General features: G+C 42.4%; 1 protein-coding gene across 1 annotated transcript; it reads left to right on the top strand.

The window, feature by feature from the left end:
* The first annotated feature begins 20,450 nt into the window (after nt 1-20,450).
* lepr (leptin receptor) lies at nt 20,451-45,799 on the top strand. Its single transcript, XM_070908413.1, has 21 exons — nt 20,451-20,506; nt 23,541-23,598; nt 24,815-24,867; nt 25,734-25,949; nt 28,357-28,486; nt 29,313-29,503; nt 32,411-32,559; nt 33,942-34,083; nt 36,540-36,700; nt 36,829-36,928; nt 37,264-37,363; nt 38,278-38,492; nt 39,134-39,288; nt 39,914-40,067; nt 40,273-40,355; nt 40,453-40,666; nt 42,253-42,459; nt 42,568-42,651; nt 42,783-42,876; nt 43,319-43,394; nt 43,728-45,799. The coding sequence occupies exons 2-21, from the start codon at nt 23,585-23,587 to the stop codon at nt 44,646-44,648; spliced, it is 3,459 nt and encodes a 1,152-aa protein (XP_070764514.1). The 5' UTR covers nt 20,451-20,506; nt 23,541-23,584; the 3' UTR covers nt 44,649-45,799.
* Nucleotides 45,800-52,523: the final 6,724 nt, after the last annotated feature.

Raw genomic sequence — 52,523 nt, 5'->3', positions numbered from 1 at the left:
CGACTAACGTGATTGTTCCTCTGTATGATGGAAATTGACTTCTGACATTGTCTTCGTGTGTAAAAAGTATTTCACAGTCCTGGGGTTGAAGTCCATGGGCCAATGAGAAACATATGCAAAAACTAAATATATGTATTTACTTATTAGCAAGTGGAAACTGAAGCAATTCTCCATTTCTTTTAGGGATTTGAGGTTTTCACGGGACACTAATAAGATCCTATAACATCCTCACCTTCCAGCTTTGTGTTACTGCCTGTTATTCTGGTCTTTGACATCTGTTACCAGTTCAAACGCGCATGCGAATTGATCAGAATATTTGCCTTCACGTGTTCATGAGCTGAAAAGTTCTTTACGTTACTGTTCTCATGCTCCCTGTCTCTGTTTAGATGAAGGATTAGATGAGTTTTGGTTGTCTTTAGTCCTTGTTAACCATCATACTGTTTTTTTTGTTGTTTTTTTCCTTTGCTGGACTTCATTATTGCCCAGGATTCCCAGTTTGTTCATCTGCGTTGAGGATGTTGACTGATCATGAATACTGAGTATGACTGCTATGAGGCGCTGTTTCTTCTACTGGTTTGGGACCCGGAGTGGATCCCATCCCTGAACACTGGGCCTGAACTCTGATCTAGAGGCTACTGCTTTCTTTGGTGACCTACCAGACACAGGAGGTGTGTAGTATGTGCGTCTGTGCTCTATTTACACTGAGGACCTACATGTGAAATAACCCTCATTTGTTCCCTCGCTGACTGAATTCTCTATCTGCAATCTTACGGCTATGTTAAAAAGCTAACCTCTATAGTGTAGTCAATGGATGTGTGTTGTTTGAAGTTGTGGTATGTATGGAGGTGATCAGATTTGAATACAGACTACTGTGCGTTATGTGTTTGCCTGTCTGCTGTTCAAGTATTACTAAATTGTGTAAAAATTCAGTTCCTGTGCTCCTTTTCAGTTCTGTTTACCGTTGCAGGATGTACATAATGATCAAGTGCAGTGCACAGAAATAAATATTAAACAGAAAACAAGGGGTGAGCAACATTCATCGGGTTTTATGTGTGTTTATGTGTTTCTCCTTTTGATCACTAGAGGGTGGCAGCGGACAACACATCAACTACACTGTTGCCGTCGTAAGTGATGATACGGAAGTATCAGCAAAAGCACCAAAGTATAAAAGTATCAAAGTACTTGCTCTGCAGAAAAAGGGCCCCTGTGACTGAGATATTACCATATAATACATTATTAGATTGTCACTGATGCATCAGTGCTAAAATATCATGTTATTATTGTAGCTGGTTCAGGTGGACTAAGCTTTAATTACTTTATGCTGCTTGGTATTTTAGTTGGCTGATCAGGCCCCATCCAAAGTGTCACAAGATAAAGCTGAGGGGTCACGAGATGATAAATGAAGTGGGAAAGAAGAAAGAACAACACTCAAGAAACAAGAAAAATGATCAAATAAAACCTCTTTGGGCCTCAAATAGTTATTCAGATAACACCATCAGGGAAGTTTAGAAGGGAAGTCTTACTTTGACATACTTAGACATCTGAAACGTGAGAAGGGGCCTCAACCAGACCCTGCTTGGAACCACAGGTTTAACATTTTACAATGTATTTTATGAGTTTCTGTGTTTTCAATGTAAAATCTTAATCTGTATAGCGGAGCTATAGAAAACAAATGTTGGGGAGTAGAAATATAAAGTAGTACAAGATGGAAATGCTCAAGTAAAGTACAAAGAACTCAAAATTGTACTCAAGTACAGTACTTGAGTAAGTGTACTTAGTTTCTGTACTCCGTTGTTTTAGCTTTAGCTCACCCACGAGTAGGAAACATTTCGTGTCTGCCAGTTAGAAAAAGTCTGTTTTTCCTTCATTTCAACAACGTTTCATATAAGAAATGTCTGCTTTGTATTTTCTATGAGTGGTACAATATGAATGTATTCCCTTTTGGTGGAGGTGCAGCATTTCAGCACTGATGGCAATGAAAATAGACTATAACAATAAGCTGCCTTACAACGCTGCTGTTCACTACTTCATTTTTAACTCCTCTCATATGTGATCAGTTAGGGGGTTGATACGTTTTCCCCTGGGGCCCAGATCCGGGAAAAACAGGACTGCAGTGTCAGTGTTTGACTATCCAGAAGGAAATTTAAGGTAATTGAAAATAACCCCCCCAATCAGTGATTCATTGTAAAATAAGGTTACTGCTGCACTCTTCAGTTTTTCCCTCCTCTAACGGGCTCTGCTGACGGTGCTGACGCACTTCCTGTGAGAGATTCAGCACTGATGGATTCAGACCATTAGCACAGGCTGATGTTTTATTTTTCATGGTATCCTACACCATTAAGCACAAGTCTCATCTGTCGAGCTGGTGCACACACACACACACACACACACACGCGCATGTTGACCTAGGTAAGTTTTGGGGACATTATATTAAAAAAAAAAAATTTCAAGCACGAGCTGCCCCCAGTTAACTGGCCTTTAGTCTGAAATGTGGCCTCGAAGGTAGCCTAAATCAGAAACACACACACACACACACACACACACACACACACACACAGAGTCTCAAATAAGCATCTTGGTACCAGTGAGGTAAGTTGAGTGTATGTAAGTATATCGACACATTCATGGATGTTAGCACAAACGGTTAAAGGTGATGCTGCTACAAACTTCTGGATTTAAAAAATGGTATGAGAAAATGATACTAATTATACTAATTATTAACTATTTTAAGGACAATCCAGTCACTGAGCCTGCACACTGAGGGAGGCATTTGCCAGAATGTTTGTGCTTATTTTCTGCATTAAATGAAAAAAAAACCCAAACATGACTGAGAACTAAAAACCCTTCACATGCTTCTCTTTGGAATATCATATTCCATAAAAAGTGAGACTTCTTCCTCACTGTGTTGACTTACTTTTGATCAAAGTTTTGCCATTTATTAAAGCTGTCTGTCTGCCCTCTGAAAGAACAACTTGTTTTCATCGTTGCATCCCTCCTAAGCTAAATAATGCGGGCTTATAAACCACCAGTGCTCTATTTTATTCAACTTGATTGGATTTCACTTGATTGATCTTGTTGTAAGCCTGAGTGGTATATCTACCAGATATGTGCATCTGTAGATTTAAAAGAAGAGGTCAGATTTAAGGCAGTGTTTTGAATAAATCCAAGGTTCAATGAACAGGATGCACCCTGCTTTCACATAGTGACAGATGGTATTTAACCAACAGAACATTGTTTTTAAGCATCAAGACTGTTGCCCCAGAGAAGCAGTGGAGTTGTGAAGGTGGAAACTGAATAAATAATGCCTCTCACTCTGTCAAGCACTAATGTCAATTTACCCATGGAAGCACTTAACCCCAAAGTGCTTCACTGGTCACCAGATAAAAGACCTCCTGCTGGAACCAGCTGTGACTGGCTGTGTTCTGACTGTGTTCCTGAGAAACCGGATGTGTCTGGGAAAACTGTACATGTACCGCTCTGCTTAAGCAGCAAACATAAATATATTTAAAAAAAGCAACTGTTTTTATCTTAAAGTCATCTGACTGGCTGGGAAATTCGTAGGTCTCCAGAGATGCTGCTCCTCCAGTCGGGGGACTTATCAGGAACATAAAAAAACATATTTTCGCTGTCTAGTGTTACTGCTCTTTTGTGTTGTATGCTCAATAGTGCGTATGTGAGCTTTGTAGCAAAACTGAATATGGACAATATAAGGCCACGAGAGAACCCAGACCTGCAAAGTCCAAAATATAGGCAACACATATCTATTGCTAATATATTTCAATTTGAAAGGTGTACAAATTTACATCATTTACAATAACAGCCATAAGAGGGGGAAAAACAAAACAACCCGAGCAGAATTCTTTTGACTGTACGCATCAAAAGACCGTCTCTGACCAGCAGACACACAGATTCATAATATAGAAGTCCATGATAAAGAGACTAAGAGTCCACAGCCACAGCCAGTAAATGCTAACATGCTCACAATGACAGCGCTAACATGCCGATGTTTAGCAGGTATGATGTTTGCCATGTTCACCGTCTTAGTTTAGTGTGTTTGCATGCTAACACTGGCTCATTAGCACTGAACACACAGTACAACTTTGCAGGTATTTGCTCATTAACCAAAAGTATTAGATAAATAAGAAATGTGTGACGCTAGATGAGAAGTTAAGCGATCACCTAAGTCGTTAGGATTCCGTATTTGTGGAACATGAACGAGTGTATCAAATTTTATGGCAATCCCTCCAGTAGCTGTGGAGCTATTTCACTCATAACCTAAAATGTCAATCTCAGGGTGGTGCTGTATCACCAAAGTCATTAGGATTCATCCTATGGGCATCGTGGATATCTGTATAAAATATACGATACATCCAATAGTTGTTGAAATATTTCAGTCTGGACCAAAGTGGTGGACCAACTGACCAACAGATAGACCTTTTAGACGGTTTGAATGCGCTGGCACCGTCACTGTGGGAAAAACAGGAAAGCAGCCTAATTTAAAATCCATTGCTGCCAAACATAATTCTCATTATGGCTATCAGGAGACAGGCAAGTTGAGTCCATAACATGTATTTTAAAGTGCTCTCTGGACTCCTCATACTGAAGCCAGACCTCATGGACATTGTATTAATTTGTCCATGACCTGCACTCGCTGCTGTGCTGATAATCACTCAGATACAGCACCGTCGTCTAGTGATTAATACGGAAATGTCAATGCAGATGCACTCGTGCCGTTCTCAAGGTTCTTCGTTAGTGGGTTTCTTACATTGCGAGGGGAGGCCCGTGTGGAGTGACTGAAAAGAAGTGGACGTTTGGGTGGAGATGCAGGGGTTGATGGGGGTTGTTGACCCACAAAACAAATCATGTTTAAGGGAGCTAAATCGCATATCATAGATGAAAGACATAATGTTTCATGTGTCTGCAAAGCTCCTGAAGATGAGGGGTTTCGCTGCGATTGTTTTATTACTGCGGCTCGCTTTGTGCTGAATTACCCACTTACAGTATATATTTCCACACAAATGACTGAATAGACTTCCTCTGCTATCTTTTTCATGCAGTAAAGTGCTCTGATTTCCGAGTCATAAACTATTATCTAAACACCACTCACTACATGTAGCGACTTGATGGAAGGTAACATTTTGCTTTGTGCCCTTTGTGATGCAATAAGAGATAAAGATATTGCCACTTTGGTATGTGTGTGTGCGCGTGTGTGTGTGTGTGTGTGCGTGTGCTTTGGCGTATGTGAATAGGAGGAATGTGTATCTTGCATGCCAAGACACAGATATTACTGCCTGGGTGTGCGGATTTCACACAGGAAGCAGAAACAGAACATTTTATTTAGTTTCAACACTGTCTTTGGTATTTCCTGCTCTATTGCTTCCTTCACATGTGAGAACAAGCAACAGATCATTAGCTGATTATGAGCTGAACGAGCCTGATGTTTACTGAGCAGCACAGCACCTTCATCCTCTCAACCCACCGTCTTGATTTTGACGGAAATGCTCCTAATATAATAAATTTAAACCCTGGGTAATCTGTGGACAGAGATGACCTGCTGTATTGGTAAATCCCAAACATACAAGCCTTCTTCCAATAATGTCTTTATGAGGAGAAACACAACACACACACAATAAACATTGACACAAAAGTGACAATTATTTTCATTATCACAAAAGCTACACAGGAAGAAAATGGTCTGTATATTTTGTTAGTTACAAATAAAAAAAATGATCACAAGTTAAATCATTATAGTACAACAGTAGTAAATATTTAACCCTAAAATGCAGAGACTCGTGACCATATTACACCCTGCCTAAGTGTCAGATTGTCATCATCAATCATTGTTTTTATGATTAAAAGTTTCACTCTAGAAAGGTCACCGTGTCTCCAGTGGTGCTGGACTTTTCTGTTTGGCTTCATTTTGTGTCATGGATACTATATATTAGCACAGGCAAAAAGTTAGCGTACTAGCCGCTGATGATGAGGATAATATTTCTGTGCCAAGTGAGCAATCAGATCATTTAGAGGCGGAATAGGAGTGTGGCAGCTTTAGCTCAGAGGATGTGAACTTGACAGCAAAACAGTGGCCTGCTGCACACACACACAGCCATGTTGCAATGACCACAAAATAACTATGACAGGGTACTTTGAAAATAAAATGTTTTGGCCTATGTAAATCATTGGTGGTGATGTTATTTGAACGGGTCTCTGAGGACCTGAAGTACATTTGGCAGAACATCCATGCATGTAAGAGTTAAAGCTGTATGTTGTTTTCAAACAGCTTCAGGTGTCGGATCAACTTTCTAACCGAGGGGTCAGCAGAGTTTTGGTATCTTACTGGCAGTTTAAAAATAGTGGCCTCCCCTTTGGCTCAGCCACTTCACAAGCACAGGTTGAATGCAACTGCAGCTGTGATGGAAACTAACAATGGCGCTTATAATAATAACTTTTACAGGCTTTTGAAAGCTGTTTTTAAAATAGAATGGCTGTTGTTGGGGTTTGTTGCTATTTGCAATGTCATGTTTCTGGTCACACCGTGTAAGTCAAATATTCTCTCTCTTTTTGCTGTTTTTGGTCTCCACCTAGCCTGGAAACCAGACGAATCTGCGAGCTCATGTTTTATTGGCTCTGGCAGATGCGTCTGGCCCCCCCTCCCGTTCAGACAGACTTTCAGCCGACCTGGCCGTTTATTTAATATAGGGCGGGTTTGTTACGATGACTGACAGAGGAGTGCCGTTGAAGCATTTTTGTAAACAACCAAGATGGCGGCCGCATATTGAATCTGCTGTCAGTATTAAATGAACTGGACGGTATGTGTTCTGTTAATAATGCCCCTTGGAAATCAAAAATGAAGGGAGCAGTCCAGAATAATTCGCATTTGCAAATTGGTCCGGAGATCCCAAGCTAGCCTCCACCAACTGCTGGGGGAAATATCTGTTTGGTGCTGAGCAGGCGGTGTGCAGTCAGTTTTTAGAGCTTTTTCACTGAAAACAGTTGCCTGATAGAGCTGAAACCGACGTTTTGAGAGCATTGAAAGGGAACCAAAACAGTGAAAGGTCCGGAAAACCAAAACAATGAGCTGAAAGATGATAAAATGCTCTGTAGAGCTGAGCTGGCGGATAATTCTCTGTGGGTTCATCACTACGAGCGACCCCTGTCATTTTACACTTAAACATTTGATTCATCGTTTATATAAAAGTTTTGCGTCTGTCGCAGTGTGCAGACACTCAGACCTCTGTCACCTAAACAAACTGAGTTTATTTTTGCGTTTGCAAATGGCGGATATTCTGTTGTAGAGTTTTTCTCACTGATAAACAGAGTCGGGTCGTATCCCCGAAAATGTGTTTGACCTGGTCTGGATCAGTGTGGTCAGGAAGGGGGCTGCTGTAAATGGCGTGGCGCTGCAGGCCAAAGGCAACTCTTGGCTAGAGTGCGTCAGAGGAATTATGGGATCAAATATCATTCATCACATAAGCAAACACACACAGGCGCATAGAAAACCCCTCTGTGCCTCAACTGGAGGGGAACGTTTGAGGTGAGCACTGACAGACCGCAGGCTTGTCACTGGGCTCTTGTTTCTCTGAGGCTCTGTGAAATCCCTTTGTGCCCACAGCTACAAATATACACATCCAGTCCATGTACATTCACACCAAAATAGCAATGGCTGTTGTCCAGTAAAATCTAATCCCCATCTACACTTACTGTGCACACACGCCTGCAGATACGCAGATTAGCGCAAACATGCATGCACATCCTGGCCTGTGTGCGGTGTTGTGAGTGATTGGTGTGTATTCTGACACCGTGTATCAGAAAATAGCCCCTCATGCCCAGAGACACAGTGCTCCACATAAAGCTCTCTGCCTGCGGGACTTCAAAATGTCAGGACCCAGTCCGCCACCTCAAATGTTCAGGATATCAGCTGGACGGCAAACTTCATTTTCCATGTTGCGCTTCTGGAGGTGCGCTGGTGTGGGACAGCTGGTGAGTAATTTCTCTCAATATTACAACGTTTAAAAAGACATGGAACGAAAGCCGTGAGATGAATGACACCCGACACAGGCTGCCCACAATGACTCACACCTGACTTGACAATTAAAACACTGTCAGTTTGCTTATTATTTTAACACTGAGTCACTGGAGCTGCAATAATAATTGGCAAACACTACTGCCTCAACCTTGAGTCTCTCTTCAGTCTCTCTATTTCTTCTGTCATGTTGAACCAGCAGTGCCCCCCCCCCCCCCCCCCAAGTCTTTCTGTAAGTCTCTCTGTCTTCTTCTCCGTCGCCCTCTAATGCCTTACCCTGAAGTCTTTGTTGCCATAAAATGTCTGCCTATCGGCTGCTTTCTCTCTCTACATTGTTCCCCTGCCTCCATATTTTGTACTTTAAATTTTAATGAGGCAGTACAGAACACAGAACAGAGATCAGAGACAGTTTTGTATCTTTTTCCTCTTGTCAGAAAATCAAAAGTGAGCTCGGGATAAATCTTGTTTTGGCCCTAAAAGTCCAAAGGAATAATTCTACATTTTGAGAATGTGTTTACTTTTCTTTCCAGGGGTGAGATGAGAAACTCTCTCGTGGCTGCGTGTTTAGTCAGGGGCTGTGTTTAGCCTTGCTTAGCGTACAGACTGGAAGCAGGGGGAAACTGCGAGCCTGGGTCTCTCCAAAGTTCAAAAATAGGTCATGCAACACCTCTAAAGTCTACGAATAAACATGTTATGTCTTGTTTCTTTGAAAAAGATCATGTGTAAAAGTGACAAGTTGGGACCATGTTTTGGCTGGGAGTCTAACAAATATAACATGTTCGTTGGTAAAACATTGTGTGTCTGGTAGGAAGATGTTTTGACATGAGGTAGATGTTGATGTTCTCATTTAACTAGCCACTAGTGTGGACGTGGACTTCTTCTTAACTGGGATTAAAAACATTTCTTCTCACAATGGATGTGGCCATAGCATATTCAAGCAATTTTTCCACAACAGAGAACAGCCTCCATGTTCAGACCGCAGTATCTGAGGCTTCACTAAAAGACAATGAGCTGAGATCAGGTGCTTCGGCCACAGACACACTTCAGACGAGCCCCAGGGCAAAAGCTGACCAGGCTGGCTTCGATCGATCAGCCCGGTGCTAGAACCTCAGAGGGCCGAGAGTCAATCTGTGTCAGAGATAACAGCCACGGTCATTTCGCAGGGGTGGTTTTTGCTGCCCATTTGACCATTTGGTTTATTCAAGCTTGGAGTGCAAGAGGTGAGATTATGATCACAGAGATCTCCATGGTGATGAGGGGCTTCTGTACTGTGCTGTTTGCTCAGTTGGACCTCAAGGGCTGAATTTACACAGGAGCTAAACGTGTAAATGATTCTTCAACCCTGTGCTAATCCAGTTGATCTTCATGTTCACACTTAAGGCAGTGCTGTAACTACCAGTAAAGACACAAAGGTCTTGTCCTCAGTGTGTTTTCTGGGAATTTGGGGTTTAGTAACCTGGGGGACAGTTTTCATGCAGTTAAAAACTTGTACGTGTGGTTTTTTTTTAGGCAGATTACAGAATTTTTATATTTAGGACTATATATTTAAAGGAAAATGTTGACATTCTTGGAAATACACTTGTTTGTTTTCTTGTGGAGGGTTAAATAAATAGATTGACACCACTCTCACGAACGTTAAACACACGAAGCTACTGCTAACTTAGCTTAGCTCAAAGACCGTAAACAGGGGAAACAGATTGTCTAAAGGTAACAAAATCTGCCGACCAGCACCTCTAAAGGCCACTAATGAATTAAAACGTTATATCTTGTTAAGGCGGTAGGCTGATTTTGTTACCTAGAACAGAGCCAGACTAGCTGTTTCCAGTCTTTACGCTACGCTAAGTTAGCTGGCTGAAACTTACTGTACAGACATGAGAGTGGCAAGAAAGCGAACAAGCGTATTTCCCAACAAGTCAAACTTTTCCTTTAAATATGACAACTAAATAAATTAATTGATCATTTCTCCAGCAGAATTGTATTTATATTGGGAAATAAAACAGAAAAGTTTCATTTTATGGTTGCATTTCCTGGAGATAACTATGTAATCTCATATTGATGACAAGGATCATAGAGGAAAAGTTGTTTGTTAGTTTTGTTGGTTGGGGTTAATAAGCAGTTGTTGAATTTCCTTGACATAGAAATAAATACTAAGTCAAAAACCTGTGTCTTGGTGTCTGCGGGTGTAAATCCTGTCTGCAGGTACAAAATCAGATGCACAGTTAATTGGAAATCCTGTCAAATCTTTGATAAACTGGTTTTTACTGACTGATTTTTTGAGCTTTTATGAATAATTAGGTCCATCCATCCATTCTCTATATGCTTATTGCTATTCAAGGTTACAGGACGAAAGGCTGATATACAGATGAACACATGACATCCACATTCAAACATGAAAGTTTTCACTTAAGGCTGCATGTCCTTGGATGGATGCACTTTACCGCCGGCAACAGATTTCTGTTTAATGCCACAGAGACCCGGGGTTCAAGGTTTTAGGAATTACAGAGACTTTTATAACTTTTTTGCGCTCCAACAGAAACTACATGGGCCTCCGCAGGTGTAGGCAGGCATATCTGTGCATGAGTGCTTTGTGTCTTTGTGCAGAGTGCTGATGTCCATGTCAACCCACTCCCTGTCTGTCAGTCTGTGAATCACCAGCTTGGAGAGACACCATACACCAGCTAAATCAGCTACATCATGGCCAAATGTTCTGGAGCTGTGAGTCTGTCAACAAGCTGCTTTGCCTCACTTGCTGTTTTGTGGTTTATGATAATAATGCTCTGAGAGGCACAGCAGTGCAAATATTCTAGGGAGACTTTAATTTATACTTATTGGAAAATATCCAGTGAAATTAAATTCTCCACTTTGGCTCATTCGTTGTGTTGCTTCCTGTCCACTTTTTCCATTCTCTGTCATCATCGCTGTCCTCTTTATTGTTTAGCTCTTTATTTGTCCTCCATATACAGAGCACTCTCACCATTCCTCTTCCTCCCGCACTAATTCACCCTCAATTCCATTTAGGTGTATTTCTATGTGCTGTGCTGTGTTTTGTTTTGTTTTTGTGGCAGCCTGTTTTGTTAAGAAACATGAAAACATGCAGAACACACACACACACACACACACACACACACACACACACACACACGACTGAGTGCTCCTCGGTCATGGCTGGATCTGTGTAGATAATTGGAAAGGTCAAGCTGCATTGATGTGGCAGGAATAGAAAGCTGGAAAAAACAAGGCTGGACAAACAAGAACTAATATAATGCCATTAGTATGAACGTACTAATGGTACGTCCCCCCCGCCCCCCCGCCCAGATGACACTTCCCCAGGTTTCACGAGCAAACTGATGCTCCCTCCACAGCTGAGAGGACGCAGTGAGACATTAAAGTAGAGAAGAGAGGTATGACTCAAAGAGAGAGCCGCCTGGATGTTATTGCCTGTTGACTGACTGATGCAGACGTCTTCAGCGTGAGTGGGCACTGAATGAAAATATCAGCTCACGCACAGACGTAAGTGGGTGGTTGGGGAGTCGTCGGCTTTATGTAGAAATGTGAGACCAAATGCCTCTGCATCTCTACATCCGTTTGCTCTCTTCACTTTCCCTGCCTGTCAATCACAACTCATCCGAGACACTTCAATGAGCAATCTTAACAGCATTTATTGCTCAGATACGTACAGTTTTATAGGAAGAGAGTTTATTTGGTGGTATGGGTTCCGGCTCCTACTGGGATTAGATCAATGTTCCAACGTTTTTTGGAAGGCTAACAATAATTCATGTTTATTGGTATCTTTTATGAAATACACCTTTATGAAACCCTTCCACAAAACAAAATCTGTATTGCATTTGTAACAACACAAATGTGCGTGTTTCTGTCCATCCCTGCATTATATCCCATTTAGAGCTGCTGTTTTATGGGCACTAATTGGTTTAATTTTAATAATAAAAAATAAGAAATAATTAACTTATACATTTAATATGACTTCATTGAAAGACATGAATGGAGCATTGCATTCAGTCAGGCAGAGCGCTAAAGTTGTGCTTGCGTCAGTTGATCGGCATCAGTTTCGTCATCCATGCTTCGCCATCAGCATCCATCAGTTGCTCGGCTACCGCCTGACGAGAAACATCAAATCGTATTGACACAGGTGTACAGGTGACAGCCCTGATAACGTGACACCATCACTCTTCACGTATGCGAGAGCGAAAGAGGAGTGGAGGGTGAGGTGGGTATTATAGGAATGAGGTGAGGTCCTGCTCCTGAAACTCTGCTAGATAGCTTCAATTGACCAAAAGCAGCAGGAAGGAACAATTAGTTAAAATTACACACCATTTCTTTCTAAAAACTGTCACAAAATAGCACCAAGACAGCCTCAATCTGCCACCAGATGACAGTCCCCTACTCGACGTCCCATTGCTTTATTGTGTTGGCTCGGAGGGGATGTCTCACAAGGTTTGAGATAATCAAATCTGATGACGCACATGTGTGGCATTGGGACACCTCAGCACTTTCTCTCTTTCAGCCTTTCTCTCTAATTCTTTCCATGTTTGTTTTTTCCCTGGGAAGATGGAAAGAAGAGAGGTACTCCCGTATAATGTTACTTGTCTCTCAAAGGAGAAAGTGAGAGGGAAACTGTGCGAATGTCTGAGCACATAACCTACTTGGTGCGGAATAAATGACAGAACAGTTCACTGCAGGAGTGTGTGTGTGTGTGTGTGTGTGTGTGTGTGTGTGTGTGTGTGTGTGTGTGTGTTTGTGCGCGTGCAGAAACAAGGTGGAGATTGTGTCCCAGGGAGAGGCTGTGACTGTGGTTTTGATGAGTGACTCCATCATGCTTTGATGATGCGGTTGCAGCAGCGCAGAGAACAAGCTGAGAGTCAATGCAGTGCTGTCATTTCATCACATCAGCGTGCACACACTGCCGCAGATTGTGTGCGGATTTGTGTTTGTGGCGGAGTGTGCGAGAGGGAGAAAGAAAGAAAGAAAAGACGGACCACAAGATGAATAAGAAATGCTCATCTCGCCCCTCAGGCTCTTTGCTTTGGTGTCTGATGCTGAGCGATACCCCACAAACCTTCATCTTCAAGCCGAGCCGGAGTCACTGCCAGATGTTATCCACTCACATCTGGCACTAGTGTGCGTTGTTGTTGTACATGTTGTGCATCCACAAACCCCCAACCTCCCTGCTCCTTCTGTTCTCCAAGCCAGTCTTTGTGGCAGGTGATAAGCATTGTCACTAATAAGAGCCATTAAATCTATTAACTCTGTCTCATTAACTCCTGGGGGGTTGCACAATCGGGCTGTTTTTGCTTACACACACACACACACACACACACACACACACACACACACACACACACACACACACACACACACACACAGTGGTTGGGTTGGATGGGTATATTGTGTCACAAGCGCGCACATGACCTCAATTCAGCTCCAGTTGTATTGCGACACAAAGGCAAACCTGAACCATAAGAGAAGCAGAGAATTCAGAGAAACACACACTGTTTCTTAAGAGAAAATAGTTCCAGTGGCAGAGCTGCACATGAGATGCAGCACCTGCCAAACAGCAAGTCCTGTGAGAGAGGAGACAGACGGAGAAAGTGTCTGAGAAGCAGAGGGGAAAAGAGAATGAGTCGAGGTAGCACGAGCCCAAACCACCATATGTTCAACTGTCCAGATTTAGTGACATTTAGAAGGACAAACCCTCTCAAACATTCTGCCTTCTCTCTCACTTTTCCCTCTTATCTTTCCATCCAGAGTGCTCTTTGTCCAGAAGATTTGTTGATTAATTCATTAGTTAAACTGCCACCAAATGAACCTACAACAATGGATTCTCTGAATTCAGCCATGGTTTAGTCTATGCCCTGAACTCAAAGATATTCAATTTACAATGGTATAAAACAGAGAAAAGCAATTTGTGCAGCTGAAATCAGTGAACGTTTGCCATTTTAGCCTGATAAATAACTTAAAGATTAATCAGTCATCAACATTGCTGTAGCTTAATTTGGAAGGAAAAGTGAGAGAGAAGGCAGAATGTTTGAGAGGGTTTGTCCTTCTAAATGTCAGTAAATCTGGACAATTCAATGTTGTTTTTTGCCATATGGTGGTTTGGGCTCATGCTACTTTGACTCATTCTCTTTTTCCGTCTGTCTCTTCTCTCACAGGACTTGCTGTTTGGCAGGTGCTGCATCTCATGCGCAGCTCTGCAACTGGAAATATTCTCTCTTGATTCCATAAACAGCCACTCATCAGTGGAAAAGTTCCATCTCTACCATTTGTCCTTTCTTTCGATAAAATGACTGTCCTAACAGAGCAAAGTGAGTTGAGCAGACGCAACATCTAAATCAAACATTGTAAAGCGAATATGAACAGTGTGAAAGGGGGTCGCCCGTAGAGAGAATTATCATTTGAATCTGTTGCTCCCCTCGGCTTTATGGAGCTTCATATCAAGTTGATCGAATGTAACCTGTTAGCTGACGTGGTCACATGACCAGAAGGTGGAACTGCTGTCCAGTTTGTACTTTCGTCGCTCTGTTTACGCTTATTTCACAAAATCTTATGAGACCGTTTTTGGACCTCATTGTCAGCTCACAGAATGGCAGACGTCAGCAGGTTTTATTGTTCTCCGGCTGATGGGTCCAAACTATCGGCCTGTTTTATTTGACAAACATTAACTGCATTAACCAGAACTCTTGAGACATGCAGGGTCAGCTTGAATTTCAGCCGGCGTTGCTTTCGAGGAGACACGTCACACAGCTGTGCTCTGGAAAAGACATCCCGCTCAAACTTTGTCAGCACACACTATATGCTTACATGATGGAGTTAATGCATGACATTAACAAGCGTGTGCACTCGGACTGAAGCTCATAGTCAGTGATTATGTCTTTCAAATAAAAGAGATGAAGGGTGAGGTGAGAACACTTCTGTGGACTGGCAGAGGTGTTAGTTTGACTTTCCTCTGCTCAACAGGCCTCAGTCTGAACACTCCGACAGTGTGGCTGCTGCTGCTGCATTTGTCAGCAACAAGGATATTCATAGTGTGACCCTGGGCATAATGCCAGTGAAAATAAGGATGTCCAGTACATGGACTTTCCTCAAACGTGAAGGCACAGAGCTTCATAATACAAATATTCTAGTTATGAACTGGAAACACAATTAGAAAATCAGATCACATGTTCAGAGTAAGAAAATTCAAGGCCAGATAGGGAAATACATTCAAGTGCACATGAACTGAAAATGTCTCTACAGAGAGTCAGTGTCTCACCTGTCACCACAGCTGGCCTAAGGACTAAATCATGACAAATCATGACATGGCATGTACAGGAGGTTGGGGTTATCCATGAATATTATATGATATATTGATTAACATACTGTACATGCTGTGCTCCACGTTATGTATTAGAAAAGAGTGAAATTCATTTACAAAAAGTCTACAAGTCTCCTAAGACAGAACATTCACATATTTACCCTGTGGGGGGTCAAACTAGCAATTGTGTGCCCCACTTCAGTGCTGCTCCACTTGCTCTGCATACTTTGGCCTTTTCCTCCCACTGGCCTCTTCCTGCAGTCCCCCCAGACGAAAATGAGCATCAGGAGGGTGGCCTACTTTGAGTTTTCAGACATCAGCAGAGCAGTGAACATCCCAGCAGTGGATGTGACTTCTCCTCGGCCCACTTTTTATGCTATGGTATCTGTAAGTGGAGAGCTGGAAGAAAGGAGCCGACTTCATTCAGAAAGCATATTATAGAATCTAGAAAAATTCTTAAAGGAACAGTTCAATATTTTTGGAAATAAGTGCAAACATGAGTTTCACTCCAATTGTACTGTTTATAGAAGATACAGTATTTCTGATTCTTCTGAAGGAATAGACCAACATTTTGCTTTTGTTGGGAGGGTGAAATTAGAAGATCGACGTCCGTCTTGTGTCTGTTCTTTAAAGGAATAGTTCAACATTTTGGGAAACATGCTTATTCGCATTCTTCTAGAGAGTTGGATGAGAAGGTGATGCCTCTCGTGTGTGTACACTACATATGAAGCTACAGCCAGGAGACCGTTAGCTTAGCTTAGCATTAAGACCGAAGGGGTAACAGCTAGGCTGGCTCTGTCCAAATGTAAAAAAAAAAAAAAAAAAATCCACCTACCAGCTCCTCTGAAGCTTCCTGGAGTCCTGTCATCACCTTGGCATTGCCCAGCAACCAGCGGAGACTCCAGCAAGTCAGCTGGCCAAGAGAAACTTTGGCCCATAACCTACACTGTGGTTTTTGTACTGGTTAAACAAATGAGGCAAAACGTGTTAATTAGAGAGTTTTTTGAGGAGCTGGTGGATTGATTTATTTTACTTTTGACCGTTTTCAGTTTCTATGCTAAGCTAAGCTAACTGGCTGCTGGCTGTAGCTTCATATTTAGCAAACGATCCTTATAAGAGAACACTAACACAGAGCAGTGCCCATGACTTAAGGTAATTCCCGCAGGGCATGCTCTCAAAGAAAAGCCCTCCATCTGACCTTATTTCCCACCTTATTTCCTCCCGTTCACAGAGGAGCGCCAAAGTGATGGAGAGATATGAGATTCACAGCTTATTATGTAAAAGCAGGTCACCTTGCATCCCTCAGTGATCAAAGACATTCAATCTGCTGGCAAGGGAATCACAATGCAGCCGAATCATGTGTGCATTTCAAACATAGAGATTACATCACCCCCCTCAGTGACATCACCCCAACCAGTCTGCAAGCATGACATCATCCTCTTGGTATGTAACCCCCCCCCCCCCCCCCCCCCCGTGAGGATTGTTTTTCTCTCCCTCATGTGGAGAATCTGATTAATTATTCATGAACGGCTTCCCTGTTTGAGTGCAGAGACATTTTTACATTGCATGCTGTTCATTAGACGGAGTCGACTCATGTTGATACAGTGTATCTGCCTCCTGGTGTCACTGATCATCATCATCATCATCATCATCATCATTAATCATGGATATTTATCAGATTCATTTATTTACTTGTTTATTCATTCTTAGCACAGACATCCTCACGTGAGGATTACATGCCAAGATGATGACGTCATTGTTGCTCACAGGTTGGGATGATGTCACTGGAGGGAATGATGTCATCTCCTCATTTTGAATGCAGTCTGTAGGTGAGGCTGCTGCTACAGTGAGTTTCCCCTGCTCACGCTCTCTTTCACATCCCTGTCTGATCAGTGAAGCTTACATGTTAACCTAGTTTTACTTACTGTATCGCAGGCTGTGAATCTCATATTTATGTATCGCTTTTATGCTGTGCTGTGAAGGAATGGGGAATATTCTCAGAACAGGAATTAAGGGCAGATGAAAGTGCTTTAGAGATCATGGTTTGCAGGAATAACGGATTCGCTTTGACAGCATGTTAGTTTTTTTAAGTCTTCCCGAAGAATCCCGAATATGTTGACTTTATGAGTAATGTCCAAAGTGAGTGTGAATAAGAGTGTCTGTGTGTGTGTTTTTCTGCAATTTTCATCAGGTTCCAAAGAAAGTCCAGCTTGTGTTTTGTCTTTTGAACAGACGATTTGTATAATCATAAATCATCAGTGCCAGTTTATTACTTATTCATCCAGTTTGCTGGTATGACAGGAAGCAGCTGACACTGGCACATGTTTGTAAGTCATCTGACAGTAACATGACTGTAACTGGACTTGGCAAAAGTAACAAAAGGGAAATATGACAGCAGAAAAAGACACCTTTGTCTGCCGTCTTCTTTACTGACCCTCTCTGCCCGTCTGCAGGGATTTTGTGTGAAACCAGATGCTGATAATCCCCAAAAGTCACAGCTGAATTCAGGGACAGAGCGATGCCAGACTGCTGACAATAATGAGCAAAATCCATCTCCATAAAGATCAGTGGGCTGTAAAATTGAAGTAATGTGCCTCCATCATGACGCAGATCAAGGAAACCATCTGCAAATTAATCTCCTCCCCTAATTTATGCAAGCACACAGTGACGCATCCTTTTTTCTACGTCACAAAGTTTTGTAGTGACTGCAGGCAGTATCTCACTCTGTCGCCCAGGCACACACACATGCACACAAAACCTGTACTACACCACCCTGCGAGGGCATTGTGTTGCATTAATTCCCTGGGAGCTGGTCGTAACTCCAACCTGGGCAGCATAATGGCTTTGTGGTTAGCACTGCTGCCACCCAGCAAGAAGGTCCTGACTCTGAATCTGCCGGAGCCAGATGTGTCCTTTTTTGACTTTCCATGTTTTCCCTATTTCTGCCTGGGTTTCCTCCAGATGCTCTAGTTTCCCTTCATAGTCTAAAAGCATGCAGGTTAGATGAATTGGAAACTCCATCTGTGTGAATGTGAGTTTGAATGTCATTGTCTCTCTATACACATTAGGCCTGTTATGGACAAGCAACCACAATGTATGAATTGGACGGATGGAAAGAATTGCTTAACCATGCGGGGACTAGAGTTCTGTCCCCACAATGTAGTGATTACATACTCAGTAAACCTCACCAGCAGTACAGTACTGCACTTGTGAGGACAATGCACTGTGTACGGTCATTGCCTGGAGAAACTCCTGCAGTGCGAATTATCCAGTGACAGCCTACCAATAAAGCAGAAAGTATAGTCAAAGGAGTGGGAGTGTAAATTAACACCTCAACTTAATTAGGATCCACACCTACAGACAGACCAGCCATTTGCTTGTCACCATGATATTTGTGTTGGGTCAACACCACAAGTAAATATTAAGCCCGTGGGAAACACAGATAAGCTGCAAGCTCAAATGAGCATCGCCCCACTCATCCTTGTCTCTGTGAATGTCCACCTTTACTCTCGCCATACTGGCATTTCCTGTGTTTTCCACTTGACATGAACCATCTTTTTCCTCTAAAATGAAATGTGCTTTCACCTCTGTTTCTGTTTGTCTGTACGCTCAACATCCTCAAATCAAAGATATAATCTGAAGGACAAAATTGGAGAAATGTATGGACACTGGGGAGCATTACAGTTCTGTACAGTTTTCTGTATTTTCTGTATTTTCTAACTGGTGTGCCATGGAAGTTAAAGGTTTTGGGAAACATGGACTGAAGTATAAATATCGCACACAAATTTCAGGCCACATTACCAGTACAACAAAATCATTCACTATTCACGCCTCCATGTGGAATTCCCTGAATAGTTAAAAGTGATAGAGACATGCTTTCCATTCAAAAAGTGGGTTATTGACTGGACTGTCTGTTTGCATTTGGAAAAGTATGTTGTGGTGTGGCCAAGGATCCACATCTGCACAGACACTTTTTTCCCCCCAGGATTAAAACAGTGTGCTTTTCAGGAGAATTTGTTTAAAAAAAAAGGAAGAAATAAGAGAGAAGTCTCAGCAGAAGCCTGCATGAGGTCACTGGGCCACTCGACTGTTTGCACCCTACTCCACTGCAGTCTGCGGACTCCTGTTTCATGCAAATTCAAGATGTGCTCTGTAGTTCCAGAGAAGGCAGTTTTTGTTCGAAGGAAGAGATACACAAAGCAGAGGGGAGTGAATTCAGTGGAAGAGGCTCCACCATTGTGTGACCCAGCTCAGGAGAAAGTGGATATGAATGGATGGATGGATAAACATATCCCAACCTTAACCTTAAAACTAAGTTTACTCCAACCATGGTGGAAGGAATATTCAGATCCTTTACTTACTGTAGTAAAAATAGCAACACGACATTGTAAAAAATCAACAACTCTATTACAAGTAAAGTACTGATTTTGCAGCAGAATGACCTCTGTCTGTGTGTTATAAATAATATATTTATATTAGTGTTGCTGCTGGTGCAGAGGCAGAATGTTAATTTTGTAGTTGGTCAATGCTGATGAACTGTTAACTATTTTTTTGTATATTGCTGGGTATTTGATCCACCACAGTGCATCACATTTTACAAGATGATTATATGGTTGTATGTGTAAAATCTCAATCTGCAAAACACAACATATATAGTACAATATTTCCTTCTGAAATGTAGTGGAGCAGAAGTATAAAGTAGCATAGCAAGTTAAGTATAAGCACTGCACATTTGTACTCAAGTACAGTGCTTAAGTAGACGTGTTGTCTTTGTTTTTTGTTCCCCAACAAATGGTTGTTTCCACTGGGCTGCTGTGTACGACCCAAGTGTTAGGATTTCCGGAGGTGTTCCTGAACGCATCGCGGTGGGCTGGACGCTCCCCCTCCTCCCCCTCCTCCCCCTCCACTCCCTCAGTCTCGTTTGCTCACGCCTTGTGGACCAGCCGGTGTGTGCGTCAGTGAGACAGCGTGCGACGAAGAGAAAGCGAGCGTGTGTGTGAGTGTGTGTGAGAAACCGGAGTGAAACTCAGACTCAGGCGATGGACGTCTGAGGTCTGACGGAGGCGCACGGATCTTCACTGAGGACTTAAAAAGAAAAAGAACTCCTCACCTGAATGAACTCTGGACTCGGACAAAACGCAACCTGGACGCAAAACGTCTCCAAGAGCGACGTAAGACAACAGACTCGTTATTTCTGTCTCTCACTTTTAACGTCTCTTAATGTTTTTGTGGTCCGCCTTCCAAACCGCTCGCGCTAACTTTCCGCCTGCCCCCCCCCCCCCCCACTCTTTCACGCAGAAGTGAGGGATTCCTCACCCACTGCTGTCAGAGGGACAGCTGACAGGGCGATGTGAGAGGCGGACGCTCTGCCAGATAGACAGACAGGCTGGAGAGGAGTCAGTGCCAGTGGGAAAGTGCAGGTCGTTGTCTGTTGGTGAGTTAACATCTTTTAATTCTCTTTCCATTGAGAGAGTTGCAGTTTTTTAAAAAGTTTATTATAATGTTTTCTCTTGCTAAATGACACGAAGTAGAAATATGCTGCCGCCGCCGCTGCTGATGGGGTTGGGGGTGGGGGTGGGGGAAAGCCCCGGCGCGCCTCCGTGCAGAGCAGCTTTGAGACTGGCAGGGGAGTGAGTCAGAGCAGGATGAGTGAATGGCTGGCGAGGTGCAGCAGCGGGAAGGGAGCGGAGCTTCCCTGACATGTGGAAAATAGTTTGACACGGTCGTCTAGATCTCGTCTAATTCTTTCCAAGGAGGACGAGGGAGGCTGGGAGCAAAGAGGTGGTGCAGCCACACATCGTCTGTGGTTCTGTAGTGAGGTTCGTTCTGTGATAAAAGTCAGATTTGTCAGTGCATGTTCGGCTGCTGCTGCAAGTTGTCTTGGACTTCATCCCTCTGCTTCTCGGTTCATTTGTCCCACCCCGCTGATCGGCCTCACATCCCGGGTAACTTTATCCGTGGAGCATCCATCGGTTTACTCAGGGCACCTTTTGTTAAGTTAACTAGTTTAAGCGCAGTAAGACTAGAGCTAGTTAAGTAGAAGTGGATGAATATGACTGTGTAGCGATTACTCTAATATTAGGCTCTGTTGTTGTGCACCAGCAACATAAAGGAAACAGTTTAACAGACCCTGGTTAAGCTTTAAATCCTAAACTAACCCTTTATTATGATAACTCTATAATAATGCCAATGACATGAAAGTGAGTCTAACTACTTGCTATTGGCTTTGAGATTTTGATGAGTCCTTGCTAGGCTTGGGTGATATGATATACATTTGTCAGATATTTTGTGATACTGTTTGTACTGTGACTGCTATCCTATTAATATCTCTGATTGGATTAAAGGTTTATTGGAAGTGGTGCATATCAATGAGACAGATTGCTTTGTGGAGATGTTGTGTTTTTAATGATTTGCATCAACGTGAAAATGTACCTTGATTTGTCAGGCTTTGAATTGATGGATAATACACATTCCTATCTGGTTATAGAAAATGTATTATATTATAATATATGTCAATATCAGGATGTAAAGGGGATTTTATATTGCTCACTCAATATAAAATATTGCGGAAAGTTTTTGTTCTTTCTGTCTTACATGAAAATTAAAATGGATGTGAAACAATGTCCAAAAACATCCAGATGGAACTTAAAAACAGGAATTTGTCCAAAGCTCAAATGAGGTCTCTGACATGAAGGAAAGTGTTTCATCTTTTTTGTAATGATGCACCATGAAATTTTCCATATTAAAAAATAACATCACAAACTTCCCGCTCATTCAAAGATTAACATTACGTAGTAAAAACCCCCAAAAAACAAATCTGAACCGTACAGTTTTGAGTCCCCAGTTAATCAGTCACAGTAGTGTCTGTTCCAGTTAACATGGAAACATTTCTACCTGTCAGCATTTATGAATGAGGGATAACACGGCAGGCCTTTGTCCCAGGAGCGACTGATGCTCAGGCTTTGTGTTGAACACCTGAAGGTGACGACAGGTGTGCGCTGTGCGTGGGAGCAGATGTGTTTAAATACATGAGATGCTGCTCGGCGTCATCTTTTGCTGATGACGCTGCTTTTGCACCCCACGATGAATGAATTAATCAAGTGCGTCTTGCTTTTGTTTATTGGGATCGTACAACCTCTGCGCCAGTCACTGCCATGTCTTCAGAGGACATTACGTGGACTTCCATTCATTTCCTGGAGACTTACCCTCACCGTAACCACTACTTGACTTACCTTAACCTCAAACCAAGTCTTCACCCTAAAGTGTTGTGAGTTACGTTATGGGGACTTGCGTTTTGTCCCCACAGTGTGAGTGCATAAACAGATTTATGTCCCCACAACATGAGTAATACAAGGCCAGACACACACACACACACACACACACACACACACACACACACACACACACAAAAACAGACTGTACACTTCTAAACATTGAGCACACATTTACAGATTGATTTGCCAATGATCACCTCATCACACACATACACAACGCTGTTTGTCACTGCATGCCGTGTTTGTCTTGGTCTACCAATATAAATGTATTCATACATGTGCTCACTGGCTTGTGTGAAGTTACACTGTATTCATTTATTGCCTTGCTGCTCTGTTGTGGCAGCACAACAAGCAGCCGCGAGCTCTATAATGAAGGGAAGTGTCAATCAGACGCAGCAGTGCCAGAGAAGAAATATGTGAGAAGTAATGGTCACACTGTTTTGTCAAAAATGTCCAGAAGAGACCGGAAGGTTGGATTTTAAGCAGAGACAAACTAAACAAATACAATAGCATCCTGTTATCTAACTGTGGGTTGTTGTTGTTGTAGGAAATGATTCTGGCATTGATGACCAGTACTTCCTCGTGCTCCGTGGCAGAATGAGCTTTTCCCAAGAATGAGCAGCAGCTCTGGAGTATTTTGTCAGTGGAGGTTGGAGAGGGGAGAGTGGGAGGCGCTCCTATCAGTGAGAGATCTGCCTCTGAAATAGGATCTGTCTGAGAAAGTCTTTTAATGCCACTACCTTTGAAATCTGTCTGGTTCCACCTACGTCAAGAATTTTATGTATCTTTTTTTTCATTTAAGTCTGCTTCTGATTTATTCCAATCACAACACAGATCTTCAGTCCCGCTGGAGTCAAAATTGACTAACTTGCAGCACTGCTTCAGATCCTTGTGAACTATCAAAACCTTCTCTCTCTCTCTCTCTCCTCAGTGAGATTCACCCCAGCCGAAGCCCAGCCAGGCCATGCTCACGCTATGACCACCACAATGTGAGTATTGCAGTATACAGACTAATGTGCGTGTGTGTGATTACTGAGGTGCCATTGTTTAATTGAATTCACTGACTGTGAAAGCACGGATGTTTGGATCGATCACGGCTGGAAATGTCCCCCTCCCACAGATGAAGGATGTTATGCAGTCTCAAACCGCTGGTCTGAAACTGGGCATGACTTAGGTTTGGGGAGAAAAGTCACACTAACATCGTCCAACCTCCAAAGGATGGATTTGAAAGTGCTCCGTGAGACAAAAACTGTATGAAATTGTGAGAAAAGTGAGATGCAATCGCAGTAATGGTGGCGTATTTACTTTGGCCTACAGCACTTATTTGTGTATACTGGAGGACAGTGATTGTGGGACAGGGTTTGTGTATTCCTGGAGGAACTTATGCAGTATGTAGAAAGATTGTGTAGAAGCTCCGCTAAGTTGATGCTGATCTTTAGTGTATCTATTGTGACAATGAACAATAAACTACCAGCTACCAGTGAGTCAGTTGTAGCGCCTGAACATCACTTGGTGCGATTAGGAGTGAGAGAAAACTGGTGGGTACACGAGCAAACCGCTTCTTTAGGAAGACCAACGTACAAGCCTGAACATCAGAAGACACCACACTCTGCTTGGAGCCGTGGTGCTGAAAATGTGTGAACGTGAGCTACTGACCAGTGTCTTGTGTCGCAAGACTTTATATCAGATGAGTCATTGCATCAGAAGTCGGTCCACCAGTTCTTCCACTGTACTTTGTAACTATGTCAAAGTCAAGTTTCCTGGCACTGGATTGCACACCACATGCCTGCACCTCCCACTGCTCTCCCATGACACCAGTTCGTTTGTAATCATTTTCAGATTTGGAAATAGTAATTCATTATGTCACGTTGATTGCCGTAATTTAACATCATGCATAACCTGCAGAACTCCCATTTCCTGCTAATTCAAAATGCATCACTGATATACACATATTCACCTTAATTGCAAAGGTTTTAATTACATATATTTAAAAACATTGCCAAAACACATTCAACACTGAACACTTTAGTCCCTCATTTACATTTTTTGCTGTTTCCCTTGATACCTGACTCACTCAATTTCTGTCTCTTATCTCTCTCCCTGTCTATACCTAAGGTTTCTGGGCTTTGTCCAGCTGCAGTCTCAATGTTTTTCCTTCTCTCTGTCCACCCCTCCATTGCTGATCCCCTCTCTGCCTCTCTACAGGGTTCGGTCTGTAATGTTGACAGTCCTGATGCATGTTTTCCTGGTGTCCCATGGTGAGTTCCACCTCCCGCACAACACTTGTGACCTCTCAGCTTGTTGGACGTCTTCTTCCACGTTGTACTAGTTTTCTGTCTTAGAAGATATTCAGGCGCAGCCTGTTCACATTTGGAGTAAACAGATCAGCTGTATGTTGTCCACTACCAGCTGTCAAACATACATGATGACTTTTACCTGGGCCAAATCAACAGCATTGCATCATCTGAGGCACAAACACTGAGACTGTCATTAAAGCCATTGGCTGTTGCCCTGCAAAATAAAATGCAAGAGGTCTCAGAAAGAGCCGCTGATATTGCAAAACCTTTTGGGGAACAGAAACAAAACCCAAACTCATGTTCCAAAATTGACCTCTATCTAAACCTAACCTTACATTATTTCCCACCAATCCTGCCATTTGGGCTTTTACTCTATGAAAACAAATATAAAGTCAATGATTTATGTTTGATTGTTGATAGGGGACATATATTTACCAATTCAAGAGAAGAAAACAACATTTGTTTGACTTTTTTGACTTTATTGTACTTTGCATACCTTTTTTTAAGTTTCTTTGTATACTTTTCCCCCAAGTACTTAGTAATAAGGGAATACATTGCATTGTATAGATTGCTGAGTAAAATCTTAGGTCATAACCTGATTTTATAACCTTATGATGTGTAAATTAGCAAAAAGAGGAAGCATGTAGGCCTCTGTACATGAACACAAAACAGCAGCCAGACGTCTACTTTAGTATGGATAAAAAAGAGTACTGTAATGTGACTTGTCTGATGCAGAAAAATAAAACCCCAAACAAATGAAAATATAAAGTGTTTTTCCGTGTCCGTGTGTCAAACCCGAGTTCACTTCCCTGCCTCTCTGTGAGCAGGTGCTCAGTGTTTGGAGCCAGAGGAGAGTGCCTCCCTCCGTTCAGGTGCCCTGGACCTCCCATGGCAGGATGAGCTGTGCTGTGACTCACCTTCAACCCACCTCGCTGCAGAGGGTGATGATGCACACACACCGGAGACAAACCTCCCACAATATCCCCGCTGCAACTTCAGGAGCTCGACCACCGAATCACACCCTCAACAGAGAAATGATTCATGTAAGTAGCAGTAACATTTGCCATGGTCGGAAAAGCTCTCCATTCTGTGCAATTGAGAAATGTTAATCAGCTTTCCAAGGCTTGTCGAGTTGCTCCTGTCCAGGTTGATAAGGCCCTGTTGAAAGAGTCCGTGCTTCACCTTTTGCTTATAAATTCAAAGATTCTTGCCTTTTTGTTGGGACAACTTACATGAACTTTTCCCGCAACAAAGACAATGGCAGTAGTGAAATAAGTCTTCAGGTGCTCCATGAGGTTGTCGTTCATAGACTTGGACCCAGATAATAAAAAGACGATTGTTATTTGCAGGTTTGTGGCTGGACTCAAACTCTGGTCTCCTGCGTGAAAGTTGGACTCGCTACAGGGCCCATCCACCATCTTGACCTCCACACTTTTAATTTCTGCCTTGCTACATTTAGGGCACGCTACTTCTTGCATTGGCACTGGACGTAAATGGTGAGGTGGGGAACCACCCAATATCAGCGTAATTACTAGGATACTGAGGTGGCTTCACACACCGCAACTAAATCTGGTGGTTTCTACAGTTTAAAAGGGATCGTGTGGAACTTTAGACCACTAGTGGCGCTACAGAGCAACGTTTTGACGAGTGGGTAGCAGCTTCAGGCTGTTCCGTGCTTGACTTCAGACAAGATGTACAGGACAAACATCAGTGTCTGTATGAGGGAACAGGAGCATAGCTGTGTTTGTTTACGAGGCAACATTCAAGTGATACGGTTGTGATCCCAAGTAGCAACATGTGGCTCCTGCTCATCAGCACACACAGCAGGGTTAGTGCGACAGAGCCTCGTAATTCTTCCTGCAGTACCGTCACTTGTCACTGTGAGAGATGCCCCCAAAGATCAGCCTGACAGACTCATTGCACTTTCATGGATTTTGCGCTGGCAACCCCCCACCCCCCCCCAGCCTCCTCTCAGGGTGGATGACTATATGAGTCATGTGCTGTGATCAGCTGCTTTGGTATCAAGGGAATCTTACCTCTTCTACTCCAGCAAGAAGAAAATGTACGAAGGTTGTTGAGTTTAAAAAGCAGATGGGGGCCAGTTCAAGTGAGTCATAATTATAAAATGATCTCTTTATGTTGTCAGTGTGGAGGTGAGGATGGAGGTGAGGCGATATTGAGACATGAGGGAGGTGAGGAGGATTTGTTTGTTTGCATTGATCTGAGAGGCGCTGTGACGCATCCAAATAGTGATTAGCTTAGAGCTTCCAGCTTAATGTCTAAGCAACGATGATTAAACAGAGAAATTTAAGGCCCTTATGAGGCCTTTTGACAGTCATACGTGTGATTCAGCCCAGCCCAGAGCAAAAAAAATACTTCTGAGTTCTGGCCAAGATCAGGCCTGCTGTAGATAATGAGTATGTAACAAAAATGTACTGAATATACGACATGTGGTAGGTGTGATTTGGTGGTCAATTTCATCCATTGAGCGTGCATGACAAACTATTCAGTTCAAAGTTCACTGTTTGAGGGTTCAAAAGCACATTAGCAGCTTACCTAAACGTACCTGCAAATGTCACATCGGTCTGGTTAGATGCTGGTGTGGCCCCAACTCTTCAGTACCACTAACAACTCGCTGTCTGCCCTCGACATATAGGCTGCAAGTTTGTTTGCTTAGTTTCTCTTCCTGGTGTAACAGCGGCACTCTGGCAGTCTGCCACCTGCTGTCAATCAAACACAGACACCGACACGCCCATCCGGGTGGCTGAGACAAAAGTATTTCTGGTGTTTCCCCAAATACCTTTTTTTCATTTTAATGATAAAAAACTATAAACAAAACATTTCAGTTGGACTTTAAATGCTCCGTTTGTCCACTGCTCTGGTCCAGACTGAAATATCTCCACAACTATTGGATGGATCGCCATAAATTTGGTACAGATGTTCATGTCCTCCTCAGGTTGAATTGTAATAACTTTGGTGGTCCCTTTCCTCAAAATTCTGTCCAATACTTCCATCATCTTCAGCGTTACTTACTAGCAAATGTTAGCATATGCCTGTAAAACAGCAGCATGTTAGCATTGTTATTATGAGAATGTTAACACGCAGGTAGACTCGTAGTATTGTTTTTTTTTTCCAGAATAATTTCTCTTATTCTGATTCATTTTTCAAAATATATATTAAACCCCCTAATTATTTCACCATTAATGATTTAATTCTGTAACGTCGAGTTCTAAGCTAAGACTAAAATTCTCTTTTTCCCCTTCATGGAGCCATATCACCATATTGCTGCTTGCAGAGATAATATTTCATAGCTGAAGCGTAGTTCACAGAATATTGAACTGGGCCGTTTTCTCAGAAGCCTTCATCAGGAGGTCACAGTCAACTGGCGTAAATGACATGGGGAGATGGCGCTGATGGTGCCACTAACATGCAAATGTAATTTCTTGTCAGGCACCTGTTTGGACATACTGTGCAGAATTGATGAAAACTGGGAAAATATCACTTGTGACCTGCAGTCTCACGGTCCACCGTCGGCCACGGCAGATGCTGGTCTCATGGCAGTCAGCTTACAGCGTGTGTTGTGAGTACGAAGCTGCACCCTTTTACTATTTTTCTGTTGTTGCGTGTGTTTTAGTCTCATCTGAAACCCTTCCCGACCGCTCAGCGGGGGGTTAAGTATGTGTGTTTACTTTGATCAGCAGAGGGGAAGCTGCGTGATATCACACTGGCTCCAGGCTTTTACTGCGGTGGGAATAAAGACTCACCACTGATCTAACACACACTTGATAAGAGATGCCAGACGTTGTACAGCTCTTAGGTGTTGTACACTGATCTGAAATGTTTGCTTTGAATGTAAACTAAATTTGACAAATTGGTTTCGCCTCAAGGACCATTTATTAGCTGTTCTGGAGCTTTCAATCACGTCAAATGTTCAAATGTCAATTTTTTTTCCTGAGCACTTCAAAGACTTCTCGTTCATGCTAATGAAGATAATGTTATGATCAAAAGCTCCATAACAGCTAATAAAGATTGTGATTGATAGATTGATTGTTTTGTCAACTGCTGTTTCCAACAAAAATGTAAAAAAAAAAGAAGAGATTAAACTCTGAAAGATATTTTGAAACAATCAAACTTTATTGGGTTAAATGTGCGTGGAAAAGCGTCATCATAATTGTAAACAAGTCTGAAGTCAATCAAATATACCACAGAGATGAATGTGACACATTTCTGGTAAATAATTGGTTTTATGTAAAAAAAAACTTATAACATGTTCTCTCCAACTCTACTCTAACTTTTTGGACATTCCACGATATTTAGTTTTAATTACATTTAATTACAATTCATCATATTTTGCTGCTCTGTTCATCCACTGAGAACACCAAGTATTGTTCGTATCCGTTTCCCAGGTCGCAGAAAGAGGACACAGAGGTGAACGATGGGAATACTGCATCTGATAATCCTGTTGTCTGTGAAGCGGAGGACTCCTTCACGTGTTCAGTCGCTCTTGACACTACGACAACCTTTGTCACCGTGGTAACCGTCAGCATCTCCGACGCCATAGCTCCGCCAGTTCTACTCAGAATCCCCGCCCGACCTGGTAAGAGAGGGACTTTTATTTTCTGTCTCATCCTTTGTTTTATATGTCAGTAACACAGTTTGCTTTCCCATAATTAAAGACAGAAATGGATTCATAGCTAGTGGATCCACTTAAGGTAAAACAGCTAATAAACTTCTTTCCCACAGGATCAAAGATCAAAGGGCTTCTTTCTTTCTTTCTTTCTCTCAAGTTTGATTCAGTTAGAGGAAGAATCGATTGTGGAGGAGGCGGCGATACCAGTTTTCTCTGCAGTCTGTCGGCTTTGCAGTCGATAATGTAATGCAGCCCTAAGGAAGGGTGTGCGATTCTTGTTTTCACTTCACTGAAAAACGTCCGCTGTAGCTAGAGGTACGGCTGTGCTGCAAGGGTTGCGTTTTGGGAAAAGTACGAAATGACTTGCTGAAGTACAGATTAATAAGGCAAGCTGAGGGAAGGATGGTCCAGCACAAATGCGAATTGCCTACTATATAATAATATTTTACTAGTAATCTAAATCATTTAATCATCATGAATTAAGTCATTATTTACAAATCATAAAGTCTTTCAAAGTATGGCTTATTGGACAGTGGTAGAATAGTTATTCCAAAGCCCTTTGGAAATCTGAAACTTTTAAGTGCTAAGACAATTATTATACATTGAGATATTTTTAAGTGTTTAAGTATGACCTCACGTATCTGTTACGTACTGCACTGTTTTAAGTGCATTACGTTAAGTCATCAAAAATGCAAGGTCCCCGCATTCACTTTTTCTTCAAAGTCACTCAATTACTGGCATTAGAGCCCTGAGAATAAATTCAGCCATGTAAGTTTATAACACCAGAATTCTCCAGCATCCAGCTTCAAAGTAATGAATCAGGACAGATAAGGAGAAAGAGTTTTATTCAGTTGTGAATGGCAGACGTGACCAGAATAGCCGAGAGCAGCTGGGACATTGCCCTCTGTATGTGTGTGTGTGTGTGTGTGAGCTGTGAGATCTCCACAGTGATAAACAAGGACTTTTCATGCTGTGTTTGTTCAACCAGACCTTTTTGTTAAACTGACAGAGCAGAACAGAAACTGGGTAGTAACTGTACTTCACTCTTCAGCTTCATCCTTTCCTCTTGTCTGTGTTACGGTGTCAATCGTAAACCCTTCATCCTTCTAAATGAGCTTTTTCTGCTCTTGAAACAAGGCTTCCATAATGTTTTTCTGTGGCGGTCCTGGATGTTTTGGAACCCTAGGCAAACCCTGAATTTTTTTTTTAGAATAAAATAGTTTTAGTTGTTTGCTTTTATGTCCAGATTTTTAACACACAGTAAATATCTGCATGTTTACAGATACAGGAGATACCAGAACGATGTTGAGGGGACATTTTGTGCCTGAATAATGTCTAAAAATGTGTATTATGTATTAGTATAAACCAATTATTTTCTCAATTAATCATTTGGTCTACAGAACAAAGGAAAATAGTGAAAATCACAATCCTAGAGCCCAAGGTGACGTGACCAAAGGTCTTGTTTTGGTATATTTGCTTGAAAAATTGCGTAAACGATGAATCCATCATGAAAATAGTTCATCATTGTTGCATCCGCAATTAATAGCTAATAGCTAATATTCATGCGGACGCTACACTTCCCATCATGCTTTAGGGGATGCAAACAGGGTGTGCAGTGTTGCCATGGAGACAGAGAGCTAGCTGTAGACTATTTTTCAGGCCAATATTTGTTTACAGTTTGCATGAAAAGTCATGCTTAGTCAGTTATGAACAGTTGCTTGTTGCTCTGTAACCATGGAAACAAACAACATTCACAAAACACTGTGTTCTCATATTTGATAGAGTTATAACTGTAAAAAAAGTGTCACCTAAACTATGAACCTCCACTGAGTTCAACTGGATTGCTGTTGATGTCATTTGTTATTATGTTAGGAAAGTAAATCAATGTGGCTTCTCCTCGAGTTACATGTTCAAGTGAGCCCTTCAGAGGAGAATTAAAAACCCTGATGTGAGAGTAGTCTGGAAAAGAAATTGTTGAGCTATTACTCATAACGTTGAGTAATCTCTCCTCTCCCAGAAGGCATCTTTGTGGTTTTATGAGACTCAATTATCTCTTCTTCTATTGGTCATAATTGTGTGACAAATACAGGTTGTTATCTGGGCTGCTATGCTTGGTTCAGTTCAGTGAATGACAGTAAAACTAAGTCCGGGTCCAGGCCTCTGAAGTCCACCTGAAATGGTCATTCAGTTGAAACATCAGCTCAATGTGCTGCACTGATGATTCATGGGATATGAAACATTCCCAGCTACATGCTTTGATTAAAAGTCCGCTCATTGACATTTATGATCATAAGCTTCACATGTATGTGAAGACCAAAAGGTGAGGTGAGTGTGCCGTGTACGCCCAGCAGACATCAATTAAATGACATTCAGTCTATATTTGTCATTAACTCTGACCTCAACATGAGATTGATTCATTTATTTAATTCTTGATAATCCTGGCATAAGAACCAGGAGAGTATTGGTCTTCATTGCATGAAGATAAGAGTGATTACAGCAAACGCCACCTTTACATGCACAGTGTTGTTATATAGCACATTTAATCAATAACTACACCAGCTATAAACACTAAGGCGTAATATATAGCACAGCTGCACAGCAGATCTTGAAATCCCTCACAGATGCAAACTCAGATATTGTAATTTTAGGAGCCATGTGGCAAACATGATCTTCTAATTTTATGTTCAGTTATTGTGATAATGATCCATAGGATTTAGTAACCTTTGATAAAACGTGAATTGGTATTATAGCAGCATCAAAGTGGAGTTACAATTTGCGATTAATTTGCCTGATGTCTATTGATTCGGCTGTGAAAAGTGTGCTGTTTACATGTGCTGCTGTTTTTTTACAGACGATTCTGTTGCTTTTCTACAGTGAAACCAAGTCCTCCAGTCAACCTGTCGCACATCCAGACCATTGAGGCGGAGCTGATTTTACACTGGGACGAGCCATCAGGCTTCGATACTGGCCCCCTGAGATACGAGGTCCGATACTCCTCCAACACCACTCGTCCAGACTGGCAGGTAACGCCACCCATTGGTGAAAACCTAAGAGGGGATACCCTGTAAGAGTTTGCTGCACCCACTGGGAGTCATGTGATCCGAAAATATTTGTACCACTTTATAATAAGGCACTCTTTATAAAGGTTTTGTAAACTGTAATTAATGGCTTTATGGGTGGTTATAGACCAGTTATAAACTATTAATAAGAACAACTTATTTGGCTTATAATTAATCTATATAAGCTTTTTTTTAGCCAGTAGTTACAACTTATAAACCCTTAATAAAGGGTGCCTTATTAGAAATTGGTACCAAAATGTTCATTTTTAACAAAACACAGAAGCAAACACATGATGAGCTTCATGCTTTTACTTGGTTTCAAACAGGAATTATTAGGTGCAGATAATGCTTGAGAAGGAGAAGTGAAAATATGCTTTATGGGGTTAAAGAACTTGTAGTTCTTGGTTATGACGTATTTCCATGTTATATAGACACTCTACATACACTTACTGTATTTGCCTTTCACTGCAACAGTGCTGCTTTTTACGCAGCACACATTTCCACTGACGAGACACTATGTTTATTTAGTGCGACTTGCTCACCGTCAGTTGGGGTTTTAGTAGAGTGGAAATACAGTGGACTTAGTATTCAACAGTGCTCTCAGTGTTCAGCAGTAGATCAGAAGCTCCATGATTCATCCAGGGAGGGAAACTTTAATAAAATAAATAAATAAAATATGGTTTCAGTGATTCTCATATCTTTTCCATTAGTTCGGTTGTTCAAGTCCCTGTTGGTGTGAAGTCAAGTTTATTATTGCAGTCCAATATCACAAAGCACACATTTGCCTCAAGGGGGTTTTACAATCTGTACAGCGTGCGACCCCCCTCTATCCTTAGACCCTCGATTCAGATAAAGAAAAAACCCTTTAACGGGGAAAGAAATGGAAGAAACTGAGGACGTCGAGCAACTTCAGGTGGTGCCAAACACACCTGAGCCACACGACTTCCCCTCCACCATGAACCTTTGGGCTCATGTATAAAATGGTCACATGATCAAATTTCTATTTGTTTTCAACATTTGGTAAAAAAAACAAAAAAAAAACAAAAACAAAACCCATTGTCTGCCACAGAGTCAGCTTTTTAATTTGGCATATGAAAAAGGCTTTCAAGGCAGGCTGGCAGAGTTTGCTGGCGTCTACACACACCACGTCCAATTCTGTCTGTAGCCTGGGTGTAACAGTGACGGTTGATGCAGTCTACCACAGTCATGTTGTGGTGATGGATTTGATTCAGTCATTGTTCACTGACGAACACGCCCAACTTTCCTGTCACTTTGATTTGTGTGTGTGTGTGTGTGTGTGTGTGTGTGTGTGTGTGCTTGTGTGCTTGTGTGTTTGCTGTCTCCAGGTGGTGTCTGCACCTGGAGAGCCCAGGTCGTCTCTGGATCTGAGGCCCAGACTGAACTACACCATCCAGGTTCGCTGCTCCAGCCTGGACAAGCCTCCATTGTGGAGCGACTGGAGTGAACCTCACCACATCTACCTGGACAGTAAGAACCACTGAATTCCCTTCCAACTGTTTATACAGAGACAGATAAATAGAGACATACAAAAGACAACTCTTCCTGGAGGAACTGCAGGGGCTTCTCTGAATTTAGAAGAAAATAACGGACATAGAAGTTGTGTGTGTGGCCATTCTATCAGTGTCGGACGGTCGAACACTTTGGTCCAGAGTGAAATATCTCAACAACTTTGTAGATCTCCTGACCTTTCCTCTAGCGCCATCATCAGGTCAAAATTCTAATTTGTCCAATACTTTTGTTTTTTTACGACCAAATACCTGCAAAACTAATGATATTCTCATCAGCCTCAGCTGTACTTTGTGTTTAGTGCTAATTGCAAACGTTAACATGTTAAGATGCTAAACTACAGCCGCACCGAGCTGTTAGCATGGCTGTAGACTCTTGTTTAATTCAATAATTTGATCGGATTACATTTACAACCTGCAGTTTGGGTGCAGGCTTGAAAAGAGAGAGAGAAAAAAACAAACCTTGAAAATATTTAGAGGATTTCCTGTGTCAACAGAGACTGAAGGACAGTTCCAACTTTCAAGGTGTCTGCTATTAAAGGTTGTTTGCTGCTCTTTTAGTCTGCAAATCAGTGAGACGCAGTATAAATGATTACAGATTGATGTTTGTCAGAACATCTTTTGGGTGGTTTTGATGATATCATTGAACATTTGCAGCTAAAACTGAATACATATATGACTATTAACTGGCTAAAGCGCATTTTACAGTGGAAATGTAATGTTTTTGTTCCGTTAGTGGTTGTTCTCTGTCAGTCTGCCTTACATATTGCATGTTGGCTCCTCTGTTTGCTTATAGTGAGATGAAATTTTGTTTCCAAATAATTTAACTGACAAAACCAACTGAAATGTCAACAATAATAATTACAGAAAAGCTAAACTCACCCCTTTTTCTATTAAATTTTGTTGCATAAAATAAGAACGCAGCACACATCTGGAAACTCACAGCTGATGTGTAGAAACTCGGTTGTTGTTGTTTCAGGACTGCAACAGCTGAGCTGAGTGAAGTCATATAACTTCACCTTTTTGCAGTGAACTTGGTTAACTAACATTATAAACATTCCCTGATGGCTGCAGTTCAACTCTCACTTTCTCTGAGAGGTCCAGCAGACGAAGAGCCATCACTGACTGTGGCACATTCAGACTTCAATTATCTGTCAGGTAGATTTATGTCAGTGCTAAACTATTAAAACAAACGTAGCTCATTAGCCCGAGCTATTAACGAAGAACTCATTCCAGCATGGTCAATAGACTCTGAATCAGAGGTCGTTCTCGAGGTTAATGGCCAGCTGCAAATCGTTGAGTATGACACACGGTGGCTTGAGAATGCCACAAGCAGCAAATCTGTTCAAAGAGCTGAACATGAAGCAGCCTTCCATCTTTACAGTAGTTTTTAAAAATGATGAAACTGAGAATTGAGAAATGAGAGTGAGAATTGTTTGCACACTCTAAATGATCCTTTAAACGCCATCAGGGACTGTAATTGTTCGTGTTGGCTGGCTGTTCATTTGTGCTCTGCAGCCTCAGACTGCTAATTCAAAGGTTCACATCAGCCTGAGGGCTTTAAACAACACAGCAGTCCATTTGGCAGAGCTCCGTGTTGTCATAATAGGAGTCTGTGTGAATACCTGCTTTTGTTTCAGTGTTGAACTATTTAGTGTATATGTGCATATGTATGTGTTGCTGTTTACAGACGGTTGCTCTTCTACTTTGCATCACATCAGGAAACTTGACCCTGGCGCAAAAACGTGTGTGTGTGTGTGTGTGCGTGTGTGTGTGTGTCTGTGTGTGTGTCACGGGGTTAAAAGTTTGTGAGACTCAACAACTCTAAGTCATCTCACAGAAAAGAGTCGCAAAAACTTTGATGATGCAAAGAGAGAGAAACAAGAAAAGTCAATGAAATGGAAGTGTTGGGGAAGGTAAAGTAATGACTCTTTTCAGCAGAAAAATACAGCAACCCCCCCCCCCCAAAAAAAACAACAGTAATTCAAGGACACGTCCTCCCAACATGCAGTATTGGACAACAATAATGAGTCATGAAACAGCTTTTTCAATTAATTTTAGTTTGATTTAAGTTTTCTTTTGTTGAGGTGTTTTGCTGATGAGTCACATTTCTTTTGTTTTTGCTGGCAGAACACAGATGTCTTGGTTAGCTGCATCTGAGGAGGTGGTTAGATAACGGCCCTCACGCTCCACCTATTTCAGACCATGAACAGACAAACGAAAAAAAAAAAACATTTCTCAACATCCCTGAAAAAGTTTTTTTCTTTTGTAAAAACTTACATGGGAACTGTGGGTGAATGAGAATGAGTGGGGCGTCCTTTGTTACTATTGACGTTCATTTAGCCTTTTGTCTGTTCTTAATGTGTCATTCCTTGAAGGTGCTTTGTATAAAAAAAAACAATGTGTGTGTGTGTGCAGCGGTGAGCTACATTCCCGAGAAAGTGGTGGCACGACCGGGGGAGAACGTAACAGTGTACTGCGTGTTCAACGACCACAACATCAACGCCAGCACGGCCATGTGGATGCTCAACTTCCAACAGCGGCTCCATCGCAGCCAGTACCACCCGGTCAACCAATGGGTGAGAAAAAAAGCTCTTTGTGTGTTTCTCGGAACATTTCCAAAAAGTCAAATGACTTCCCTGTGTGTTTTTAGAAGAGTACAGTCTATGTAAATAACTTCATCAATCTAACTCCCCACCCAAAACAGGTAAGCCAGATCACAGTGCGCCCTTCAGAGACTCGGATGTATGACCTGCTCCAGTGCACTCAGGAGTGGACCATCCCATACAGCCAAATCTATGTAGAAGGTGAGCCTTGCTGCACCAATATATTAATATAATATATATATAGTATTATTATGCAATGTTAAGGACTATTGCTACTACTGTTACATGTCCAAGGAAAGAAAGACTTCACTTATGTTCAGTTTAAGACTGTAGTGAAAGTCAAACATCAACATTTCATCAAGGTGCTGGAAGTCCACGTCCCTTTATCAGTTTCCGCTGCAGTGGACAAAGACAGGAAAGAGAGTGGCGACATGTGACAGTACAAGAATGTGAATCAAAATAAACTCCCAGAGGCTGTCTCAGGTGAAGTTTGTTATTGTTACCTAAACATGAGTGTCTCTCCCTGCGTGTTTCAGGAGCGTCCATCGACATAAACTGTGAAACCAACGGTGATATCGACGCTATGGGCTGCAGCTGGAAGAACACACAGTGGACTGAACCCACATTCAGATCCAGGTAAAGCAGCGGTTTACAGTTTACAGTAGCTGTCTCCTTTTTAACGGAGTGTATTTGGATGTTTGTACAAGCATTGTCAGTGAAACCTTAAATCAACGCTCTGAACTCAGTGTGCTGGAAACCAGGAAGTTACTGAACAGAGTGTACCAGTTATTGAACACACCCTGGAAATAGTTGTGTCCAACCCTGCACGGACTGAAGTGAAGTGATCTGCGCAGTAAACTATAAGCCAACGTCATCAGTACTTCTGAACAACAGACAAGTCTGTACAGCTCAAACCACAACAACCAGGACTGACAGGATGATGTCATGTTTATGCACCACTACTTTGTAACTGACTTTCTTTACTCCAGTTCTCCCTCTTGCCTACTTTTTTCTCAAATTCTCCATCTTTTAAAGAGAGAGATCTTTTAAGTGATTTGAGTTGTAATTTCAGTATGATTCCTAGAACATTGTTATACGTTAATTGCTGAGATGTGGGAATCTGGCAGCATCGCTAAAGAGAAGTCTGAAGGGAGGAGGACGGGGCAAAGAAACATGATCAGTCAGACGATCAAACAGGTTTTAAACAAATCCCCAGGTCAGCCAAACTTATTTGGTGGAGAAAATGAAAATGAATCCACAAACTTTTGTCGTAAACATCTATCACAGATTACAGATCGACTTCCTGGTTCAACTTTGACCCGCCGTACTGGCTGTAGTTCCCCTGTAGTTTTCCTTGTGTAATAAGTGATTGTTACAGACATATTGGGCGTACTCAGTTTCATCGTCTGTCTTCGTTCCAGCAATTGCCTTTTTCCAAGATCTCAGCAATTACTGTGGGGACTACAGTGTTATCATAACCAATAGAAATGATGTTCAGAACTATGACAAAATATTCAAGGTCTTGATTCATTTATTTATTTTGGCGGCAGGTGGGCTGACCTGCCATGTGATGTGATGGAGGAGAGGGAGAGAGCCGGCGAGAAAGTGGGGGAGAAGGGGCCCGGTTGCCGGCAGGTCCACTCCAGGCAGAAAACCTGCACCATCCAGCCTCTGAGGATGAACTGCTACAAGCTGTGGCTGGAGGTGCCGTCCCGACTGGGGCCGATCAGGTCTAAACCCATCTACCTGTCTCCCATAGATCACGGTGAGCAACATGGAGTCACCTGTGGAACAAATCCAAACCAAACAGAACAAAAAAGGGACAGAAAGTTGGATTTAAAGATCCTTCCAGGTGCAATAAACTGAAATGATACTCATGACAATGACAACATGATAAAGGCGGTAACACAACATGTCAGTCCTTCACAATGGATTTAGTCTGGTCACTTAGAACGAATTATAGATTAACCGAAGTTGAAAAGGGCATCAAGGGAACTTTCATGAATTGCTTATTGTCATAGGAGTTATGATTTTTCCATGCGTTATGAGAGTCTTTTCAAAATAAAACAGCATGTGGAAATATCTAATGAATATTTGAGATATTCTAGAAAATCTGGAATATCTAAATGGCAAATTCTGCATATTATTATTATTATTTTTTAATTTTAATGAAATGGCAGGTTTTAAGGCAAATGGTTATTGAACTTCCAAGGAAGCCATTGCTAGATTAAATACTCATAGAGGAAAGAGTTGTTTGAAGGGAGCTTTTAAATACTGAGGAAGTGATTACTTTCGATCACAGAAGAACTGAAAAGATATAAACGGCATGACATACGAGTGGTGTTGAGAAATATTGGTGACATTTGAGACAAACTCACACTCTTCTTCCGTGCCATTTCCCTGCAGTGAAACCCCACAGCCCCACCAGCGTGAAGGCAGTGAGCCGAAGCAGTGGGGTCCTGATGGTCACATGGGAGCCTCCCTCTCTGCCAGTCGATGGGCTCCAGTGTCAGTTTCGGTACCTCTCACCGTCCGCTGTGAGAGCCCAGCCGGAGTGGAAGGTGAGCTTGTCTGTTGGATTGTTTAGCAACCGCAGGCTTTGACAGAAAGTTTGTCTAAGTGGCACTGTGGATGGCATTTCACTAACCTATATCGAAACCCAATCATTGCAGGAGGTAAATAGACGATGCCCTCCAGAACATTGCAAACCTTCTAAATATAAATCTGCATGTAATTATTGCGTAGTTAGGAAACACATCCAACTCTCTACTGTTCATTCACTGCTATTTTATTTTGAAAAGTCTTCCCAAAATGTTCTTCTACCTGTAAGAAAGATTTTTATCCACCAAGAACAACAGGAACAAACAGGTCACTCTGCTCCAGGACTCAGCTGGAGTCTCATATCTCCTTAAATGAGGCAAGATGCTTTGACATGGACTCAACTGGTCAGTTTGACATGACCTGGTGTGAGGCCATATTCCTGCCCTCTGATTAAAACATTCTCATTGAAATTGGACACGAGCTCTCGAAAGCTGAAACAACATTCAGTCAAAATGATGAGAAAGATGAGGAGATCATTTTCTCTCTTTGCTTGGGTAAAGTGGATAGATGGATGGACCTGATGTGCACTCCACAGATGAGATATTTTCCTGTATCTAAAATGAGCACTAAATGTCATGCCTGCAGGTCCAGAGTCCAGTGCGGGTGCCATGGGCGGAGGTCGCAGTGTCGGACATGTGCCGGGTGTATGTGGTGCAAGTCCGCTGCATGCACACCAACGGCACCGGCTACTGGAGCGAATGGAGCGAATCGGTCTACTCCACGCCTCAAAACAGCCGAGGTACAGCAGAACAACATTCATTTCACTCTCTCAAAACAACGCTGACCTTTTGAGACAACGACAACCTTGACAGATGCGGCTTGATGCCTGAAATGACCTGTAAAATCACATCTGACTGTCTGAGTTCAGCTCTAGCTCTAGCTTTTGCACCACCAACACAGAGGTAAAAGCTGTCATGTGATGCAATTGTCGGCCTTCCCCTCAGCTCCTGAGCGTGGCCCCGATTTCTGGAGAATTCTTCAAGATGACCCATACAGAAACCAAACGAATGTCACTCTGCTATTTGAGGTACACCAGCTAAAATAAATAATATGACATCATTTCAGGCTCATAATTAAGACACAACATTTAAGATGTTTGGTTTCCTGCTTCTTTCCCCTCACAGCATCTCCAAATGTCAGGGCACTCTTACTGCGTGGATGGATTTGTAGTCCAGCACCAGTCCTCGAGCGGCTCTGTGACGAGGGAGCGGATCGAGCTGGTGTCCTCCTACAGCTTTGAGTGGAACCAGCTGCTCCAAACTGTGACAGTGGAGGCCTACAATAGTCTGGGGAGCTCCTCGAACAACGTCAACATGATGCTGGAGAAGCAGCCCAAACGTGAGTGAGCTGGGAAAAATACGTTTTCTTTAGATTCATTTTGAGGAAGCATTAACCATATTCTCTCTCATATGTGCACTGAAACTATTCTGCTATTAGGACATGGGGGTTAAAGGGTTGTTAATCTGCCCTCTCATCAGTGTGAGGCACCTCGGTTTGTTCCTGAAGATACATGAAGTCCCACATTCTCAGTATTACATTAGTATTAGACTTTCTCACAAGACAGTTACGCAGGGAAAGCGCTGCCTGTCCTCTACAAAGACTACATCCGCAGAAATCTTACAGCCTCTCTCTTGCTCTGTAGCCTGAAGTCTCCAGGACAGCTAAGACAGTTTGTTTGTGGACAGCGACCCACAAACATTCAAACCAGTCACTCGATTTGCCTTGTTGAAAGGGATTATTTCTGAGCTAAAATGATCCGTCAGTTAATTCAGTCAACAACAAAAGACTGAATTAACTGACGGATCTAAAGTCAGCGCATGAAGATTCAAGCAGCCACAAGAAAGAGCTTCTTCGGCAATGATTTGAATTCTGTAACATGCCGGTATTTTCCGGTAAGGAAACTGTGGCTGAGACCAAAAGGGTTTGCAGTTCTTCATTACATTGTGAAGAAATGTACAAAAGTGAGGTGAAGATCAGATTCACGGTCAGTGCTAACACCCACAGACACAGGTGCACATGTGCTGGAGAGAAAACAACAAGGTGGCTGTCATTGAACCACTAACCACCATGTTTTAAAACATATATAACAATGTCTGTCTTCAAACATGTGCCTCTGGAGAGCCCATAAAAAGCCCTATGCCATTAGCCTCAGTGCAGTAAGTCCTATTAGCAGCACTCCAACAGAGGTAACGAGTGTCATCTTTAAATGGCAGGTCTCTGTGTAATACAGTGGGATGTTTGTGTGTGCGTGTGTCCCTCCCATTTCTCATAATTCAGAGAAAAGTGTTTTTATTAAACTACTGACCGGCAGAATGAAAATGGTTTTCCACAAAGATGTTTGTGACATTTTCCCATAAGTATTCAGAGAAAATGTGTTTTCAGTGTTTTTAGCAGCCAAACAAGCAGCAGGACAAATTAGCCCAATAGCTCATGGGGATGTTAAGGGGCCTCAGCTTATGATTCACATCATCCTCTGCAAACCATTCAGTGACCTCTTGTGCCCTGTATGGAAAGTAAAAGTGGCTATATATTTTTATAATAATGTATCAAATGACAATGTTTGTAGTTATAAACCTGCAGAGAATTATCAGCTGAATCTGCAGCTCCTCTCGGCTTTATGGAGCTTCATCTTCTTTTTTCCTTTTTTTTTTACCTGTCCGGGCCACAAGTTTTCTATTTTGGTTCACTCTCACTGCTCTAGTTGCTTAGTTTTCAGCCACAGAAGGCAGCTGTGTTCAGCTAAAATGCTCTAATGAATGTTTTTGGGGGGGGGTTTGGCAGAAAAAGGGATGAATCAATTCACCCTCCAGTAGAGTTACAGAGAGACAGAGAGATTATATGCCAAAGAGTGAACTTTATTTGGTGTGTAATAGAAGGTCTACCAAGAGTTGAAGTCACTCAGCTTTTTCTTTTCTATACTGCAGGCCGCTGCGTGCGCTCGTTCAGTGTGTTGGCTATCAACAGCACCTGTGTGTCCCTGTCCTGGAGTCTGGTGGACAACAGCTCTGTACCTCTGTTCATGGTGGTCCAGTGGTCTCCACAGAGGCAGCAGGACTCTGATCATCACCAAGGCCAGAGTGGACAAACGTGGGCCAGACTGCCCTACACTGACCGCCCCGTCTATCTAAGAGGTAACATTCTCCCTCTTCTTTTTATTGTTTGTTTATTGTGTATATAGTGTGTGTTACTGGGAAAGAGCAAGAATACTCGGCCAACATGGTTTCGATGGATAATTTCAGGGGATTTCTTTGGCTCTGAGGAGTGTGGCTTCTACTTGTACCCTGTGTTTGCTGATGGAGAAGGGGAGCCAGTGTACGCCAAAGGTAAGCCCAATATGCACCAGCTTTCCGGCTGTTGTATCAGTATCATATTCAACATCAAAGTGTTTAAGAATGCCAGCACTTTCATTGTGTCATTAATTGTAGGTCTGATGTGTGTTTTCCAACCGTTACAGCCACCAGAGGAGACCCTGCAGCCTACATGATGCTGATGATCATCTCCTTCCTCTCCATCGTCCTGTTTGTCACCTTGGTCCTCTCCCAAAACCAGTAAGAGCTCCTGGTCAGACTCCAAAAATATCCAAAGACATATTTACAAGAATTAAACTCCGGAGTGATGTTCAGTCACAGAACGTGCTGCACCAAGTTAAACGTCGATTAACGATATTAATGAGTTATCTTACAAAAGACACTTGGCAGTTTTTTTTTTCATATTTAATTTTGTACCAGGTGTTAATTTTACAGCAGCAGGGTATATCCAATTAGTTTGTTTTTTTTACCCAGACACCTGTAAGAAATGATAAATGATGGAAATATCCGGGGTGCAGTCTAATTTAGGGAGCAGAGACACTGACCGTGAAAAATTAGAAGAGTGACATTTAACAGGTCACAAGGGTGTAATTGCACTTGATGTTAGCTGATGGGAGGTGGGGAAAAAAAGCCTTTAGACAGAGAGATGATATATATATATATCTGCTGCATTTCTTTCCAGGATGAAAAGGTTTGTGTGGAAGGATGTGCCCAACCCAAACAAGTGCTCCTGGGCCAGAGGACTAGACTTCAAAAAGGTAAAAGTGAATGTGAAATCACACTGATTTTATTCTGAAATGATGACTCAGGGACTCAACGAAGTCCGGTTATTCACTGTCTTGCGAGACTGAGAGGAGATGATCGATACCACTCTCATGGCTGTCTGTTAAATATGAATATATACAGCCAGCGGCCAGTTAGCTTAGCTTAGCATAATGACATTTCCCGGCCAAGAAATAGTCCGGCACACAACTTATTTTTACACTTTTTTTATATGGATTAAACAATCAAATATAACTGTTAATTAATCTGTGGGCTCTTATTCTGAAAGCTAATGGCAATACCTTGGACTTTATATGTGTTTTTTCTAGGCTGACACCTTTGACCACCTATTCCGACCTCCAGAAGGCCTGCCAGCCTGGCCGCTGCTCCTGCCCTCCGAGAACATTTCCAAAGTCGTCATAGTGGACAAGGTTGATCTCTCGGCTCTGACGACAGCTTTAGTCCAAGACCCATTTGTGTCCCTAACTCCCGATTCAGCCACTGCCTCATCTACCTCCCCTCCTCCAGGGTTTGACTCAGAGGTCGGCCGGGCCCAAGCCATGCAGAGCGAGGTGCTCCTGGGTGGAGCTCCCTCCTTTGTCCTTAATCTGGATGCTTTAACCAGTTCGAGCTCAAGAATGGATCAGTTACAGCTAGTGGACCCCCCAGCAGACAAGCCCCCGGGCAGCACTGAGAGCTCTGCCCAGTCTTCAGTCACATACGCCACTGTGCTTCTCTCTGATGCGAAGCAGCAGCCCATTCATCTCAACTATAAGGATGGTAGTGGCAGCAGCTCCAGCGACGAGGGCAATTTCTCTGCCAACAACTCAGACATTTCCGGATCTTTCCCCGGCGGCCTGTGGGAGCTGGACGACCCGCGGCGCTCCCGCTCCTACAACTCTGTGGAGGAGCTTTCTGAAACATCAGAGCAAGGAGACGAAGAGGAGGTGAGAGAGGAGAAGGACTTGTATTATCTCGGAATGGACTATCCAGTGGAGGATGAGGAAAGTGAGGAAGACGAGGGGCAGAGAGAGGAGGAGACAAAAACTGACCTGCTTAGAAATGTAGTTTTGCACAGAGAGGACTGTTCTGTGGAGTCGCACCCTTTGCTCGGCCCCAAGGACCCAAGCGAGCTGCTGACAGCATCATCGCGTGGCCTTTCTCCGCTGTACCTGCCTCAGTTCAGAACTGCTCAGACTCCCAACAGAGTCACCCCGGCCGTGACTCCCACACGGACTGCATTTGAATGAAAGTGTGCACCTTCAAATCCATTGTGCCGTGGACTGCGCTCAACCAAAAAGCGGATTTGCATATGTTCCTTCAGACACAGTGAGGTGTGGAGTAGGAAAATGTAAAAATACCTCGACTCATGTGTGATTGCAAATTGATGTTCATCAATGCTGCTATTGTGTTCTGTGGAAAAAGGAGGGCACAAGCCTCGTTTGTAGGCATTTCTTTCTTTCTTTATGGGGCTTTAAAACCCCACTCTACTGTGCCGCACTGCTCCTCTGCAGACAGTTACCTGCTGAGAACATTGAACTCACATATTTTCAATGGAGGCTAGGCTAGTGGGATAATGTACAGTTAAAGCTCCCAGAGAGCAGCAGACAGACTGTACAAGCAGTGTATTGGCCATCAGGAAGGGAGCAATAGACGAGGTAGGCATCTTGTGGCTTCAAACATCCTACACATGCAGCATATTTCACCAGTGGTCATACCTTAGATGCATATAAAAAAAAAAAAGATGTGGGACTGCTGTGTGTGTGCCTTCATTCTCTCATCCGCTCCGACCATAATGCAGAAAACAAGTTGTGTTTCATTCTCCGCTGAATCATTTTTGGCTTCATTTTAAGTGAAACATGAAAGAGGTTCAAAGAGAATAAATAAACGCACAGAAAGCGAGAGAGAAAAGGACCAGAATCTGCACAGTTTTGGTTTCCTGTGAAGTGAAGGCAAACCTTGGATGGCACTTCAAAGCTATTGGTGTGACTAAATGACTAAACCCACTTAATGATGAAAACAGATGCAGTCTGTGAGTAATTGCAGGTGATTTTTGGACAGATAATTTACTGCATTTGCAGGCAGCTTGCTCAACAACATCTGCATGGACTAACTCACCCGCCAACCCAAAGACTTGTCTTTTTGTTCTTTGTGCTGTAATGCATTTGAGACTCTGTTACAGTCTGTGAGATATGTGATATATGTGTTTTCTGTGTTTGACCATTGACAGAGACACCTGCCGTCTGGTGTCAACAAAAGACAAAAGAATGTATATTTGCAAGCAGAGGAAGACAGAATTTAAAAGTGATGAAAATACCGAAACATGGTTGACAGAAATTGTTATTGTATATTGAGATTTTTTTGTCTATTTTTCATGGTGAAAATAAAGTGTTTATTGTGAGTGTGTCTGGTTTGTTAACAGGGATCGGTTCTATCAGTGAACTGTTCAAAGAGTGTCTGCAGGTTTTGATTGGTTTCATGACTTCATTCTGCAGTCTACATATTGTCATTCAGAGATTACTTCCCCATGATTTCACAAACCAAACTGAAAACTCCAAGAAACAAATCAAATAAGGATAAACATGGTTATTCAAATAAAAGAAAGCAATTACGCTTAGGGCACCCAAATGGCCTGCAGCGGCCCTGGAGCCCATCGCTGTCTTTTTGGACAATCAGTGAAGTGGCTCTGTTCAGTTGTGACGCTGCTCCATAAACACTTGCAAGACGTGATAAAACCATAGGATAAAGCTAATGAACCACAACATAAACACACCATTAGCTTTACATGATCATGTGAAGGTGTAAACTTAAATCTGTACACACTTAAACAGCTTCACCACCAATTCTTTTGTATGTTTTGTATTATGTTGTGGGCATGTTGATCATCGCAGATGAGTAGATAAATACATACTCAAAAACATGCACACTCATCAGATGTGCATATCCCCCTCTGAAACTGCAGTGATACTCTGCCACCTTGTGGCTGCAAGAAGAACATATGCCAGAATGACATTAGTCTCAAGGTATACACTCATAATCATGTGGCAAATGTAAAGATGGGAAAACAATATTCTCTATTTGTTGGTGGTTGTACAAACAAACATACACATATGAGCTTTACTGCTTTTTAATTGGGTTTAAGGTCTGGTGTTCAGTCTTTTATTTAGCTGTAAGGGTAGCCTATAACATGTTGTGTGGAACAAGTCACATAATCTCTTCAATATGAATGTTGTGCCCTTGTGAGCTGCAGTTTAATTTAATGTGGTTTAGCAGTTTTGTACTGTAGAAATCACTTAAACGCCACTAGAGGTCACTATAACTGAGCTTTAAACTAAACCGTATGCACACAAGGTGGAACTGAGGTTTAAGGGACAGTAGTTAAACCATTTTTATCTGTTGAGATCATTTGAACATCTCTAATAGTGCATATATTTCAATACGTAATGTGTTATAAAGGCAGCTTTCAGAACAAATGTGATATTGTGTAATTGTACATTTAAAACGTGTCACATCTGCCTATAACCATGAATTATTCAAAGTAAGAAACATAAAAGATATGTAGATGTTTCACACCAAACTGAACCGTGGCAAATCAAAAACTGCCGGTGACCGAGCATGCATTTCACATGACATTATAAAAGTGTAGGATTATAAATCCATCTGTGATCAATATGTCGTACAGATGTATTTGTTTTTTGCAGCCACACGGGGACAGAAAAGCACCACTAATGGAGCTCGGTAGGCGGCAGCTGTATCCTTAAAGGCCCTCAGTGCTGGGTCTCTTGTGTTTGCCATAGAAGGACATGATGGTGCAGCGAGCTGCTGGCTGAAAGCACAGGCCTGGTGCCATGCTCGGGTTAGATATGGTAATAGAGAAATAGGGAAACACAGCAGAGAGGGGGAGAAGTTATGTTTCTGGTTATGGATATAGTTTGGGAGCAGGATTATATTTTCTGAACTGTGCTGCGAGTGTTTCTGTGAGGTGATAATGACTTCAAGGATCCCAACCAGAAAGACACAAGTGTTTCAAATTAAGACGCAGATTTCATCCCACTCGTGATCAAAAAGATCCGCAAATCAAAACCAAGCCTCCAGAGTGATGCTGCGTCTAGTCAAGTGACCCAGATTCCCCCCAGAAGCCCCCGGCAGCAGACCTCAGTACCTGCTTCCTGGTCTGCAAACCCGCAGCTTAACACGGGGGTCGTGAGATAAGACGGCCCGCAGGAGAAATGCTGCACATGTGAAAGTTCTTTGGTGCTCTGCTGATCTCTCAGCTGTGACAAATTAGCATCACCACGGAAAGATTGAGCTTCAGTCTAAAAAGTGAGAGGACCTTCCCAGAGAGAAGCACTACCAGTAAGGAATGAGCATTTTTAGAATTGTATTTAAGACTTACTTTGAGGGAAATACTGCATCTTATGTAGACAATAATGAAAGGGGCGATTCTGAGCTGATTAGGTCTTTTGAAATCCTCCCAACACTTTGCCCGTGAGATGGTGTAAACAAATGAAGTATCCGTGAAATGTAGTAATCTTGTTCTTAAGTTTCAGCTTTTGTTCATTAGCGGAAAAAGACTGACTGAAAAATAAGATTACGCACATTAACTTCAATTTTCCTTTTGAAGACCGTATGAGCTGTTGAAGGTTCCTGGCACAAATGATTTTGTTCAAAGTCCTGAACTTTGTCACGACCCGAAGAGATTTATACTGTAGAGGCTTTAAAATGCTGATATGTGAAGGACACAACTGTGAAATGTTCACACAAAACGCTGATTTCACACAAAATATCGTTTCTTAGTGGTCATATGTGATGTAAAAACTGGTTCTGTAATCTTCAATGATCCATATTAGGTTGTGAAGGCTCAAGCTCAAACATATTTGCGTGAATGTATAATAGCCATTGTTACAAAAGGAAAGCTACAAAATCAAAACATATATTAAATAAACCCTCGTTAATCAAAAACAACACAAACACTTCCACAGAAAGCTTCCTCGCCTCCCAGGAAATATCTGCCTGGTGCTGCAACTTTCTTCAAAAACAAACGCACGTGTCCTGACTGATTTATCTTTGAGCTGGATGCTGTTGTTCATCTGGAAGTGATGAGGAAAGGAGGAGAAGAAAACAGCAGTGGAAGTAAAGAGGACGGTCTGGAAGAGGAGTGGAAAGGAAATGCTGATCCACAGCTCTGTTCTGGTGACTGAGGGGTTACAGGTAAAGCTTTAGTCCTCAGCTTTAAAAGGACCATGGCAGTGGCTTCGCATATTTTGGCCTATTAACAACTAATCGTGTCACAATTTGCAGACCATACAACTGTGTTTAAGGTAGTAGGGTGTGTTTTTTTTTCTCTACCATTTCAGATATCCATTGGTATCCATTCATTTCGTAATTGTTCATCCTCAAAAGAAATACACTCAAAACAAGGAGCAAAGAACTAAACACTAAATCAGGCCGACGGCAGCTTCATCTGAGAGTGAGAGAGAGAGCCCCTTCTAACTCCAGCCTTCTTTAAATGGGGGGCAGGGCCACCCACTAATCACCAACAAGGAGCACCAGAGAAAGATCTTTAAGAATGATCAGGATGGCGTCAGCAGCAAGTGTGGTAACCCAGCCCAGGAGATGATGATGATGATGATGATGATGATGATGATGATGATGTGCTCGTCACTGGTTGGCTGCGGTTATCCACCACAGTAAGAAAAAACATCCGCCACTGTTGGATGAAATGCAGAATTAAGTCACAAGTATAATTTACCAAAATCCTCTCCTCTCTCCCAAAACACAATGGTTAGAATGTGTACACACCAAACCAGATGTACTGAACTCACTCTGTGGGTGATGTTTCTCGTCCACTGACGCTCCATAAAAGGTTTAGCTTGTTTAAGACAAACTGCTGTTACTATGCTACATGTGTTTTACTGACATTACTACATTCACCTGTGAATTATGCACAATACAGTCTTATCAACCCGGCCATCGGTGAACTGACAAATAGATCTAAAAGACAAGTGTGTGTGTGTGTGTGTGTGTGTGTGTGTGTGTGTGTGTGTGTACCAATGTCACTGTTCATGCTCCAGCTGCAGGAGAAAGACTTAGCAGCTTGACATTGTAAATCCTTCATTGATCGCCTGGCATTAATTCGTGCAGCGATCGTGAAGGGCTTTAGCTACTGATGTTTATCCACGTTGGCTTTGAAGGCCTTGACATCTGGGGTAAAGGTCAGATTGTGGTAGGTTCACTACAAAACTCCAGGACGAGGAGGAAAGTCCGCCTTCGCTGGTTTGGAGCCGCTTGCGCACGCTGCATTGGCTGTGCTCCTTCTTTTAGTCAACGGGGGCTAAGGAGAAAAAAAAAAGCTTGGCTTGGTTGCCAGGCATCACAGCACTGCAAGCTGGATAGAATTGGGTTCTCTGGGAATGTAAAGCCTCTCTCTCTGTAATCTGTAATCTTGGCTCAACTGCAGCTCTGTTATAGGGGAATCGATGTCATCAACATCCACGAGGCGAAGGAGAGAGACAGGAAGACAAAGAAAAACATGGATTTGGAGAAGCCACAGGGAAAAGGCGCTGCAAACAGATGAGGTAAAAGTATCTGCGGCAGCAGGTGGAACAGAGCAAACAGAGCGAGAATGAAAGAAGGGAAAAAAAGCATGTAGACCAAAGCTGTGCTGACCCCTGGGACCCTCTCTTGGGGCCCTTTCTGTGCTGGAGGCCTCTGAGGGGATTTGGGACGACACGCATATTTCTCCCAGACAGGGTTGTGAATATATGAGTTATGTGATGCCTGTTGTATGATTTATATCATCAGACACTTGACAATATTTCATTTCAGAGCAATTTTCCACTGACGTGACTCCATGAATAGTCGTGAGCTTTTCATATCACAAACCAGGTGATAGAGGTGAAGGAAAGATGTGAGCAAGTAAGATCAAGATTTCTTAAGATTTGTTTGTGTTTGATCTGTTCTTGCACAGTTGCACAACTCTTCTTCTCTATATGCCATGCTTTATTTAACAAGCGTTTACACTATAATGCCTTCGTCTGGGTGATACAGCCCTGATCCAGGACCATCATAGCACATAGCATGCAATAAATCAGGTTTTGTGACTTTGCACCTGCCTTGTGTTGTTTTTCCCACCCTAGAGGTCACTAAGAAGATTGCCCACCACGTGGTGAGTTTGTATTTTCAACTGCTCAGTGACTGAAATGACGGCCCTGGGGTTGTTTTGTCAAAAGGAAATATACTTGATTACATTAAACATAGAAATCTCTCTTCTATGAAATGAAATAAACTAAATAAGCAACAATCAACGTTAACAAAACCTCTTTAGGTATCCTTCATTAAGAGTTTAACACTTAATCTGCTTCTCTGGGGCTGTGCTGGTGTGGTTTGGTCAGATGTGATTGACAGTGACCAAACAACCAATCAACTGTCATCATATTTGGAGTCAAGTGCTGCTAAATCCTCATTGGTGCATGGAAGTACATGACATCACCTTTTTTTTTTTTTTCAGCTGAGCCCCGCCCACTGAGAAGAGCAATGACAAAAACACTAAATAGAGAAATCTCTCATGTGAAAAAAAACAACTAAACTTTGGCAGAAAACAGTGTGTTCATGAAGGAGCCCATCACTCATAAGAGTGAGAAGCTTTTAACCCAAAACAGGAAATTCAATATCTCTTTAAACCTAATTTTTCCCTCTATAAACTGAAATTATGCTGAACTTGCTTGAAAATATCTGCCTATGTCTTTTAAGGAGCAGCTTCTCTAAATGCCTGAATCATCTGATATATACCATATCAGATTGTTTTCATCATCCAACAGCAGCTGGATTAGTTGCTAAACATCTGTGAATCTCAGAAGTTCAGCCTCATTGCTCATATCTGATTCACTGAGGCCACACCTCCGTCCAGCAGACCCAATTCAATCCAACAAGAACGATCTGAGTGTAGTTAACTAGCCCATGTGTTAGTAGTGTTCAACATACTTCTAAATTAAAGCCCTTCATATTACCTCACACAACCGTTCTCCACTGTTGTTTCTTGTTGTTTGGAGACACAACAACTAGGTCACCCGAGCTTGATGGTGACAGACAAACTTTCCACGCTCTTGGTATTGAAATACGCCATCAAAGAGCTCGCCCTCGCCGATTGTGACCCATTATCCTGATTGTTTGCAATGAGGGGAAAAAAGAACCATTACCCCACATATTTATCGGGCACAAAACGGATATTCGACCAAAAACCATTAACCCAATCATTTGCATGGTAAAAACCCATTTGTCCACTTGTTTTATAGGAGAAAACGTGAGATGCACATGAGCCTTTTGAAAGGGACCCGGGGCAGCCTTTTTCGTAAGTGGGCCGAATGAACGAAATGCCTCCAGATCAGTCAGTACGTGTGTCACAAAGCATGCTTGTCTCTGGCTAACAGGGTGAAAGAGGCTCAGCCGAATGGCCCCCTTTCACTCTGACACTCAATTAAGGCCTAATTGGTTGGAGGTCCACAACAGGCATGTGGCAAGGCAACACCCCAGGCTTCTGTGCACTTGTTCCCCATTTTCTGACTCCTCCCCTCCCCCCCTCTGGAAATATTCCTTTGAACTGTGAACAACCAAAGTAGGTTTTAAGCCAAGGGGTTGATAGCCTATTTTCTCTTTGAACATGTCCAGCAGTTTTAGACAATTACTTGGGTATTTTTACAGTTCATTTGCTGCACAGATGAAGTCTGTACTGAGGGTATAACACAGGACAGAGTGCTACACAGTTAAGTGCAGATATGATCCACATGGTTGTGGATCCGTTTGTCTTTGTGCATACGTGTGCACGAAAGAGTCAGCATATGTACATGAGCATGAGCATGTGTCAGACATTTCCATGAGCTGTGTCAGCAGTACAGAGAAGCCCCGCTTTATGGTATGTTGCACTCCTTTTAATGCATTGCTGGAAAGCTCCATCACTGCTCTCCAGAGACCCATAGAGACATGTAACAGCAATAGCACTGTAGTCATGATCTTTTTTAACCCCCCACCCCTCCCCCCACTACAACATATTGTAGGTGTTGTCATGTCGGATCTCTAACTCTGCTAAAGCTACGCTCTCAATTACAAACTACACTGAAAACAGGTGA

The sequence above is a fragment of the Enoplosus armatus genome, chromosome 7, assembly GCF_043641665.1.
Source record: "Enoplosus armatus isolate fEnoArm2 chromosome 7, fEnoArm2.hap1, whole genome shotgun sequence".
Taxonomy (NCBI): Eukaryota; Metazoa; Chordata; class Actinopteri; order Centrarchiformes; family Enoplosidae; genus Enoplosus; species Enoplosus armatus.
This window is presented reverse-complemented; position numbering and strand designations above follow the sequence as displayed.

Excerpts from the sequence above, each read along its gene's own strand:
- lepr (XM_070908413.1), top strand. Across the intron at positions 25,950-28,356 it reads TCAACAGAGAAATGATTCAT|GCACCTGTTTGGACATACTG; the intron begins GTAAGTAGCAGT and ends ATTTCTTGTCAG. Across the intron at positions 28,487-29,312 it reads GTCAGCTTACAGCGTGTGTT|GTCGCAGAAAGAGGACACAG; the intron begins GTGAGTACGAAG and ends TCCGTTTCCCAG.